At 41.9% G+C, this 70,997-nt stretch overlaps 3 protein-coding genes across 9 annotated transcripts; 2 read left to right on the top strand and 1 right to left on the bottom strand.

The window, feature by feature from the left end:
* Window positions 1-12,014: 12,014 nt before the first annotated feature.
* On the bottom strand, window positions 12,015-18,622 carry dhrs7cb (dehydrogenase/reductase (SDR family) member 7Cb). Its single transcript, XM_044013245.1, has 7 exons — window positions 18,470-18,622; window positions 16,373-16,529; window positions 15,111-15,223; window positions 14,107-14,317; window positions 13,926-14,018; window positions 13,201-13,362; window positions 12,015-12,387 (listed from the first exon to the last, which is right to left on the bottom strand). The coding sequence occupies exons 2-7, from the start codon at window positions 16,524-16,526 to the stop codon at window positions 12,188-12,190; spliced, it is 933 nt and encodes a 310-aa protein (XP_043869180.1). The 5' UTR covers window positions 16,527-16,529; window positions 18,470-18,622; the 3' UTR covers window positions 12,015-12,187.
* A 757-nt stretch (window positions 18,623-19,379) lies between these two features.
* Window positions 19,380-61,697, top strand: LOC122759732 (myosin phosphatase Rho interacting protein). Of its 4 annotated transcripts, XR_006358295.1 has the most exons (25): window positions 19,380-20,358; window positions 29,712-29,789; window positions 30,786-30,851; window positions 38,714-38,865; window positions 38,935-39,019; window positions 39,112-39,283; window positions 39,614-40,073; window positions 43,152-43,278; window positions 44,067-44,171; window positions 46,495-46,551; window positions 46,996-47,064; window positions 47,146-47,235; window positions 47,310-47,419; window positions 48,102-48,669; window positions 49,392-49,529; window positions 51,439-54,039; window positions 57,557-57,704; window positions 57,798-57,915; window positions 58,187-58,346; window positions 58,460-58,567; window positions 58,763-58,849; window positions 58,931-59,093; window positions 59,561-59,646; window positions 59,891-59,990; window positions 60,687-61,697. XR_006358295.1 is itself a non-coding variant. In XM_044014796.1 (24 exons), the coding sequence occupies exons 1-24, from the start codon at window positions 20,236-20,238 to the stop codon at window positions 60,756-60,758; spliced, it is 5,943 nt and encodes a 1,980-aa protein (XP_043870731.1). In that variant the 5' UTR covers window positions 19,380-20,235; the 3' UTR covers window positions 60,759-61,697. The 4 variants fall into 4 exon arrangements, 3 of the variants coding, with proteins under 3 accessions (XP_043870731.1, XP_043870732.1, XP_043870733.1); XM_044014796.1 differs by lacking the exon at window positions 59,891-59,990; XM_044014797.1 differs by lacking the exon at window positions 59,891-59,990 and having other exon boundaries at window positions 19,382-20,358; window positions 51,439-51,498.
* Window positions 61,698-62,719: 1,022 nt separating this feature from the next.
* Window positions 62,720-70,746, top strand: si:dkey-94l16.4 (transcription factor 20). 4 transcript variants are annotated; one of them, XM_044014005.1, is made up of 6 exons: window positions 62,720-62,903; window positions 64,652-67,356; window positions 67,836-67,929; window positions 68,356-68,405; window positions 68,495-68,560; window positions 68,837-70,746. In XM_044014005.1, exons 2-5 carry the CDS (start codon window positions 64,657-64,659, stop codon window positions 68,540-68,542), a joined length of 2,892 nt encoding a protein of 963 aa, XP_043869940.1. In that variant the 5' UTR covers window positions 62,720-62,903; window positions 64,652-64,656; the 3' UTR covers window positions 68,543-68,560; window positions 68,837-70,746. The 4 variants fall into 4 exon arrangements, with proteins under 4 accessions (XP_043869940.1, XP_043869939.1, XP_043869942.1 ...); XM_044014004.1 differs by having other exon boundaries at window positions 68,353-68,405; XM_044014007.1 differs by lacking the exons at window positions 67,836-67,929; window positions 68,495-68,560; window positions 68,837-70,746.
* Window positions 70,747-70,997: the final 251 nt, after the last annotated feature.

Below are 70,997 nucleotides of genomic sequence, written 5' to 3'. Positions count from 1 at the left end.
TTATCACATGTGGGTAAACATGTCAATAATGACTAAAACAGCATATGTATCATAGTGACATTGGTTATCAGTCCAACCTCTTATGAGATATTGTCAAAAAGTCTGAACTCGAGACAACAGGTTAATGTCCTGAGTGCAGAGACAGAGAGGGAGGTTAGGAGGGGGGAGGTGATGGGGGAGAACAGATTGGGACAACAGAGATTACCTGCTGGAAAGCCTGTCCTTATTTCCACAGGCTGCTTCCCGACACATCTGGCCGCATTGTTTCATGTCCTCGCTGTAGAAACAAGAGACGGATTATTGTGTCCTGTGAGAGGAGGGGAGACCGTGTAACCACATGGACGTTATCCCAGATTTAAATCTGTCATCCTGGGTCTGTACAGGGATGTATCTCTGGCAGAGGATTACAAGCAGACAGACAGAGAAAGTATAGTAATATGGGAGTAATCCCATCCCGCTTCCTGTTTCACCGTTTCCAAAAAAAAAAACCTGTCCTCAGTGGAAACGGTGAGTCATGACTGGACGTCCACGAGGGTGTGTCTGGGAAATCGTCCGAGGTTTGACCACGGCGATTCTCCGCACCTCATCAACGCATCAAAGCAGCGACACGCTGTTTATTTTTCTCGTTCTACGTCGGTTTACAAGATGAAAAATTAATCCCACACACAGTTTATATGGATTTGTTGATAATTGTTCGCTCAGTTCGTCTCCAGGCTTTTCATTTGATTACGATAAAGGACGAACTCTGTTACGCTCATTTTAACGCTGTGGACGGTTTGGATTTGTCCTCTTTAAATAACAGGACTTGTGTTTTCCCCCCGCCTGTCAAATATTAGCTCACAGTTATGTGTCAGATTATGGACAAATGGCACAAATCTTTAATCAGAATGTATCATGCGTGGCTTAAATACAAGAGGGGATTAAGTGCTCCTCTGCATCTCCTCGATAAAACTAGATTAGCACCCCCTTTGACCCCTAATCTTGAATACGATTACACGTCTAATGTGTTTTTTTTATATATATATCAAATTCAGTCGTCTTAATAGAGAATGCTGCTCGGAGATTTGAAATCCACAGCCAACGTCCAATGACACCGGAGGAATCGTTTGTATTTGTTGCAAAGCAGGACTTTTGGATTTCTCCAAATAAATAATCTCAAATCTAGGGTTCTTTCATTCATTCACTTTTCTAAGTTGAAAAGAAGAACTTTGTGTGTGTTACAGAAGACAACAAACGCCTTTGACTTCTTTTGTTGTTGACAATTCAAATGTGACTTCCTTCGGGTCTTAAAATTATGCAGTGAAAATAATCCTTAATCTTGAAGAGGTTAAGCATCAAGGTCAGTTTCACACAAGGCAGTGTGTGTGTGTGTGTTTGTATTTGTCGCTTTGTGAGGACATTTTGTCTGGTTCTCACATCTTGAAAGGGCTTTTTCAGGGTTAAGACCAGGTTTTGGTGTTTCTGGGGTTAGAATTGGGTCCTCACTGTGAATGCTGTATAAACCATGAGTTTGTGTTTGGGTTCTTGTATTCTGTAGGACGTTCTTCCTCTCATAAACACTTGTCTGGACCAGTAGTCCTCATGGAGACCAAAACGTGGTCCTAATGTGGCAGAACCTTGTTTCTGAGAAAGTTGTTATGCATCTTTGTCAGGACATTTTTGGCTGGTCCTCACGTTCTGTCCCACCTTAAAATGACTGCTTATGGGTTAATGCCTGGTTTAAGGATTAGAATTAGGCTTAGATTACGGCTTGGCATTCAGTTGATATTTTAGGCTAAGGGTCTGAGTGTCCTCTTCAAGATTGCGGTGTCTTTTCTTGTATTTGTCGTCTCTTTAGGACGTTTCTCTGGTATAAACACTGACCTTGTCAGGATCAGTAGTCCTCATGGAGCCCAGACCTGGTCCTAATGAGGCAGAACCTCATTTCTGAGGAGCTGGTTAAGATTTTAATTGTGGTTAGTTTAAGGTTAGGGTTAGTCATTAACTGGTTATGGTTAAGGTTAGTGATAGGGATTTTTTTTAGTCTGTCTAAATCAGGGGCCTCAAGAGTTCGAGACCCCTGGTCTAAATGAATGGACGTCAATGGAGAGTCCTGAGAAGAATAGCTGCACAAGTCTGTGTGTGTGTGTGTGTGTGTGTGTGTGTGTGTATTCCCACTGAGACTGACTCTGACTGAGCTGGGACATATGCTGCGTCCACCTAATGGACACTCACTCACTCACTCACTCACTCACTCACTGAGACACTGTTCATTTGTGGTCGCAGCGAAACACACACTCACAAACACACACTAATCCTAATAAGTGTGTGTGTGTGTGTGTGTGTGTGTGTGTGTGTTGTCTTAATAAATAGACACTTATAGTACAGGGTTAGTCGTATATAACCCATAGTACTATAATAGTAAAGGTTGTAGAGGAAAACACTTTATTGTAATTAAAGATAATTTGGATGAAATGATTTAAATCTAATATAATTAAAGTAAATGGTCATTATTTATTTATTCAAATATGAACGACATGATTGACAGGTTCCATTTCTTCCTTAAATTAATATAATTACAGATTAAATAGTGTTTTACAAGTCGTAACAGACGGACAGGAGGGATCAATCAGCAGAGGTGTGGTTGTTTTCTGGTTTCTATTGATTAAGTGATCGTAAAAAAGACAGAAAAGACAGAAAAAACCTCGTCCTCATCAACACTGGACCTATGGTTCAGTCCCACAGACGATGTTGTTTTAAAATCACTCCTTTTCTCTTATTGATTTGGGTTTGTTGTTTTTTTTATGAGCCCCTGGGTGACGACAGCTGAACAATAAAACCACAACAAATATAAATATATGAATAAAACAAACAAAAGTGTTTTCTGTTCCAGAAGCAGCTTTGTGTGTGTGTGAGAGACGTCTGCGGAGATAAACTCTCAGTCTGCGCCGTCTTTGTTGAGTAAAGAGTAAATAAGCACAAGATTTCTACTCAATTTAATTATTAAAGTGCGTTCACTAAATGTCGTCATGCCCTTTGTTTCTCTGCCGAAGTCAAATCTAAGCTCCGCCATTATCTACATACTCTAATACTCCCACAGAGACCCCAGCAGTTTGCCATTATTTCAGATGAGCAGAGGAGATCACAGCCAGCAGATCCTCCATCGACCTCCCCCACTCCCCCAGCCTCCCACAGCTTCTACCAACGACCCCGTGGCGGCGGTTACAGCCGCGCCTCCATCAGGAGTGATAAAACCCCAAATTCGTCACATGGTGAAAGGCTGATACATGAGATTTTAAAGTGTCTTTGCAGGACTTGGCCTACGGGGCCCCGGCCCCCGAGACGTCTCATATCCATAACGCATGCCCGCTTCAGTCTGTGACATCTTCAGAACGAGTTTTAACGCTTTATGTCACTGTTTGTGACGCAGTCACTCGCCCGCACCAAAGCCCATGGAAAACAACAGCGGTTTTAGCTGCTGGTAACGCAGGAGCTGCAGGTCTGCTGCTGCCTCGTGTGGTCAGTTTGTGTCACTCAAATAAACACAAATATCAAATAAAGTGAGTATTTCAACCATGGATGTCACAAAATAACACATTTGGACTTTCTGCTGGAGGCAGCAGTGCATGAGTGGTGCAGGTTCCAGTTAAAAACTTAGGATATTGTGAGATATATGAGATTAGTGGCTAATATGTTGTCAGTGATATACAGTTACACAGTTATAAAAACCCTCAATAATCCCTTAAAGTACACGCTTTAAGTGTGGAAATACACATTCTGTGAATGGAAGCAGAGAGCACGTCGTCGGTCTCCTGCACCAGGGACTGTGTTCAAAGATTAACCAACAGACAGACAGACAGACAGACAGGCAGGCAGACAGACAGGCAGACCACATGACCTCCATTCACAAATCCAAAATAACCAGCCAGCCAATCACAGGCTGGAGTTCCACTTGCGTGAACACGGCGGCGTTTACCAGCCGTTCTTTTCATGAGCAGTGATCTGAGACCTGTTAGTGTCCGTGTGCAACACACACACACACACACACACACACACACACACACACACGCATACACACACACACACACACACACACACACACACACACATACACACACACACATGCGCGACACACACACACACACACACACACACACACGCACACGCGCACGCACACACAGCATACACACACACACATACACACTGAAGTTGCTCTGTCACTTCCTGCCACAGAACTCCAAAACAAGAGAACGTGAACGTTTTGAGATGTAACTCTTCATGGGGTCACTTCCTGTCCTTTATTTTGTTAAAGCTCTTTGGTTTCCTGTGTAGTGTGTGTGTTCAACTGGTCGGTGGGGGAGGGGGCGGAGCTTCTGATCTGCTCACCTGCAACTCATCCCCTCGTTTACTTCTGCTGTTTAGTCTCTGGTTTCTGGATCCACAGTCGTCACACGTCCACTCTGTGTGGCAAAGACTCTGTCACTGTGGGGGGCTGGGGCTCGTCGGGGTTGTCGGGGGCTGTTGGGGGTTGTTAAAAAAAGGTAAAGGGAGGAAATAGAACAGGTGACAGAGACACATTAGGACACATCAGGTGCAGGTGATTGAAACAGACGAGAGTTTCAAAATAAAACCAGAAACTGAACATGAAATATATGAAATAAACCGAGATGTGGAGAAAAGGTAAAAAGGTCCCGGTGGAGCAGTGGGAGACAGGGTTCACTTAGGGTTAGGGTTTGGGACTTTGAGTTTGGGGACAATGGTCCTCACAACAATAGAAAGACACGTGTGTGTGTGTGTGTTGTCCAGTCCAGCTGGTAGGCGTGTGTCTGTCCTCCAGGTCACTGTCCTCTGGGGACTTCAGTGTCTTTTGTCCTGCGGGGCCACGGGACAGAGACGTCCCTCTAATGCTGACATGAATAAATGTGACTCTGTTTCCTCGAGTCAGACAGGAAGGAGATCATGTCCAGCACAAGGTGAACACATGCATATCTGTTTCCATTCAAAGGCAGAAACACATTCATTCATTCATTTGTTTGAATAGTTACTAGTTTGGGTGAATTTAACATCTACAACTGCAGTTTCATCGAAAATTATTTTTTTATACATTTAAATTCTGGTGTTTTTCTCATTCAATGTGCCCAAGTGAAAACACATTCATTCATTCATTCATTCATTCATTCATTCATTCATTGTTCCTCTGGGGAGTAGCATGTTCATAAGGTAGTTCATACAGAACATAAACATGTTTGTAAAATATTTAACTTTATCTGAAACTTTTCTCCCAGAGCAATGAATGAATGAATGAATGAATGGAGAGAAAATTCATTCATTCATTCATTCTCTGTTGAGTAATATTCTATTCATCAAACATGTTTTTGAAATATTTAATTTGATCATATTTTATTATTAACATTTGTCAGAGTGGAAATGAACGAATGAATGAATGAATGAATGAATGGAGAAAATGCCCTTCTAATTTGTCCAAATGAAAACAAATGTATTCATTCATTTATTTTAGGATAAAATGGGTTTTGTTTTTAATTCAATGAACTTTGAGTCTGGCAACAAACTTCATTCATTCATTCATTCATTCATTCATTCATCCATTTATTCATCCATTCATTCATTCATTCTAATGTGGGTCACGTTTTAGTGTAGTAATTCTGTATTCTTTTTAATTCAATGGTTCTTGAGTCTGGCAATTAACTGGACTGAACTCATTCATTCATTCATTCATTCATTCTGATCAAACAGACATGCATGGAGGTGAGTGAGTGAGTGAGTGAGTGAGTGAGTGAGTGAGTGAGTGGGTGAGTCTTGTGTCTGAACTGTGTGGTGAATAAAAACATTGTTAAAGGTCCAGAAACCCGACGTATGATTTTTTTCCTGAATGAGAATCAAAGAGAATCAGCTCATGATGATGATGATGATGATGATGACGACGATGATGACGATGACGACGATGATGATGATGAGACTCAGCTCTGGCTGCAGCGTGTTTTCCGCTCAGTGATGGTCTTTCCATGAGCGAGGTGATCACCTTATCAATTTTTAAAGCCGGGGTTATTGACACTAACGTGACTTATGGAGGTTATGCAGAGGCCGTGGTAACGATTCACACGCAGCACCAGAGGGGCCTCCTCCTCCTCCTCCTCCTCCTCCTCCTCCTCCTCCTACTACTACTCCTCCTCCTCCTCTGATCATAACAGTGACTCTCATGTCCTTTCACTGTAAAAAAATCCATCAAATACCAAAAAAACTGTCATTATCATTATTTTTGTAGTTTAATGTTTCATTCATTCATTCATTGTGTGATAAATTGCTCTTGTCAACGCGGTCGGCCTGAGGCTGGAGTCGTCACAGTGTCAGAAACACACACCAGGACATGTTTTCATTTATAATCTCCATTTGTACGGAAATGTTAAAGTAAATTTCACCCCCGGTGCTGCGGCGGGTCAGAAAATGTCGGGCGCTCATTAAAGAGAAGAGCGACGACCTGATCGACATTCGCGCTCACATTACAACGTACAAGTTCTGTGACCTTTGACCCCGCGTCATGCCTCAAAAACGTCACTGATGCTGCCAATATTTACCAGTTATTCTTTAAATAATCGGCATTGGCAGATAATTATCGCAGAAACTTGATAAACGTTACTAAGTCACTAAAATCTTATTGATTTCTGTCCTTTGATGACCTGTTGTATGTATTTAATATTAATCTTATTTTTTTAAAAAACACTGTATATAATGCTGAATAACTGTTATTATTATTGTTATATTACACTATTATTGACTTAATCTTCTCTGTTTTTGTTGACATTGTTAGATTTATTTTGCCTCATTAATATTTTTTTTTTATTGTGAAGTAACCTTCAACTTTTAGTTTGAAATTCTGTGAGATATCATTGCAAATATCTTCATTTTGCAAAAAATGACCAATATGACTTTTTAAGGTAGAAACAGCTACAACTTTTGCATATTTTTAATTGTAATAAAAAATAACAATACAAATATATATACATGTATATTTAGGAAAAGTCAAAGTGCCGGAAGTTTAAATATTTAAGATTCTCCTGTAATTTGTTGAAAAACTTACAAATCCATCATTAAGAGTTTAGAAAAGCACAATTTTAAATATGATTATTTTGTCCATTGTGGTCTACTGTAGAAACAAAATGGGTAAAAATCAATCAGCTGATACTTTAATGAATATTAAATTAAGTAGAATAATTCTATGTTCAATTTCACACACAAGACGTTCCCCGTCTTTTCCGTCTAATCCGATCCATTTTACAACTTTCCCAAGCCATAAATTCTGATTATTTTGTCTAAAAAGGGTTTAAACGACATTAACAACTCCATAATATGATGATTTATGGTTCTGGTGTTAATATAAGAGCAGCTAAAGGTCACAGTCGAGCGTAAAAACGCTGAAATAAAGGAGGTTTAAATAGTTTCATCTTGAGAAGGGATTTTATTTGAGTCTTTCTAATCCCTCTGTCTTGTTTGCTTTAAAGATTACGTCCAAATATTTAATCTTAAAGAGAAAGTTTGCCTTAATAATCTCCTATAAATCCCAGAATGCACTGCTTCACCTTCTCATAACGGCTTCTCTGCACAGATAAGAGAGAGAGAGAGAGAGACGTGGGATTTTTAATCCTTCATTTTTTGTATAATAACGTTGGATATAATGATGTTAACGGACGTCAAAGAGAGATTTAAATGACAGGGAATGTCTGTGGAACTAGATTAGGATTAACTCTTTGAGTCTTTGTTTGAACGTCAGCGTTGTCACATGACTCATCGATCGCGCTGCGTCTGACTGCAGATGTTAATAAAGTTGGAGTCACAGTATTGATCGCGTGTTATTGTCGCTCGATGAATCGGCCGAGCAGTCGATGTTTTACTGCAGCTGTAAATACTCACAAACTACTTTTATCTTTAAATCCATCGGCAGAGACACTGGGCCTTGTTGTTGTTGTTGTGAGTAATAATCCGTGTGTTACCGACAGATTGGGGTTAAAAACACAACAAGAACAACAAGAACAACAGTAGGATGTGTCTTTGTTTTACAATTTCAAGAAAATCTAGAAATTAAAAATCTAACATACAGAAAAGGGATTAGGGTCACATGTGAAGATGTTTTTAGAAACATAATAAAAATAAAGAAGATGTCAGAATTCTGAGATTTAAAAAGATCTGAATTCTGGGATTTAATTAAGACATCTGAGATTAAAGTCACATTTCTGAGATTTTAAAATTCTGAAGAAGACTTGTTTTTCCAGAGTAACACACACACACAGACATACTGTAGTATGAGTGTGTGTATATATGCAGTATATGCAGTAAACTATAGTATAGTATAGTGTGAGAGGTAATGGACAAAGAGCCGAGCTGCCGCAGTGAATAAATGAGATTTGACAGAGTGCACATGCACAGAGTGTGTGGAATAATACAGAGTGTGACAGAGTGAAAGCCGAGTGTGACAGAGTGAAAGCCGACACCAGTGTTTATGAGTCCTGAGCGAGCGTATCACATTCTGATGAGACGTCCCTCTGTACGCATATTATATGAGAGCTATGGGAATCTAAATGCAACAATATTGACACTGTGCAATTAGAGCGGGGTCGTTAGGTCTGCTGCCACTTCACACACACACACACACACACACACACACACACGCACACACACACACACACACACGCACACACACACACACACACTGTGTTGTCTTTATGGAAAATACAAATTCTGCTCCGTTTACACCTGACCTTCATATAAACCCGGGAAATAGAAGACGTTTGAAAAAACTGGGCCACGTGTTATTATAGCAGAGGTCAGAGGTCGGAACTGCGAGACGACATCACCTTCAAGTTGATCATTTGAGAAGTCACAAGAAAACACAGACACAAATACCTGTGGTGTGGTCTACGTGACACACAGGGGTGCGTCGTACAAAAAGGGCCAGGATTTCAGATTAACCACTTCAAAATGTGCAAAGATACGTATCAACCAGGTTCTTTGACAGTAAAGTCATTTGTTTTCAGCAAATAAAAGGAGCAGACAGGGCTGAGACCTGAGGGGGAAGGGGGTGTGGTCTGGTGGTGAAATCTGACCCCCCCCAAAAAAGGGGGAGGAGTCTGGGACAATCATATGATCAGTTGCACCTACGTCCATGGATTGGTATTGGCCAGAGAGAACGTTATAATCTGAAAACACAGCAGTTTAGATGATGTAGCCACAGACAGAGGTTCGGCCTCATTAGGACCATGTTTTGGTCTTGGTGAGGACAACTGGTCCTGATGAGGTCAGTTCTAACACACAGGGTCATACTTTCACACATTCATAGACATAATGCATTCCTTAGACCCTTAGTCTAACTTTAACCATTTCAGCTAAATGCCTAACACCTAATCTGAGCCTAATTCTAATCCCAAAACCAAGTCTTAACCCATAAACAGCTATTTTAAGGTGTGAAAGAATGTGAGGACCAACCAAAAATGTCCTCACTCTCACAAAACGTATTCACTTTTTGGCTCTAAACTATAGTTCCTCAGAAATGACAGTTCTGCCTCATTAGGACCAGGTTTTGGTCTCCATGAGGCCTACGTTTATGACAGAAAAGGTCCCACTAAGGTGTCAAACACCGGAAACGAACACACTTACACGCATGTTTGTACAGCTGTCTTCGTGAGGACACTCAGGGACAAAATGCATAGACCCTTATCCTAACTTTAACCATCAGAAGTAAACATTTAATGTTGACTTTTTGGTCCTCTCTAAGGTGCATATACAAGCACACACACTTATACACTTACACACAGCATGTCCCTGCTCCTCTTGTAAGTGAGACGCGGTGAGAACAGGAGGACGGGGGTCTATAATGAAACAGAAGGGGCTCCAGGAGCAGGGATTTAGTTCTATAGCCTTCCCGTCGCTGGACGTCTTGACCCTGGGGCTTGAGGACAGGCTGCGGCTTTTCAAACCACATGATTGGATTTTTTTAGGAATGATAATGATAATAATAACAATAATAATAATAATAATGATGACCGTGAATAACCCCCATCAGAAACATGCTCCTCAGATCTTGAACACTTCATTTCTGAAGGATCATGTGATCAGGACGGTGGAGAGTAGAGTTTTATTTGAACACACTTGTGCACACACACATTTACATATGAGCTGCTCAGGCACATATTATAGATCCACTTTAATCCCAGTCAACAAGTTCTTCTTTTACACAATAACAATGAAGAGATTACGACATGATAAAGGTAGCAGTTGTCACTGGAAACAGGGTTTATATGAACATAAAATTAAACCCTCTTATGAGCATCATGACAGTCAGGCCACCCTGGATTTAAGAAAAGGTGATTTCGAGGTGAGAGAATGAACCAAAAATGTCTTCAAAAGTTCTTTATTTTCCCATATCATGTTTTAAACGTGTTATTTAATCCACAAACGAGATGTGGAGAGCATTGATCCCACCAGTGTAATCCTCACAGTGTAATAGCTGCTGCTGCCCTGCAGCTCTGACGAGATGAGACTCATAAATCTGTGAGTGACACGTAACACGGTGCATGTGTGTGTGTGTGTGTGTGTGTGTGTGCGTTAATGTGCAGTATGTGCTGTGATAAAAGAAAAAAAAAGAATTAGCTCCTGCTTTCATTTTATTTAGTGTTTACATTCAAGTTTGTCATTGCAGCTCACATGTGACAACTTAATCTTAATCTTAATTTTCCTGTGTTTTTTCATCACAAAATGGATTAATAATTCACTAAATAGGTAAGTGAATTCATATTTTAACAGAGGAAACACTGGGACACTCTGGCCCCTAATGAACAATTCATGAGGACAGGAAGTGTGTGTGTGTGTGTGTGTGTTCCAGACTCATGTTGTGGGGACCTTCATGTATAAACACACTCACTTAACGCGGACCTTTTTCCTTATGTGGACAAAAAAATCACCCATAAATTGACTTTAAATGATTATATTTTAAGGTTAAGGTTAGATTAAGGTAGTAGTTTTGGTTAAGGTTAGAGCAAGTATGTAACAAAAATGAATGTAAGTCAATGTATTGTCCTCTGTAGGCATGGACACCAGGCTGTGTGTGTGTGTGTGTGCGCTACAGCTCTTCAGCATCACAGGCAACAATTGTCATTAATAACTATGTGCTGCTGCTGCCACCTAGAGGACATGCAGAGAAAGACATTCAAATAAAAAAAGCGTACCTCTGTTTTTCCTGTAACAGTTTTATTCAGTGCAGCATCAGTAGGAACACAATTTTACATTAAAACTCTGCATTAACTTAGGTGCAGAATGTAAAATGTACCTGCTTTTATTTTATTTTTGCTGCTGTATTGAAATTAGTTAAAATTATAAAATAATTAGTGTTTGACATAAAAATGACATAAAATGACCTGATTAGATTTTCAGCTATAACCCTTAAAAATCTCTCTCTGAGAAAAGTACATATATTTTTAACAAAAATTGATATTTAAATTCCAAAACATGCCTCTCAATAGTATGTGTATAGTTTGTTTCTGCGGCCTTTAAATAGTTGATTATTTATCACTAACTAAGCATTTTAATTATAGTTTTAGTACTTTCTCATATACTTATTCTGACCCTATGTTTATTCATATTGTTATGTTTATTTTCATTTATTGCTCGTCCTATCCCTAATTTATAACTTTATTTTTTTATGTTTTACATTTATGCCTTACAGTTTTTTCTATTCATATTTTCCTCATTTTATTTTTACATTTTTTACATTTATCCTAATGTATAACTCATGTCCTCCCTATATTATAACTGTATTATGTATTATGTTTGTATTTGAATGTATTGCTTATTCTATCCCTATTTTATAACATTTTTTGTATATTATATTTATCTTCTACATTTTTTTCTAGTCATGTTTTCACGTTTGCATTATTACATTTATCTTAATGTATTGCTTATTCTGTTCCTCTTTCGCATGCCCTTTTTGCCACTGTAGCGATCAATAAAGACACATTTTAAGGAATTGATCATTTAGCGTACAACACAGTGGTGTTTATTGTTGAATAATATTAACAAACAAATATTTATTCTCTCTCGGTCTTCCATCACAGCTCTACCTCTTCCAAACAAACTCTTGCTTCGTTTCGTCTTCATTCCTCGTTTCTCTGAATTCATTTCACTTCCAGACTTTCTCTCGGATCTACTCAACCAACGTGGAGTCCCTCACTCCAGCAGCCAGCACCGCAAAGAGGAAGGGGGGGAGGAGGGAGCGAAGGTAGAGCGCCACCCTGGGGATGGGGTGCGCCAGCACAACCTCCTTCCTCTTTCTGTTTACAGTCTGCATAATCTCATTGGCCAGCACTGACGGACGCACGCCATGGGTCATCTGGCTTGCAATATCTGTGGTGGAACAGATAAAATAAACATTTAATAGAATAATAATTCTTTTAAAAATTAGTTGGCCACACAGAAAACATTCATCTCTCCAGGGGCTGAGCAAAAGCAATGAATGGGGCCCTGAACTGCCAGGGCCCCCCCAAGAACAGCAGATTGCAACATTTTTGTGAAAAAACCCTTAACTTTTATGATCATTTTATGGTTCGTACTGAACTGAGCACATATGCTTTCTTTTACTTTGTCTTGTTTATGGAATAATTTACTTTAGCACTTTAAAGCTTGAACATCCATTAAAAAATGTAAATCAACACGTAGTGTATAATATTTTACTGAGTAAAGAGGAAGTTTTAGAGCATTTAATTGTATTATTCAAGGCAAAAATCAAAGGCAAACCCAATGTAAAACATAGCAACTGCCCCACAAAGCAGATGATTTGATTAAAAGCCGACCAAAATTAATTAAACAATCTGTTATCTTCAATATAAGTATGCATTTTCTATGGGTTTAAAGAGTTTTGGTACATCTTTTGGCTAATGTAGGTACACGATGCAAAAAATATAACATTCTCATTGTTTTTAGACATTTTTAATGTCAAAATTATATCTTAAAATTAATACATTTACAATTTTCTAAGTAGCTGTTAAATATTATTAATAAATTATAATGTGAAGCTTGTCAAGCATTTTCTTCTTTATCACTGCAGTAACTGAATAACTGGAAAAACTTTTGTTCAGTGCAGTGAAGGGCCCCCTGGGTCCCTTCAGTCTGTGTAAAATCTGCATTTTCAAAACTTAAGTCACATATTCCATAACTCACATGCAGCCAGGGCGTTGGGTTTAGGCACCGGCTCCTCGACAGGCGGCAGTTGGGAGGCGTTGATGAAGGTGTGACTGATGGTGCTGACGACGATCCCGTACTCCTCCACTTCAGCCCGCAGGCAGTCGAAGAAGGCCTGAGCTGCGTGCTTCGACGCGGCGTCTGACACACAAACAACAGTATTAATCTCGTGTGTGAAAACACAAAAGAGGCGTGAACTTGGTTGTAAAAGAGCCTCATTCCATACATTGCAGAGGAAATACTTTGTCTAACAGTTTGTGTTGTGTCACTGGAACGTTTCCTGTCTTTGTCACTATTGTGAGAACCTTTGACCTACTAACGCTCTTAAACCAAGTTTACTGATGTCAATGCATTCTGAACCTTCTAGAAATAAAACTATCTGTGATTTATTCTTTGATTACATAATATCCAGAACATTCTGGACAAATTTGGAGTCTCATAATCCATAATGTCTGTGAAGGTTTTCAGTATCAGTAGAAGCTTTCGGCAACTGGACTTGCTTGAGTAATGTCGGATGACATTTGCCTTCTTGTACCAAGAGGCCTCTTCAGTTCTGCAGCAGAAATGAAGAGGCCTCTTCTTCGATGGCATGTAGTCTGTGACTGAACCTTCAACCATTCCTTCAGAAAACAACCTGCTCCACCATAGCCACCCATTGAAGTCAACCTTCTAAAGCTTTGAGAGACCTTTACTCGACAACTCACATGAACTTCTGAATGGAATAGCCAGTCGACCCTGGATACTGTTCACCAGTAAGATGTGGCCTGACCTCCTCGAGATCATTGTTGGAAGAAGACCTGCCACATAAAAAAAAACAAAACTGTTATGTCAGTCATAATAGTGTAACCATGTCTGGGCATGTGTTGAGGTGGTGATATCGCCCACCTTTGGCCAAAAAGCTTGGACCAAAATAGTTGATGTCCATGATGTTCCTGTCCACTTCCAGGGAGATGTTCTGTATGGGCGCCTTCAGCTTCATGCTGCTGTTGCAGATCAACACATCCACGCAGCCATAACACTCCAAGACCTCAGCCACCACGTCCTCCATGCTGTCCATATCACTGAAGTCCAAGATCACCAGTTTGGGGGCAAACGTCTTGAACGACACAAAATGGTATCTCAGCTCAGAAGGCATCAGGCTTTCTCGGTTGTGGCCCACAAATTGTTGTTGAGATGTTGTTGTTTTTGCATGTGCATTATGTCTTTTTGCTTATTTTCAATTGTTTGCTTTGGCCAATAAATTAGATTGGACTGGATTGGATAATTTGGATGATGATGAAGACTGATGCCAATCTACAAAGTTAAGTGAGCTGTGACCTTCAGGTAAATGATAATCACAAGGGAAAACAACTGTGATGGGAAACAGAAACCAATTACATTCATGTTGCTAGCAGCTAAACATCAACAGCTGTGATCTGAGCAAACAGTATGACATTGTTTTCTTCTCATGTAGACACATCTGCTCTGGACAGTGTACAGAAGATTCATGGAGGACAGTGTGTTGTCAGAGAGGATATCCTGCTTTTGTGATGCTCAGCGGAAGAAGCGGTGATATGGGAGGATGGTAACAGAGCATGGGGTTACGATAAATACAAGGACGGGACCTGTGACTCTTTTGCTTTGACTTTAAACTCCCACATTCTGGCCAAACGACCAGTGTGATTTATGTGTACAGCTTTGCTCTCTAATAAGAACTATCACTGTGCTGCCCAGTTTCCAGTGATGACATCATGTTTACAGGAGCTGCCATAGTAAAGGTTTTGTTTATAAGCAGGGTCATTTGCCAGAAAAACGACTCACCATCACAGAATCGAGTGACGTATGAGGTTTTCTCAGAGTCTGGGATGTTTGCAGTGAATCTAAGGCTGTTGTTGATTTAATTTCCTCACCTCCCTTGGGTCGGCATCACTCGTGAGCGAGTCAAACAGAGACTCCAGTTTGTCCCAGCTTGTCCCACATAGGATCAGTCTGGCACCGCCCTTATGGAACAGATGGGCACACTCTGAATTGACCAACCAAGAAATTAAACATGTTAGTGATTGATTTTCTTAAAAACAATATGGGGGTTTAATGACTCATTTAAAGATGACTGCAGCCAATAGGCCAATATAGGGTGTAATGACAGGATTAAGGGGCTATTTTTCACAAAAATTACAAAGAACACATTGATAGTCTTAGAAGGTTCTCAGTCACACAGGTCATGTCATCTTCAGTAGGCAACGTTAAGAGCACTTGCTATTTTAAGTGAACGAAAAAGTAAATACAAGAAAATCTTAATCAGTAGATGTAAAGTCAACCTTAAGGACCAGTGTGTAGGATTTACTTGGTTAAAAGTCCTACGCCTGTCTCTCACAGGCCCTACCAGGTGCATTCTGGTTCCTTCCTAGTCATCTGACCTAGATAATGTGTCATGCCCACATATGCACAAACCAATCAGATTAAATAACTAAAACTAGCAATTTAATCTGGCAAAAATATACTTAAGGTACTACAACATTGTGATTATCCTGACAATGAAAACACTTTCAAACTAAAAAGTAAATATCAAACAAACAAATAGCTCCTACAAATAGATTCATATAAGAAAGATCATTTTGTCTGTCTCCAGTAATCTCACAATCCCAAAGAAAGCGGGAGATAAAATGGTCCTGTATTAACCCCATCAATCCAATTTGATCCAAGACTTAATTGGTTCCTCATTGGACAATTCCCTAGCCTTCCACCACATCTCATAAAAATGATTAACGTAGATTTGGCGTAATCCAACTAAATGTCAGACAGATTAAGTTTATAACCTTCTTGTCAGTCCAAAGCAATCAAAAATGCTCTTTAACATATGATAATGTGTCATCAATCTTTTGATCAAACTATTGCCTTACAAAATGTCCTTCAAAGCATTTTCTGAATTTTGTCCAACCTCTTCTGATTTCAATGACTTGATTTGGCTTTTATACAATAATCCTTAAATGACAGGAATCCAACATCTGAGTTCCTGCACATGCAACATGCTCCATGCCTGCTGAAATTTAATGGAATACTCCTCTCGGACATCCTGCTGACAGACAGATGGAGAAACTAATAAACACGGTCGGAACCCGTGGTGATGAAAATAAGATTCATTTTATAAAAAACACATGTCAGGATCATTTACCGGTCCCCGCCCCGGACACAGCATCCGTGATCACCACCACTTTGTTTCGCACCAAGGACTTGGACATGAACCGCATGACCTCGTTGTAGATGTAGTATACCCCCGCTGCCACGACGATCAGCAGGGGCAACATGACCACAGAGGGCAGGGACATGATCTGCAGAGGGAACAGAGTCAGAATTACTATAAAGACCTACTGACCTGCATTAGAGGAGTCAGCACTCTGTGCTAACAGGACGGCTCAGATCAGGTTTTAGCTTTTTAAAGGTGTGGCTCTTTGGTGCTGTAAGCTGAGAGTAACAAGAAGTACATGGATTGAAAGTAAACACACAGCTTATCCCAGTTTCCTGAAAGGAATAAAAATCCATGTTTCTCAGGTAACTCTTTTTGTTCAGTATTGACACAATCGGTTCACATTTGTTTGCTTACCGGTGCTGTTAAGAAATGTACTGATGTGTAAATTAACATTATCTGTCATATGCAATCATGTGTAAGTTAGTACCTTCCTGAGCGTTAGCTTCAGGCTATGACACAACACACACACTTCCCTGTATCACGTGACTCTTCCTGTTTACACTAGGACAACATATCTAGGTCAACTTTCAATCTCTGGATCAGATTTTATTTTTAATAGTTTAATTTCTTAATTTAATTCCTCAACAAAAGTTAGATTAGCTTTGAAACACAGCTAACAAAAACATGCTGTGAATATACAGTAGTTCTTCCCACATGTCTAAACCTCATTCTCCAATTTTATTTCTCCTTTTTTTTCTGAAGGAATAAAATCCATTGTCCATGTTTGTTTCTGTACCTGTACGCCTTTTTTTGTTAGCTTCAGGCTATAAGATAACACACACTTCCCTGTATCATGTGACTCTTCCTCTTTACAGCAGGACAAAATGTCTAGGTCAGCTTTCAAAGTCTGGATCCACTTTTTAAAAAAAATAAAATAAAATAAAATAAAATAATTTCTCACCAACAGTTAAATAAGAGCCACAAGCCACTTAGCTTAGTTTGACTTTGAAAGACAGCTAGCAAAAACATGCAGTCTATAGTTCTACCAAACCTTCTTGTAAATGTCAAAAAAGTATTTTATTTATCCTTTTAATACAAGAAAATTGTTGTTTTACACCTAACTTACTTTGATTTAAAGAAATGTAAACTGTACATTTGTTTTTGAATCTCGAAAAGTTGTGCAGTCAGCAGTTTTATCAGTTAGCATTAGAAATGCTATTAGCTGGATTGCTGGCCTGTTATGTCTTGTTTTACCTCCTTGTTCCTATTTTTAGGTCATCAACAATGGATCTGTTCCATTCCAGCCATGAGGTGCTTTCTTTTAGTTTTATTTGGAGGATGAAGCAACATAGCGCCCGCAAAGCAACCCAACGTACGATTCTAAGATGGCTGCCACTGTACAAATAATAATTGATGTCATATTTGTTTCACAGTAAGTCAGTCGTACACGTAATACTAATGAATGTTGAACTGCATATAGACATGTTGCTCCTCTGTTAGTGTGCACAAAATACCATGTATAGCATTGTTATCGACTGGTATTGCTAACAGTGGCTAACAATGGCTAGAACAACCCCTAATTCCGACTTCCGCTGTGTTTTTTTTTGTAAATACACCAAATTCCTTGAGGGCTTGAGATAAGTTAAGCACTTCTCAGTTAACACAACACAATAAACCAGTACTTTTGCTACCACATTTCTAGCAAGTATGCTAGCTCTTTGGTTACCATGTAAAGAGAGTTTGAGAAGAACAGCTAAATATATTCCAGCCTTGTCACCACCAGGATATTGTCATAGGATACCCCAAAGGAGGGAGGTAAATGGGGAGGCAGACATTTATAAGCATTTGATGACCCTATTTGTCCCACTTTACTTGGGGATAACACAATGTGAACACCTCAAATTTACATTAAAACTCCAATTTATTATGACACATGAGACGCACCTCCCAGCTCAGCCCAGTATTTGGGTTGACACTGCAGACGTCCTATTGAGTTAGTGAGTTTGCGAGCGCACAACTATAGCAACCACACAACAGATACACACACACACAGGTAATCTGTGTTATTCCTGGTTCACTTACAGCACAGACAAGGAGTTAATCCCTCAGCAGGACTGATGTTGATCTTGTGTTAGGTAACAGGGGCTCTTCTCCTCCCTCTGTGTCCCTCGTCCATTCATACAGTCCTCGTCCCCTGTCTGTATGTCTGTCTGTGTGTCCCACCCACTCCTGTCCTCTCTGGAACCTGTTGCTTATAATAGCCTCCGCCTGAGTCAGCCATTAATACTCACACATGGTGCAAACTAGTATCTGAGGCACGTTCCCTTGTTGCCAGCCTGAAGGGACAGATGTCAAACATTCTATACATATATGATATATACATAATAATAAAGGGAAATATAGAATTTTTAGTCCTTTATTTGACAAAAATCTTATTGATCCGCAAAACAGCATGTAATTTGGCACATTAAGTATAGGAATAAAATACAATTTTAAAAAGCCACATTACATCTGAAAGAGTTGTTCATAATAATAATGTATTTATTTCTGCTCTTACTTTTGAGCTATTTATATGTAATACTTTTATATAATTGTCATTGTAAACTTTTGTCCAAAACAAATGTAAAAATAAAACCTTCATGGTGATAAAACAGATGCCAACTCGGGAACAAAAGAATAATTGTTTGTGCATAATGTCAAATTTTTTTGCCTTATTTTTTGTAATTTTTGCTGTATATAATTACAAGATAGATAGATAGATATATAGATAGATAGATGATAGAAAAATATTTGCATTTACATTTTTTATGTTTATATTTATATTAATTGTGTTTCCCCCCCACCTTGTTTGTTTCCTAAAATGATTGACATATGTTTACATTTGTGTTGACACCAGCTCAGTGACCGTGTTCTCTCTGTGGGCGGCGACAGTGAGCAGTTATCGCGAGACCCCCTCGGAATTCCAGGGGCTTGTGTATGTGTGTGTGTGTGTGCGCTCGCTCTGTCCGCCCCCCTTTTGCTCCGTTGGTTTGGTATCGGGTGAAGAAAATAAACCCACTGCTGCTGCTAACAAACCAGGCTAGTTATGGAACCGAACCCCGAACACTGGCTCTAAAGGGGGAGTTCCGTTCCTCCTCGAACACGCATGCGGCGCCTCTGTGTGGGAGAACAGCCCGGCGAGCGCTCGGGCTTTTTCGGACCTCTTCGTTCTTTGAAAAAAAGAAGACCCAGCAGCTAGGGGAGGCTTTCATTAGCTCTAGCTAACCCGTGCTAACCGTAGCCTGCAGGAACTTCGCATGGGCTGCGAATGGGAGAGTAGCCGCCGCCTCCTCCCTCTTCTCCGTCTCCTCTTGCTGCTGCTGCCCGGCTGTTAGGGTTTTCTTTCCGATTCATATGGGAGTGTCGTCGGTGCTTTAATGGACGCTACCGGAGCCACAGAAAGGCGAACCCCGTGTGCTAGTGTGGTTTCAGCGGCGAACGCCATCGCGTTATTATTGTCGTTAACCTGGGGAGAATCCTACAGGCGAAGCTAACAGGATATTAGCCACCTTTTCTCCGCTTTTGTGGTCGCAGGCCACGGACTGAGAAAAGCCTTCATCGGTTGACTGGGTGGTGGTGGCGATGATGATGATGATGGTGGTGGCGAGGTTGGCAGCTCGTTATTTATTGGGATGCAGCGATAATCAGACTCCACTAAACGGATTAAAAGCGGAGTTTAGTTTGAGTTCAACTCCTGTGTGAGTGTGTGTGTGCTGTTTTTTTTTACTTGAAACTTGAAATGCAAGGTTTTTCGCACTTGGGATAGAAGACACGGGATTATCTTAATTAAACTACAGATTGTTAATATAATGTCTACCGCTAAAGAAAACCCCTGTAGGAAATTCCAGGCGAACTTCTTCAACAAAAGTAAATGTCAGAACTGCTTCAAACCTCGGGAGCTGCATCTGCTCACGGACCAGGATTTGACCCAGGTAAGAGCAAAATGTCACTTAAAAAACAAACAAACAATACAATCACGATATGATATTTAGCGCGATATTGCGATTATATGAACATTACCATATGTGTTGTGACACTAGATGCTGTGATATTTAATGAGTTTGTGTAAATTGATTTAATACAGCGTTTCCCAAAGAGTGGGTCAGGGCCCACACATGGGTCTTGAGAATTGTTTTGTGTCCACAAACAATTTTTGCAGAATTTTCTAAATGTTTTAGTTTAGATTTGTGTATACGTTTCATATAATGTGTATAAAATGAAGTTTAAATTGTTCAAGAAGTGATAAATGTTACAGATATGGCTGTACATTGTGCAGACTTTTGCGATTGTCATGATTTCTTTGGTGATTTGGGTCATGATAACCATCTGATCTAATATCAGTTAGAGGTAGACCGATCCAACCCATTATTTATCGTCCACATATTGCAAACTTAGCATTTTTGTTCTCAGAAACTTGACAGATGTTGCCATGTAATTTAAACCTTTTATTTTTCTATTTAAAACTTCATTTTTATTGGTAGTTTTGTTTCAGATCTATTTTGTGTTCTTAGTATTGAGTTTATAGACAATTTTCCATTGAAAGTACGTCAGTACCGTCAAATGGAGGGAAAAAAGATTATTGACTTAAAATATGGGCCACAAAAATACCAACAATTATTGGCCACCAGCTGTCCTAATTTCCCCGATTTCCTGCATTGGTCGACCTCTAATATCAGTATATCAGTGCGAAAACAACATGCACTGTATACTTATCTAAACTGCAGTCCGAAACACAACGCCATATTATCTAACTAACATAAAGATTCCTCTGTCTCTTCAGTAACTTCAAATACCTTCTTCAATTGTTTTTTTATTTATTTAAACTTCACTGTCTTTGCTGCCAGTCTTTTACAGTGTAAACGATCATAAATCATAGTTGCAGCTTGTGTAGGCACCAGTGTCATTGTGGAACAGAGTCTTGTAGCCCAACCTCGTATATAAACGTCTTGTCAGGTCTACGATAGAAGAAGAATAATAGTTTATTTATCAGTTGCAGCCTCTGTAATTGGACAGATAACAAAGTGGACTTGCAAAGATGAAGCACGGTGTCCATTGGAAACACAAGACAGTGTCTGCATATAAAAAACAATTAATCTTAATGCTCCTGTTGAGCAACAGTGCAATCAACGCCATGAGGGAGGGAAAGTGTTTTTTGTTTATTTTGGCTGAAAACCCCCCACAGAAATCTACAGTTTCATCGCTTCACTAATTTCTTGTACATGTCTCAGTCCAGAGACTTCTGGAGAAAGTGAATTCCTGTGGATTTCTCTCACCTACTGTGGTTTCATTTGCCTGCCAGTTTTGTCTGTGTGATTGATTGTGTAACCCTCAGCTGTTGTTTACCTGCAATTGTTTGTTTTGACTGTGTGCTCCTCCTGGCACACTGGTGGTGACCACTGTGCGGGGGTTAAACGGAGTAGAAATTGGACAATACGCAATATCATTCTGCCTTGTGTGATTTAAAAACTGCTCCAAATGAATTGATTGTGGTGATTTTACGTTATTGGGATAGTTGGGAATTGGGAATAACGCTAAAATATCACATACAGTTATTGCAACCATATCCTGAATTGCTATTACACGTATATTGGTCAGGGTAATTTTAGCATAAAATGTTTTTTATGCTAATGTGGGCAGTTTTTGTAGCTGTAGCTTTTGTTTTTGTAGTATTTTTTGTAATGATTGTAATATCAATCTGTTTTCTGTACGTTTACTCATATTTGTGCACATAGGAAATATTACCGATTTGAGAAGGTTGGGGATGTCCTGTTAACATTTTTTATGTCTGATACCTTTATCAATCAATATCCACTAACAGAATATTTGTGGCAGCCATAACATGAGAAAGAATTGTATTAGATTTAGCGTCACCGTTATCATGAATCACAATTATTTTCGCCAGGATATTTGTGACAAAACAATTTAATGTCACCTGTAAATGTGACAACTGCAACACCAGGGTGTGCAGTACCAACTTTGACGCTGTTTGGATGAAAAATGCAAGAGATATAGTAGAAATGCGTCATATACAGTATATCGCCAAAAATGGGCACATATCAAATGGGTACTGTGTTAGTCTCCGTGCCAAAAATGGGAATCTGATTGGAGATCAAGCAAATAGGAGTGGCGCAAAGATAAAGCTCTGCTCTGCTCAGCCGTAGAGTTCATAATATAAGCAACTCTTTCTCTCTCACATCATTAGTTTAGTCTTCGTTGTATCCTGTAATTGATCCCAGACGATGAGGCCCAGATGGGCCCTTGAACATGGCCCAAGAGCCAAACAGCAACGTCAGCATCCTCTCTGAGTGTGTGGGGGCACTTGCTTTTCACAAGTGGGTGTGTGTATCACTTGCTGCAGTGAGTTTATTGCACCTTAACCCTTTCCAATGCGGGACTCCTGAGTCGGTATAGACCGCTTATTGGTTACATCACTTCCTCTAATCTCCCTGTGACCTGGCGAAAACTCTCCCACAGTCTGAGCGACGACAGCCAGGACCAGAGAGGCTTTACCGCCCCAGGCCTTGAAGATTGATCCCCCCGTCAGTCCGCACTCTGCTCATCTCTGTTGTTTCAGTCGCCCGCAGACTCTATCTTCTGTCTGTCAGCTATCCAAACAGTTAACAGGGAGCTCAGTTGCACAAGCAGGTTTTTTGCATGGACAGCTCTCCAACTAGTTAGCACCGCACACCAGTCTATTGTTGATATAAAGCTGTGTTACGCAACACCATATAAACAGTGTTAAACCTCTGGGGCTTGTCCATCAGGCCCTAGGTGAGGATAAACCCCTTTTTAAAATGTTCCCAGAAACAGATTCCGGCTGATTTTAAAGGACCTAAGCTGCATAACACTGGGGAAAAAAACTCCAGTGAACCAAAGAAATGCCATGAATAGGTGATTCTGTTCAATGAATTTGAACCCCTAATTAAATTAATACTGTTCTGAACTTAAAGAGAGCTGGAGAATCTTGAAACAAGTAGCCCACATGGAAAAGTTGTTCAAAAGGACTAGAGCTGAATGTCAAAACGACGTAGTCCAATATAAACAATGCCTTTATTCAACATGGCGTGTATAAAAGGTGGACTGAGATGGAATGGGCTGCTGCGGCTGGAGCTTGAAAATCTTTTATTTCAGTGGACATGCTTCAAAAAAGAGTTTTTCTATCCACCCCTCGAGTTCGCGACCCGCCGTCCCGGTTTTCACTCGACCACATGAATTGTTCGACCCCAGAGATTTGAGACGTTTTTCAGGCTTCTCTCTCTCTGTACTGTAGAAAAGTGATCACGCCATCCGTTAAGAGGTAGTGGGAGGCAGGACAGTGATGGAGGACACAGACAGGCCGAGGTTTTATATGTATGTTGGGGGAAAGAGGAAGACGACGGGCTAAGAGGTGATGAGACTTGAGGAGTGGGAGCAGGAGTCACGGAGAGAGAAAGGAAGTGTGGGGTTGGGGAAATAGGAGTCGATGCTCGCAGAGGCTGCTGCTGCTCAACATCCCACTATGTGAGGTTTATAACCAAGGCTTCCAGTGCAGTAAAAGACTGCAGGCAGTTTATTACTTCATGCCAAATAGACAATAACTCCTGTATTTACAGGCCCGTGCCAAATAGCTAAAGCGTGGATACCTAACCTGGGCCCATTGTGCCGAGACAAAGATTCTGAACTGATCAGCTGGCCCGGTTCACTTAAGTCGCGTCAGTTGACGTGGTAATGTTGAGTTCTTCATGTTAAACATTCAGTGAAATAGGGTGAATTCAACCAGCATCTTTGTGGCTGGGCTCAATTTAGAGTTGTACAATTATCAATGAGCAATGGGCGTTTGGGTACCCGGGCTCAGGGGTACCCCAGCCCTTGACCTGACGGGGTTTTGACGGGGTTGGAAGCCCAATTCCCTTCTGCTCGGCCATGGGCTGCAGCCAATAAATAGACATACAACAAGTAAAACACAAATCAATCGTAATACATAGAAACTGATGATTGATTGACCCAAGATGATTGGATTATGTAAACAGTGATCAGTGGTTACAGTTTAACAAGAACTGATTGTCAGAGTCCACAATGAGGTTGGGTTTGGCTGCGAATAAATGCCCCGCCTCCTCACCGAACATGGTCACAAGAGTGTAGACGTTATCCAAATATCCAGAATATGCTCAGTTTTTTCACTCGGTGGGGTTTCTTAAGATGTTTTTTTTTTATTCAGTACAATTACATGGCAGTGACTGTTCTCAGTTTTTTACTCTCTAAGTTTGATCTACTTTTAATCCAAAGTTGCAAGTTCGCCACCCAATCCTAGAACACAAATGTGAAACCATTATTACCGCTTGTTGATGACACTGATACATTACTGCCGATAATTGGGTACTTAATGAAGCAGCAAAGTGAAGAGGCCAACTTTCTGTCTCCTTGATATGTTGAGTTTATGTTACACCATGTAGTCATTGATATAATTACGTTAAACGCTGTCAAGTGCCTACATGATTGTAGCGTTTCCCTGCTGATTGAAGGTTTGTCCAAGAATGGCAGCCTTTTGTTTGACGGTAATAATAATAATAAGTAATCAAATGACATTGACAACAACAGTTGTCAGAGATTTGAGTTTTTATGTCACATATCAAACACCATGTTTTAACAGAAAGAAGCCATCAGCGTTAGCAGGACATTAGTTGTTTGCTTGTCTTAACATGTAGCATTCAGTAACACTATTGAGTGTAGGTGTGATACACGTTCACTGTAATTGCATCATTAAAAAGGAAAAAAAGTGTGAGACATATGCTGTGGGTCATGTTTTACAGTAGACCACACATCTCTATGAGATTGAGTCAGGAACGGGTGGAGTCACAGACAAATTGGATATTGCACTAAATTGCAGGACAAATGTTACTTTACGCAAGTACAAAATACATGTATCTGTACTTTACTTACTTTATTTATATTTCTAGCGAACTTTTACTCCACTACATTTCCTCTAACTATTTTTGTTACAAGTTACTACCAAATAAAAACAGAAGAAGAAGACTTGCTATTATGGTCTGTATGTACTGCATATAAAGCTTTTCTAGTCTTGATGAGCTGCTTTACACTACGGTTTTTGAAAGGCAACTCGCCCTACATTCAACTTATACCAAAATCTTTTAAGGTACTTTATACTGCACAAGACTGGACTGATATTGGCATTAGCAGGTACTCAAGTTTGTGATGTCGCTATTGGACATAAAAATGTGGTATTGTGCCATTCCTACTCTGTTCACAATTGTATAGCCCTACAACAAATTTAGACCGATATTCCAGGTTCTGCTCTTTGGTGGCCACCGTGTTGGATGTTTACTGCCGGACGTCACTTTTCTGTCGTTTGTGATTGGTTCCCCTCTTTTCCATGAGATTCTGTAGTTGACCCGTAAACACTGCCCCTGCAAATCTCTGGCAGACGGTGTTGGGTTTGCCCAGGCAACGCTTACGGGTTAATAATAATAATAATAATAAGCAGAATAGAACCTGAGTTGCGTCATTGCTTATGACAGCTTCCCTGTTTGCTTTTATTTGTTCAGGATAACATGCTGTCCAAAATCATTATGAAGAGACAGAGAGAGAGTGAGAGTCTGCGTTCCATTTCTGTTGAAACTGGTCAGGTATCCGTTAAAGCGCCTCTTAGTCACATTCCACAGCTGTAAATGATAAAACACACCCATTAAAATATGCATATCAATGAGTGCATTGCAGGTGTTCCAATCATGCTCTGTGCATGTGTGTGTGTGTGTGTTATGATACCACATAAGTTTAACATCCATGCTTCCTTGTTGCGTGTCATACCTGTTACCTGTACACACAAATATCTTGAGATTTTACTCTATTGTTGCTTCATCTCACATTTGTGCAACCTTCTCTGCCTGCACCAAAGCCCATTGAGAAAAGTAGCATTTTTAGCTAGCGAGGACGCCGTACTTGCTGGTCTACTCCTCCCATGTTTGATCAGTCTGTATCACTTAGGTGAATTCAGACAAAGGATTTCAAACACTGACGTCACAAAATAACATATGAGAACTTACTGATGGAAGCAGCAGTTTTTCTCTATGGGGTTTGGTTTAACGAGTAAAGTGTGTTGAAAAACCTCTTAAAACCATAATTATTCAGTTTTATTCAGTGCTTGAAGTCTTTATTTTACTTTTTTGAGTAGTGGCACTTCTCCCAAATCCCACTGTCCAATCCAGGCCGGAATACGTGACTTTCACCTGTTCTCGCAAGAGTGTTGTGGTCACGTTTGTGCCCTATAGGTATACAAATATTTGATGAGCCAAACAAGGAAGAAGAAAAGCAGGAAATGAAGAGAATGCAAACTTACGTTAGTGCTATTCTTGGCCTACCTCTTGACTTATTTAAATAAATAGATGTTTATTTATTGAAAATATTCATAATTTTGTATTTAATCATCAAGTAGTACTGGCAAAGATTATTTGGAGCAAAGAAAGCAGAAAATATTGACATTTAAGAAGCTGATTTAGCAGTTTAATAAAGCTCAAACCGACTAACCAGCTAGCAGAATATTTGACGAATAATTTAGTAGTCGGTTCATGATCGTTGCAGTCCTAATTCTGTATCATAAAAAGAGATTATGTTAAGACTGGGAACAGCAGTGTATCTCCAGGCTTGGATAGTGTTGGGATCGGCGCAGAGGAAGTTCACTCTATTGTGTTATTGTAAGTTTGTGAGCAGAGGGATGTGCTCTCTCTTCTCTCTCTCAAACAGCTGTTCCTTGTTTTTGTTTGGTACCCCCCCCACCACCACCACCACCGCAGTCTCTACCTCTGCTCAGACTCATCTAGATACACGCGAGTTGGGTTTGTCAAATTACCACATTAATTTGATTTACCTCGGGTCACCACACATTGTCATCTAATAAAAACCTCTGTAATGGTTTCATTTCACCAGACCTGCCTTCGTAGGCGCGTCCACACAGGTCCCAACATGGCACGTATGGATTTATGACAGGCATGCAGTGACACGGAGCGCTAACCCATCCTGTATTAGAACCACCAGGCTAATCAGCAGAGACGTTGTAGGCTTCAGGGAGAGGTGTGTGTGTGAGTGTGTGCTGGTATGACAGCTGCTCGCTAATGGTTAACACTTAGAGCCGAGAGGCTGTGGGTATTAATGGAGAGCAAAGAGTAGCAGGTTTTTAAAAAGAGGCCTGCGTGTTGATGCCGCCCTGTGGGAGCACACGCGCCATGTTTATGTGTTTCCATAGCTTCTGAAATGCTTCTGAAATGCTGAAGTACTTCCTAAGTGAGGTAGTTCACAAGTTAGACAGTGTGTGTTCTATCACACACTGAAACATTTTCATTTTTGCTATATATAAGGACCCACTTGTTACCAAAATCACCATTATCAAGTGGCTTTATTGTCGTGGTACAATGCGGGACAATGAAACTAAAAGTTTCAAAGCAGCTTTTTAGGGTTTGGGCAAGTCAAAATCACAATACGGTCACAAAACTGCAATTTTTGAATCGCAGGAGCCAAATTACTATTTTAGATGAACTACTGTCCTAAACTACACACATCATATTGTACAGCAGGGGTCAAATTCTAATGACCTTTTGGCCACTGAATGTATAATCCGGAAAAAATAACAACTGTAGAGTGGGCCTAAAATGATGTGATAATGATTCCCACAGAATATCAGTGTTCTAGGTAGCACATTTTAGCACAACGGTCCTCAATTTTGCACTTCAGTGTCAATACCGTGCCCATTTCCTTGTCACAACGAGTCGCGTTCGTGGCTATTGTTCGATCTAATCGTGCCAGCATCGTAGCGTGGAAATAACGCGTAGTATTGCATCGTATTTCACACCACACATGAGAAGTGAGAAAACTGACCACACGTGTTTTACATTACACTTCGTAGTTCACTCGTACAGCTGTCTTTAATTAGCAACCTATCAGCCAATCAGAAAGTAGCATTTTCTTGTTGCCGGGTAAAGTCTGGACATAGGTTTCCGCTGCAGGTACTCGGTCCGCGAAGTCCCCCAAAATCCTGGCTAGAACCCAGAATATCAAAGTAAAAATGCTTCATTAAAATATGGAAAGATGCATAGTTGACAGTACAAACATTTTTATGACGCAAAATTAGTCTATCATTACAGAAGAACATGCAGAAATAACTTGATAATAAGTGACCTCTGTTCTACAGACTCGCAGATCGGCACAAATATCAAATATCCCACAGTTATCATTTTGAATGTAATACAAATGAAATAATTGTGTAAAAAGTGCAATTCCCTCTCAATAATAGATAGGTAGATAAGATATTTATTCAAAATCGTCCAACCCTACTAAAAATCTGGGTCCATTTTCATAATCGACAAATCTGTCCATTATTTTCACGATTAATCGAGTAATTGTTTGCTCCATGATATGTGATAAAACATTCAAATATTGTTCTTCAATGTCTCGTTTTGTCCACTACCAAAATGATACCGTTTTTAATGATGTCTTTGTTATGGTGAAAATATTCACATTTACGAAGCTGAAACAATTAGAAATTTTAAGTTTCATGAAAAACAGCTTCAAAGCCATGAATCGATTATCAAAATAGTTGACAATTAATTTAGGAATCGAGTAATTGTTTCAGGTTTAGCTTTAACCCTCTTATGACATGAGGCCACCTGGATTTATTTGTATTATTTTTCCAAGATAACTTTCACTTTCCATAAATATCTTTTAGAAATGTACGGTACTGAGAAGAAGCTGACATCACCAACGTGTGACGCTGCTGGTGAATGTTTGTCTGTGATCTGTGTGAAGTCCTGAGAGCTACCGTAACAACATGTATGTGTACGGCAAAGCTCTGTTTCTCTGCTTTCCTGGTAGTTTTTGAATTTTCTAGATATCCCAAATGGTCTAGGAGTTACGGTAACGAGAAGCATGCCACGGCAGAAGGGTTAAAAACTCTACCCTGTTTCCACCACTGAACGGTCACGTGACGCTTGTACAATGGACACAAACTCGGAGATAAAACAGTCCACTGGACAAAGCTAGTTTTATTTTAGGAAAACAGTGTGTGTGTGTGTGTGTGTGTCTGTCAGTCCAGCATATCATCAAACTGAGCTGATTACAGCAGAACACTCGCTAACTGAGAACAGAGGCAACATCTGGAGGCCAAAAGGCTTCACTCCCTCATATTTACACCAGCTCTCCTCCTCCTCCTCCCATCCCATCCCCCTCAGCTCAGTACACACATTAACAGTTTTAATGATTACCTAAATTGCCCCCCCCTTCTTCTGTTTTTTTTTTACAGGCGAAACCTATTTATGGCGGATGGTTGTGCTTGGCCCCCGAGGGAACCGACTTCGACAATCCTATGCAAAGATCCCGAGTAAGAGCTTGTATTCCATATAGAGCTGCTGTTTGTGCAGTAGAGGAAGAGGAAGAGGGGGTGGGATTTACACATATGGTACATAATGTGCATGTATACGGTTGTTCTGGAGTTTATCCAAAGCTTCATCTACTTGCTCTGCACCCACGTCCTCATATTCATATTCATATATACGATAAAACACAAAGGAGAAAAACAAGTCCGTCGTCTGTCTGTTTGTTTTACTCCTCACTAAGTAAATAAGTCAGTGGTTGTATAAAAAAGAGCAGCACACCAGACAGAAATGACGTCAATATTTCTGGCCGGTGCGATATGGCTTATGAATGATATCTGGATATTTATACATAGATATGTGGATATAAAGCTGCAATCAGGTTCTTTTGAGAGGTTTGAGAGTGACAATACACATAAGTAAGATATCTACTGTTAAAAGATCTGCATTACGTGATCTTGTAGGATATTTATGTGTGAGAAACAACGACTCTGACTATAAATATGGTGAAATATTCTGCTATAACACAAATAATTAGGCTTATAAGTGTAAGTGTAATTTAGTGACCTTTTTCTTGTGCCTCTCAAAGAGCCAGAGTGACAGTACACTGTAAATACACTCTAAAATATCTAAAATAAAATATCTACTGTTTATGATATCTGTATTATGTGATCTTAAGCTACACTTAAATTGATCGTTATAAACAACGACTTTGACTATAAATATTGTCAAATGCTGCGATAAGACAAATAATAAGATGTAACATCAAAAGATCATCATAAAATGTTGAATATTCAATAAGTATATGAAAATATGAGCTTTTTTTGTGGTTTATTTTTGAGTGAAAAGTCATCACAGATGCACATCTAAGACCATGTCATGATACCATATCCACATATTACACAGCTTTGGTTGTGACTCATGAAAACCTCCCACAGTTTTTTGCAAAAATGAAAAATGAAGCGTTTTTTTCTGATCGTGAGCGTCTCGCTCTCTCCCGACAGAAATGGCAAAGGAGATTCTTTGTGCTGTACGAACACGGCTGTCTGCGCTTCGCCCTGGACGAATCGGTAAGTTGTGATTGTCTCGTTCGCTCTTCTCGTTTCTGTCAACTGAACCTGAACCTGGATGCTCTGCAGATTTAAAGTGCCTAATTCAGGTTTTAATTTATGACAAAAATCTAAATATTATGTTAATAATTCTTCTGGCTGCTGATACTTTTTTGGGCAGGTCTCTCATTAGTTGTTTTCAGATATGAAAATGTTGGGTTTTTCTGGGGTTTGCGTACTGTATCTGTTAGATTGTCTCACATGTCTCATTGTCTCACACCTACTGTGTCCTCTCACACATATTATGGGATATTGACTACATTGCCGGAGGGAGAAGTTCCGGAAAATGTCAGTTTTTGCACTTTTGCACTTGATTGCGGAAGGTTCGAAATCGGCTGTGGTTTCGTTTCTCGCCTCAAACATTTTTGTCTTGTGTGAGGAAATGGAAATTTTAAATAAAAACAGGTTTTTCCAGGTCTACCCTGAATACGATTGTTTCTGATGCTGCAGGCGTTTGTGTTGGAGTGGAGGTGTTTGTTGTAAGTTCATGGACAAGTGAAGACCATAGAATGAAAAAGACTCTGTCATGTAGTTCCAGTTTTAAAGAATCAGTATAGTATCTGTATACAAATACGCAGCTTTATAAAAACGATTATGTCACAGCACCACATGCAGGCCTGGCATATGTACTACAATGTTTAGAACAATTTGGGGGGATTAAGAGTTTATGAAGCAGATTCTTGAAAGGATGCCATGTTTACAGAAACCTTTTAAGACTTAAGTGACAGAAACTGACAATAAAAACATCACATTACTGTAGAATTTTCTGGAGTCAGAACTGCCCTTTTCTGGTTCTTTTCTCTCTTTTTGTTGTTGGACCGTTTCCTGTAAACTCTATAGAGATGATTTGTGTGTGAAAATCCCCCCGTGGATCAGCAGTTCCCTGAAATGCTCACACCAACAAAAATATCAGGTTCAAAGGTCACGTAATTCATCTTTCTACATCGTTCCGTTGCTGTGTTTGAACGCGTGCACGTGTGATAACCATCGGGATAAAGGGGTGGGGTTTTCGAAGCCAGGAGAACGTGACGCTGCTGAGTGAACCCTTATCTGCTGATCAGGCTGGAGATGTGACTGCTTGTGTGTAAACACACTGACACTGACAGTGTGTGAGGAGATGAAATGCAGGTTGTGCAACACTTTTCACCAGAGCAGTAACCGTTCACCATGTACCTGACTACCTGTTATGTATACTTGTGCGGTTTTTAGTGTTTAAACCGTTACAATTACACAACAAAGGTTTTGCGCTACGTGAGAGGAGATGGAAGCGTCCCATTTAGTGATTTACCTGTTGCACATTGTCACATTTATGCGATTAACACATAGAGGTTCCCTGCATTGATATACACATAGACTAGTGCAGTATAACACAAACACGAGCGTCAGAAAAATCAGCTAAAAGCAGTTTAGCTGAGTCACGTTTGGGGCTGTTCATTCGTTCATTCAATCATGTATTTATTTATTTATTCTTTGTGGCAGAACAATATTTATGACACAGTTGTGAGAATTGGAAAGTCTTTGAAATGACTCGGCACAAATTTGTGGTCGTTCATAAACGTTCTAAAGGTGACTGTGTCTGTCTTGTATCGGTAGATACCTGAGTTTGTATTATTGGTATCGTCCCATCCCTACTTGAAACCCTTGAAAAATAATGTTGTGTTTCAAGGTTTGAAAAGTGCTTGAAAAACTGTATTTCTGTCACAAAAGTAGCTTATTGGCTGAATAGTTTGCTTATTATGATAATTATTATTATTATTATTATTATTATTGTTGTTATAATAGTGCGACAGTGGCTTTTATAATATGTGTTTGGTTGTTCCTTCCCTTTAAACATCATAGGAAATAACCATGTATATTTTTGTAGGTGCTGGAAAAGCATAAAAAAAACTACTTAAAAGTGCTTGAATTTGACCTTGGCAAATGTCTATGAACCTTGTGTTTTATCTCAGTGGTAATCAGTAATGTTTCTTTACTACCTTTTCTTTGTTCAAAGTCAAAAGGTGGAAGGACTCTTGCTTCTTAATGACGGGAGTTTGTGTCAGTGGCTGGTTTTGTGATATACCTCACGTCACGTTTTTCATCGTGTCTGTCGCGTTTCTCGTCCAAGCGCAGCCAACGTCGGCACCGCTCACACCGCTGCCCTCAGAAAGTCACCTGCCAAGTTTTGAAGCCTGGAGTTTGAAGGGAACTGTTAAGACAGTCATGCGATAAACAGACACACGGAGGTTCCCCTTTAATGCTAAAGAGACATTTCCAGCAGGTGTGTGTCTGACAGTGAGTGGAAAAGAGCCTGGAAACTGGGCCTGGCCCCGGGCATCTGTGTCCTCACCAAAAAAAAAAAGGTCACATGTGGTGAATCTCTTTGTTGCCAGTGATGACAATGGGCGGAAACGTGGCTGCGTTGCCGCGCGTGCGTGTTTTCCACTGTGTCATGTGTTTCCAGTGACACCCAGGCTGGTGTGCACTGGTGTTTTCCTCTCATTGTAAAGCGTGATTCCAAAAACTGTCTGCCTCATTGTCCCGCGGCCTTTTCATCTGCTCCACACGGCAGGAAAAGTGGGTCAGGGAAATGGACCCAGAGGAGAGGAGCTCCCTCAAAACATCAGAGTCCGATAAAGACACATTTATGGGTCTTTATCACATCAAGGTCTTCGCTGTTTACCCAGTGGAGGACAGATATGATTTGTTTGAGGTCTGGGCTCAGGCCTACGTTCCTAAATCCCATTCCCTTCCTGTGTGTGTGTGTGTGTGTTCTTTTTTTACATAAATGGAGAGATTTACGCAAGAAACACCCACCCACCCTTTGTCTTATTGCTGTTTTGATCACATTATCTAATCTCTCGTTGCTTTTCATCAACAAACCCAGCTCTGCTCAGCTTCTCAGAGCAGGAGCAGTTATGCCTCACAGTACACACGAAGAAAAGAGTTTCCTCAGCTCTGTAATAAATAGTAAGCAGGGTTTCACACACAGAGTGACAGAGAGACACATTTCTAGGTCCGCACGGGTGCTTGAAATCCTTGAAAAAGTTTATTCCAGATCAAGTGCTTGTATTTCTTTCACAACAAATACCTAAATGACTGACTAGCTTCCATACTAACTGAAGGAATAAAGTAAATGCCATTTTTTATTGTGATTTATTAAATATTTTATATGTGTGTATGTATTCGTTCAAATTTACCACCGCTGTACAGTGAGGAAAAAGTGTGAGAAATTGGCCTTGACTGTGATTTAAGTTGACCACGGAGAAAGGTGTATGAACCCCCGTCACTTCCTGCTTCAAAATCTATGTTTAATCTATGTTTATATTTAAAAAATGTATAATGATTTGTATCAACGGTTAGCTTCAGTGGCTTCAAACTTGACAGGCCGCTTACTAACAGCGCCAGTGTGTGCCGTGTCGACCTCGACGTTGGACGGACAACAATTGCAAGCGATGTTGGTAGAATTGACATATATATGAACAGATTTATCAACAAATAAAAAAGAAATAAACGGATGTATTATGAAAAGAGAGATGTCTCACACTCCCCATCAACTTTTTGTAGCTTTTTGTTGTTTTTATAAATGTAATAACTGATAAAAAAACATTTGTTTTTATGTCTTTAAATACTTTACAAGGTTTTATAGTATATAACGACTCTTGGTCATTCTCTACTTGTGGCACGTCCAGGTGGATAAATGTAACAAACACGCCACCACCCAAAACTAAAAAAAAACACATCTATTGTCTCTTTTTAAACCTAGAAGAAGTTTTATGCACAGTTTCAGTGACTTGAGCTCTAAACGTTCCCTTTGAAGAACATGGTCCAGGCAGTGGTGGTAGTGATGTTGTCTTCTGTGTTCTGCTCAGTACTCAGCAGGGTGCTATCAGCAGCAGTGGCCTCTCTCAAAGCCCAACTATTTTAACCACGAGTGCAAAGGGAAAGATGCTCTCGCTCTCTCTCTCCCTCTCTCCCTCGCTCTCCCGTCTGAAGCAGCATTCCTCCTCCAATGCCCTTATTTGGTGAACTCGCAGTGAGCTCGCAGCCGCGGGATCACAGAGCGCAGGAGGAGAAGACGGAGCAATAGCCCCGAAAACCCCCACAGAGGAGGAAACGTCAGATCTGCCCCAGACCCAGACATTCCTCACCACGGCCTGCCACAGCCAAGCACACCAGCAGCCTCCGTAATCGAATAGTTCGGCGACTACATCACGGCACCAAATTTAGACGGACACTGGAAATTTGATGTACAGTGAGACGCGTGATCACGGCGGGAAACTTAAGTGGAAAAAGAGCTGTACAATTAGGAGACCACCCTGAAAACTGCAGGGGTCAAGAGGTCAATGACCATGAGAACAAGCTGGAGGAGGCACATGAGGGGATCACAACAGTCCTGTCATGCATGTGTGAAACGTCCTGTTTATGGATCTGTCTACAGGAATTGTCCCTGAAGGTTATCGATCATTATCATGGTCCTCTTCAGACCTCATACACACGGAAAACAGGACTTTTTCTCCCTGAATACGGCATCTGGTACACCAAAAATGCTGTGTGCAAACCTATTTAAATACAGCTTTATTTGGCTAAGTAGACAATCACAGAAACGGATTAAAGAAAGCCAGAGGGACGAAGGAAAACAAAATAAAAGCTATCATAAAACAAAATAAAGCACACGAGAAAGTTTGGGACTGTGACATCATCGTTTTCCCAAAGTATTGGTTTAACAGACGCTCAACATTATGGATTTTAAAAATAGTAAATTTGTCACTTAAATATCATTATTATCTGAAAATAGACACAGGCGAGTGTCTGTAACTCTGTTTAAAACAATTCAGCACTAGAAAACACTAATGTAGCACACTAGAGTGTTTTTCATGGAGAGTATTTGGAGAAGCTCCACTTGGCTGTTCCTGTGTGTTTTTAACTGTATATAAAATAAAACGGCAGCCCCGCTGTGGTGGACTTGCCTTTGGCTCGGCCTGGAAGAGGATTTATCATTTAAGGAGTGGGTGTTCTCCACTTAAATCCACCACTTTGTGTTTTCATGCTGCTTTTTTTTTTTTACCTTTTCTGAAAGTTTTCTTTCTGGAATAAAAAGGGCATTTTTTTAGCATGAGCTAATAAACTTGTACACATTACACAGTTGTTTTATAGGCTCTTTTGTCATATCAGTGAGAGCGAGTAACTTTTTAACAATATCTCGCAGCAAAGCTAATAATATCCCGGCCTCGTAGGAGACGCACACAATTGGAGGATATGGAATTAGCCCAAGTTGTGTTGTTGAAATCAAACCCCACAACTCAAATGATTTGTTTTTGCGTTTTGAATAGCAGCTTTGTTGGCAGATGCGCGGCCTTTTGTTTTGCTGCCAGTTTGCAGTTTCTAAGGCAACAGGTTTGCCGTGGATCTGCTTTGGCTTTTCAAACCCGGGCTCCATCTAAGAGCAACAAATAATCCAGAAAACTCACCAATACGCTGCTGCTTCATTTCATGTGTTTCCTAGGGCAAATACAGCAAATAACTGCCCACAGTAATAGATTTTTACAATTGAATTATATTTATCCTGTTGCTTTCTGTCATGGGAACCATTTCAATACCGTTATCTAATGTTTTTAACTCAGTAAACAAGCTTTGACACCAAATTATATCCTCTTTTTAATGTTAAACAGCCTTATTCTCTACATTTTCACTGTTTTGAAGATTTTTTGTGTCTTCACTACGGTTATTTTCAGACACAAACAACTTTTCTCAACATTTTCCGTACTTCATGTCCCATTTTTTTGCTTTTGAACACTCTTTATTTTTGATATTGACATTTTTGCCCGTAACTTTTTGTCGTAACTTAAACCAAACGTTGCATGATCGTGAACTTGTACTTGATAACTTACTGTTTTGTCTCTTACTCAACTTTCTTTTGGCGTTTTAGTTTAATGGTCAAAGATTTTACCTAATTTTCTTTCTTTTGGCTTCTCCACTATGAACTTAACTTGAGCTTCAATGTGCATTTATTCCACTGTGGAATTTTTGTATAATTTCCCTCTTTGTTTACATCTTGAAAGGACTTAAATGTAATTTCACTAAGTATGCTCTGGAACCCTAGTTAGTTTTAAACTCTATGGTTCCAGGAACTGTTGGGTCAGGAAGGGGGTAATCTAATTTCTCAGCCTCACACTTAATTTATATGTGTGTGTATATATATATATATATACTGTATATGGTAAATCCTGCATATGGAGTGTGCTACCACTCTTATCTTATGACGTGTGAGTGACCTGCACTCCTCGGCGCTTTGACAAGCCATTTGCCACTGCCACTTAGTCTCAAACCTGATCTATTTATTTCTCCTGGAGGAAATTCTTCATGCGAAGCGCGACGACATGTAATTGCCATATTTGGCAACCCGCGGGGGTTTAAAGGCAGATCTTAATAAAGCTGGATCTGTGTTCAGTGGCCTTAAAAGGAGCTGGGAAGCCGACCCGGCACCTGTTTTACATCTGTAGGAAGACATAGCTGAGCGAAGTCCGATAACGGGCCGCAGGATTTGGAGCAGACGGAGAACAGGTTGGAGCAGCAGAGGAGGAGGATGAGGAAGTTTTAGGGGGATTTCTCCCGCGAGCAAGTCGCACAAAAAACACCCGGTGGAAACTTCTTGTTTGACTACATGGAGATATTGAGATATGTTTGAGAGTTTCACTGTCATCGCGGGTTTACAAAGCAGACAAAGCTCTGGGTTCTCCACCGATCACACACACACAAAGCCGCTTTAGTCCGGCGTCCCAGTGCTGTCATCTCCCCCTTTTCTTTCACTGTGTGCTACGACTGAAAGGATTTGCCCAGTTACCATGGTGAGCTGGTGATCACAGCCGAGTGTCCGTACAGTACAGGCCCTGAAATCCCCCCATGAAAAGAGGGGACAGATGAGGACCGAGGCTCTGTGAAGCCGTGAAGAAGTTTTTTACGTCCCAGTTCAACTATTTGAAACGTGAAACCAGTGATATCAGTGTTTAGTTGCTTTGTCGCTCATCCAATATGGAAATAAACCAGTGACTCAGGGCGTCCTGTTTACTCTGTTTCCACATTTGTTCTTTTATGTTTCACCAATGACATTATTTGTCCGCTTCCTCTGAACGTACCTGAAGAATGTCTCGAGGGGAATCCTTCTTAAATTAAACGTTCAGGTGGACTGCTGTTGATGGAGAAACATTCAATGGCACGATCACTGTGAACCCTCAAACCTCCTTTTATTGCCTTGTGAATGTGCCATATATGAAAATTTAGTACATTGGACCTTCAACGCCACCATCATTTCCTTCTACCAATGTCAGGTCTCGAGGCAACAGTCAGAACAAGGTGTTCCAGACATTCTTCTCACCTGCAAAGCATTGCACGCTCCTCCTGGATGATCCCCAGGCTTTCCCATGCTACATGGGGGATGTAGTTCTTCCAGGGGTTTCAGGGTTCGCCTCAAGGTCTCTTCCCAGCTAGCAATGCTCGCAAAAAACCTTCATTGGGAGATGCCTCGTAGGAATCCTGATGAAACACCTCAATTGTCTCCTTTCAACACAAAGTTACACTGACTTTACTCCAAACTTCTCATCTTATCTCCAAAGATAAACCCACATACTCTACGGAGAACTAATTTTAGCTGCAGCTTTACCAACATTGATCAACGTCAAATTGCACTTTAATGTCGACTGCAAAGACTCATGGTTCAATTGCCTAGATTTATACGAAAAGTCAAGGCTTCACAAATGCTCTTTATGCTCTTTCCTGTTTTTTAACTAATGGGCAATTGTATTGGATGTAAAATAAGCCACCATGTTGTCACGTTTCTCCTGTAGCCCAGCACGCTGCCTCAGGGCACCGTGAACATGAACCTCTGCACGGACGTCATTGACGCCGAGCCCAAGACAGGCCAGAAGAACTCCCTGTGCATCATCACGCCAGACCAGGAGTACTTCATCAGAGGGGAGAATAAAGAAATCATCAATGGGTGAGTTGTCCTGTCCTGTCTGTTGATGGTTTGGGTCAAATGTGTCTCTTAACGTCTGTCCGTTTCCAGGTGGAGCGAGCAACTGGTGGTTTACCCCCGCACCAACAAACAAAACCAGAAGAAGAAACGTAAGGTGGAGCCCACGACCTCCCAGGTAAATCCTCCTACCATCCATTTGTAGCTTCACAGCTTGTCCCGCTTTTATTATTCCATAGTTTTTGATGATTTCTGTGAATCATGATCCAGGAGCCGGGTCCAGCCAAGGTCGCAGTGACAGGCTCTGGAATCCCAGAGGCAGAGAAGGTTCCAGACTCCAGCTCCATAATCTGGCAGGAGGAGCTGAACCAGAGGGAGGCCGAGGGCGCCGCAGTCTGGGCCACTGCCGACGTAACCCCAGGGTCACCACTGCCCTCCACAGGTAAGAAGGGATAACAGCAGTTCTGGTACGTTCTGGTGATTTCTTTCTTATATAGAGCAAAGAAACCCAAAAATATCAAGAATGTAAATGAAAAAGTTGTAATTATTACTCAAAAATGACTTCAAATTGATGAATCGGTTATGAAAATATGTGACGATTAATCGATTGCAGCCCTAAAGATATGAATGTGACGCTAGTGTGACACTCATTCCGTCACATGCCCCAGGTATATCGCAATATAAATTCCTTCAATAACCACTAGGGGGAGCTGGTGAATGTAAAGTGTTTATAAAGAGCTTTGAAAATGAAACTGTTGCTGCTCTTGTGAAGGTGACGCTCGTGCGTCTGTTGGCCTTGGTTCAGACGGCGGCTCAGTCAACGGTGACGAGGTGGACCAGGGAAGCCTGACGCTCCACAGCTCGGTGCCGCAGCAGCCGCCGCCGTCGTCCAGCGACCTGCTCTCCCCGACGGGCTCCTGCTCCAGCCTGGGGGGAGTCCCGCGCTGCCTCTCCCCGGCCCCCAGCGACCCCTTCCCCTCGGGCAGCTCCCTTCTCTCCAACGGCTCCCACATCAGCGGATCGGTCAGCTCCCTGGACTCGGACGCCAGCGGCAGCACGGTGACCAGCAACGACAGTCACCCGACCTCGCAGCGGGGAGGCCACGCCTACAGCCACCACGACACGCCGCGGTCCAGGCGGCTGGAGGCCGAGGCCAGGAAGGCCGAGAAGAGGAGCAGGTTCAGGAGCCCGGACAGGCAGGAGAGAGAGGCCGTCCTCAGCCCCGAGAGGAGGTCAGTGCCAGTCCTGTCTACGTCTAAAAGAGGAAGCAGATTTTCTCTTCAGCAAGTCTTTGCTTAGTTTCTAAAAGAACTAGGAACAACAAAACTGTGGGTGAAACAATAAGAACAGATATTTCTTTAATTAGACTCAGTGTGGGACGTCACCAGGCAGCTATTTCAGACTGAAAAGAGAGAGACATAACGTCACTGCCCGTATCACTGGTTTAAACCTGTTGAAAAACACTTAAAGAGATCAGTCATTTTTGCCCCAAAATAAACTTAAAAATAGTTTCTCTGTTGCTCACGTGTAAGGCCTCGCAACGCCCTCAACTCCGGCTTCTCTGGACAAACCCACTCGTGTAATCCTGCCCCGTCGGCCAATGCTGTGAACCTACTTCAGACACTGGGCACAAGAATAATCTATCTTAAGCTCATTTGAGAACATGTTTGTCAGTCGCTAAACAGCCTTTTCTTACTGGAACTCCAAGTTTGTAAAACGCTATCTCCCTGGTACCAAATACAACCCGGTGGAACAGTGGCTAGCACTGTTGCCTTGGGTTCAAACCCTGTCCCGGGTTTGTGCTGGTTTTCTCCGGCCCATTAAAACATGCATTAAAACAGACTCTGCCATGAATGTTCCTAGTAGTTAAGGTTAAGGTTAGGTTAACTAACTAACTAACTAGTAAAACCAGCAACAAATAAATCCAAATATGTCCCTTTTTCACCACACAGCTGCCCCTCCCCTCTTTTCCATTAAAACCACAGTTGTGTGATCACGTGTGTGTGTGTGCGTGTGCACATCAGAAGCTTTGTGCGTCACCAGACTGTGTGTGTGTGTGTGTGTGTGTGTACATGCCTTTAAAAGGATAAGGCTTCACCTCAAGTATTTCCAGACCACGGTGTCTGTAGCACAGAGGCAGAGATTCCAGGAAAGCAGGTCCACTAAGCTAGTTCATCAGGTTAAAGCACAGACCAGACCAGATTAGATTAAGACGCTCACTTGTCAAGTTCGAGGGACAGCGAAGTGTCATCAGACTGAAGAGAAAGGACAACATCATCTCTGACCGACATGCCGTTAAGGCTTCTGTCAAACTGCATCAAAAATAAAACACCTGCTTTTTAAGGAGTTGAATAAATTTAGATATATGGTTAAAAGAGTAACGTCATACAAAAATATTTGGGATAATGATGCTATCACGTCAGAATAGTTTGGTAAAAGCACTGAATAGAACTTCTTTTTTTAGATTTTAAGACCAGTTATCAAAATAAATAGCTGTAATTCTGTGATTTCAGCTTCTTAAATGTAAATATTTTCCCTTAATTGACATTTTTCACCATTTTCTTGCCCACAAAAGGAACCAATTAACCAAGAAAAATAATTGTCAAATGATTGGACCTTGAAATGAATCGTCTCCAGTTACAGGGGCCTCAAACTCAAATGACCTGGGGGGCCAATGAGTCTGGTCGAGAGGGGGGGAAAATACTTTCAAAGTAAAAGTGCTCATTTGGATGTGTTAATGATGCAAAATAAATAGAAATAAAATCAAATCTTAAATGATGTGAAAACTAACTGTAATTTAAACGTGTGTCATTTGATAAAGTGTTAATTACTACCAAATGAGTTGCTGGGCCACACACAGAGATAGGTGGTGGTGAGCCGCCACTTTGACACCTGTATCATCAGTCTCACGTATAAACCTGCACCTTTTTGGACTTCAATAATCTGCTTCATGACCCCTGCATTGTCCAGTCAGAGGTCCTGGGTCACCCCCCCCCACCACCACCAACTTCCTGCTCCATTCAGTCCCTCCGTCTATACTAGGCTGAGAAGGAAATGGAGGCGTGTCCACGTGCTGCCTCTGAGACTGTTTTTGGCGTTTTAAAAAAGTGACAGAAAGTATTAAAACCAGGATTAGGGTTAGTCCTAGTCCTAACACTCACACGGGTTCAGTTGCTGGCTCTGCTATAGTCTATAAGTGTCCTTAACCCCATGTTGCAGCGTGTGAATGGGCTCATCAAGACTAGAAAAGCTCTATATAAATACAGACCATAATACCAGCTCTTCTTCTTCTTCTTCTTAGAGGAAATGTAGTGGAGTAAAAGTACATGTTACTCGAAGTTTAACAAAGTAAAGTACACATACATGAATGTTGTACTTCATCATATCGCCGTCATTTGTCTCTCTGTGTCCACATCTATTAAAAAGACCAAAAAAAACCCAGGGTAAAATAATATGTTCTCGCTGCCGCTCGCCCTCCTCTTCCTCTGTCTGTGTGGGAGCGTGTCAGAGTTGGCAGCGTTTTTGAGGCAGATTGAGGGAGGCTGCTGCAGATGGACAGCGTAGGCTGTTACTGTACGCCTGCAGGTCCACAGATGGATCTTCCACAAGCACTTTTACAGTAGAACAAATCTACCTCATCTCGTTGTTTCAATAAGCAGGTGATTGTGCTCTTTTTGCCTCCTTAAACGCCAAAAAGACATCACGTATTTTAGTCATCGTGAAATGAAAGCTTTATCCTCTCCACGTGAGGGACGCCAGCGCTCACCTACGCTCAATCCACAGCGTCCAATTAACCTGTGGACATGGGGGAGGACAGCGGAGAACCCAGAGGGAGTACATGCAGACTCCCTTTAAAATAAGCAGTACATTAAAGTTCATACCGGCTCTCTGCCGTCTCTTTGGATCATTGGTGATCTGGGAAATGTGACTGTTTTGGTATGGTTTTATTAAAAACAGCCCATAAAGACAGAGGTTCCCTGATATAAAGTAGACAAAAGCCAGATGCTGGTGTACGTGTATCTTTTTCTTGTTAATCATGTTATTGTTTATCTCGCTCAGCTGACAAAAGTGACCTGTTGAGCAAGTTTTGATTCCTCAAGGGCGACCAGGAGCATGCCGGAGACATATTCCTGGATTACACATGACTTAATGTCTTTTACAGAGTGTAAATATCAACATCCATCCATATCCCGTCCACTGAGAGGCCACAGAGTCCAGCTCAGGACCCTCGTCAGGTCCCAGAACAAACACTAAATGGGACGTGGTCATTTATTTGTTGTTTGTGTGTGTTTTTGTGTTGTTTGTTGCAGTCGCTCTGGTGTCATTGAGAAGATGGAGGCACTGGAGCTGGAGAATCAGGAGAAAATGGAGGTGGAGGAGTCGGGGAGGAGTGGAGGCAGACAGGGCCGGAGCGAGCACAGGCGCTTCCAAAGAGAGGTAACGCTGCCGCGAGTGAGCGAGTGAGCGAGTGAGTGAGTGAGTGAGCGAGTGAATGACTTTTAAATACATTTTTAAAAAGTATTAAAAATGTGAGGACTGAGCCGTGGTGGTTTAAGGGTTAAGTAGGTTTAAGGTAAGGGTGTGCAAGTGTCAACAACAACAATGGATGTGTGTGTGTGTTTCAGCAGTGCCAACATTTAAAGTGAGTTGCGTAAACAACATCACATGGCCGAACAGAGGTGGAGTCAACTCTGGACACCACCAGCAAACATTGATAGCTCACCCCTCACCCTCCATCTCCCCTGTCACTGTCCTGTCTTTGTTTTGGTTGTAGGGTCAAGGGTCATCAGCGTGTGTGCTGTGTTCATTGGTCTCAAAAACAACCTTTTAAAATTTGCCAGCAGAGAAAAAATAAATGCACTTCACACGAACCCACAAGGTTTATGTACAAACTTACTTTACAAAGACGAAAACTAAGCACATTTTCACTAGAGTTTTAGTTTCAGTTAGATTTCTTTCTTTTGTCCCAAGTCAGGGTTGTTGAGGTTCCTCACAAGTTTCCCATTTGGAAATCCGACTCAGAAATTCAGAGTTGGAGTGTAATAAGACGAGAGCCTTGGGTTATGGAGGAGGCCACGTCGTGCGACCAGGTTTCCATGGAAGTCCAAACAGACAAACCATTTTATCTTTTTCACGACATGTCTCGGTTAATTCACCCAACGCCCGGCTACAAAAAACAATAACATAGGTGTTTGTTTGTGTGTGTGTGTGTTTCTTTGATGCAGGAACAGAGACATGACGCCGGTCAGGGTCTGGACTTCCCCTCCACGCTGCCTCCGCTCAGGAGAGCCAAGTCCTTGGACCGGAGGACGACTGAGTCGGTCATGACGGTGAGTCTGAGTCTTTTCTGTGTTCTGGTTTCATTCTTCATCCAGACAACGTTACACTGACGGATCCTTTTTGGGCTCACGATCAGGTTCTGCTCGTGATTGTGTTTGACTTGAAATGCCCCCGAAAATGTCCCTTCAGAGAGTCGGCGTGCTCTCAGTGTCCCGAGACAAAGCCTCTCTGTTTCCCCCGCTAAAGCCGTAGGATCCAGGGTCAGCGTCAGTGCCAGAGCTTCAGCTGAGCAGAGAGAGGCCGCAGGCTTGTTGTTGGGACCAAGCGGCTAGATTCAGTTAGATAACAGAGTTAGTAGAATTAAACTTTGAGAACGGTCTCTGTGGACATACATGCCCCCCCCACCCCTCCCCACCCTTACCCCCGCCTCAGCAGCAACATGCCACTGGGTTTATGTGTCGACTTCTGGAAGCAGCTTTTTCCCAGGCTTTTGATGTGGGGTGACTTCAAAATGAGGGTTAGAGTTAAGTGGAGCAATATGACACAGTATTTTTGTAATAGAGTAAGTCAAATAAGCAACATGTCCAATTTAATCCATCCCTTCATTTCATTCCTTCAGCTTCAACCTTTGACCTTTTCCATTTAAGGGATAATTCTAGTTTTTTTTTGACTCCTGCGCTGAGAACCAGCCTCGTGGTACATTGTTGTGGTCGAAAGTCGGAAATTTCCAGTTTGGGACTGCTGGAAATCCTCACCGACACCGACATGGGATGGCTGCCACTGCTATTTCTCAGTCTTACACGTGGAACTGTTCAATTTTGAATCCGTGGACGTGTAAAATACCAACATAGAGCGTTATTATCGACTGGTATTGGCCAAATATGTGTTTTAGCATTCACATTTTTTTCCCCGACTTCCCAGGAACTCGTCAACGTTCTGACCTCCAACATCCGATATATGAATAATGTCATAAAATGGAGTTTATGATTTTAGTTTACAGCCTTTTTTTAACTGGACACAGAGTTTTGCTGTTGCCTTCTAAACTGCTCTCTCCCCCCACACCTAAGTCTATAGACAAATTGGAATTGAAATTTGGATTAACCCAAATGACGCAAAGTCACAAAATGAGGCAGCAGTCGCCGTCGCAGTCTGCTGTGTCTCTGTGAGCTAAAAACGCTGCTTTCTCTATGAGGTTTGGCGTGGGGAGAATGAACAGCAAGGAAATTGTCAATCATGGATTTTAATATGGATTTTATTTCCATGGAGAGCATGTCTGCTGCCTATCTCGAGAGGGTTTTAGGTCCTTACAGTCCATTATATGTCATTTCTGTTGCCTTTTCCTCCTAATGTGTCCCTAATTTGGCCGACGTGTTGTAGGCCAAACCTCCATGCTGCAGGGGGCGGTGCAGCCCCCCTCCTCTGCCTCGCAGTTGCAGGTTAAACTCCCATTACTCTGCTTCTCCATTTTGGGCAGATTGTGCACATTGTGTGTTTACTGCTGTGCAACACGTGTCTTCATATATCTGTGTGAGTGTGTGTGTGAGCACAGCCTGGCACTGCTTCCTCAGGTCACCGCTCGTGTGTGTGTGTGTGTGTGTGAGTGTGTGTGTGTGTGTGTGTGTGTGTGTGTGTGTGTGTGTGTGTGTGTGTGTGTGTGTGTGTGTGTGTGTGTGTGTGTGGAATCACAGCAGACAACTGAACACTTTGCCCCTGCTTCTTGTGAGAAGTTGTCGCTGCTCAGTGACGGTCGTTTTACACAAATCTCACGTCCACAGTTGTTTGTTTTAAAGCTCTCGTGATGACGATGTCTCCGCCCACTGTCCGAGCAGGAAGTGCGAGGAACCCTGTTGTTATCCTCCAGATAATTATTATTCTATCCGCGTGTTTGCGGCCATTTTTGAGGGGATTAACGTGCATAAAAACTCTTGAAAATTGGCGCAAAGTTATCCAAGGATTTTCTCTACGTCAAAAAAGGCGTGACCTCAGCGCTCCAACAAAGTTGGCGTTTCACATGGCGGGAAAACTACTTTAAAATTGTACTTTTTGAAAGCTTTAACGTAAACAGAACTACGTGAAATACCTCATCGGATACGGCGAGCGCCCTCTCATGACTGCGCACGGTCCTAGCTTTTATTTTTAATTGGACACACAGCCGGTGTGATTTTCATGCTAACGTTTGTTTGTTTGGTGTCCACGGGTTTTCATTTGCGTTGTGTTTTAAGGTGAGTGTAGGTCGTCTGCAGCAGCACATGGTTTGTGTTAGACTCTTCCTGCTGAGGTCAGTTTGCATGTGGAACAATTAGCCTCTTAAACGACACTGAAAAACAAATGTGTTCTCAATATCTTGTCTCTCTGTTTTTGTTTGTTTTCCAGCCGGATTTGCTAAACTTTAAGAAAGGTTGGATGGTGAAGCTGGACGAACAAGGCCAGGTACTGTGAGCGATTATTGTATTATTTGTTTTGTCGGGTTCTGTTTGGTTAGATGCTTTAACAGTAACCTCAGTGCAGTGGTTACCACGGTTAATTAGGGTTCAAAAACACTTAATCCGGTGATTTCTATTAAGGAAATGCAATTTATGATGTGTTGTCTTTACAGAAAATGATTTGAAGCTAAAAAATACGTCAACATGATCCATGAGGTGACAGATTGACAGCATCAAGTCAATTTACAGCAACACAGGAGACATTATGATGCATTTAATGTCCTTTTGTGATAGATAATTGGGGCTCTCTGGTGCTGTTTTGTTGGGTTTTAGGGGCTGAAAGGTTTACAGCTTCCTAATTGGCAATTAAGGGGAAAACTTAAAGGAAACTTAACTTACAAAGGTTGTCAACCACAGGACATGATTGTGTCTCTTGTCTTTGTCGCTCTAGTGGAAGAAATACTGGTTTGTGTTGACGGATCACAGCCTGAGATACTACAAGGATTCCATTGCAGAGGAGGTTAGTTCATTCCACGTCATCACACATCAGACTTTTACTGCAGTGAGGCAGCGTTTCATGTTTGTCTTGTTTTAACCTCAGGCCTCTGACCTGGATGGAGAGATTGACCTCTCTACGTGTTACAACGTCACCGAGTACCCGGCTCAGCGTAACTACGGTTTCCAGATACATGTAAGAAACTTTCTCATTGTCTTTTGGGAAGAAAATATGTTTTACATGTCTCAACAATTGTATTAAATGTTCAGACCCAGGAGGGCGTGCACACTCTGTCCGCCATGACGGCAGGAATACGCAGGAACTGGATCCAGGCCGTCATGAAGAACGTCAGACCCTCCACTGCTCCTGACGTGGCGAGGTCAGTGTGCGAGTTTCAGCATGCATTTTACATTTGTATCTTCATGATATTCGATCCAGTGATTTTGACACTAGTCAGCAGCCTTTTCATTTTTATTGTATTTATTAGAGCTGAAACAATTACTCGATTAATCAAATTAATCAGTTTGAAGCTGTTTTTCATGATTTAAACAAGCTCTCTGATTGTTTTAGCTTCTTAAATGTGAACCAAACGATGACTCAATGAATCGAGTCATTTTTTCTTTATTTATTGGACGATATTTTGTCCTAATTTCCCCTCAGTCTGATAAACGCAACACTTAGATACACTACACTCCATTACTTAATTCAAACACGTTTATGGCAAAACTTTGTGCCTAAACTGCACTTATTTTATTAGAACAAATACTTGATAAATAAAATATGAAACAAATAGTCCAAAACCTTTTGTGTTAAAGAATTAAAGTTAGTGAATTTAACAACAATGGAACACAGTACCTAGTCTTGTGTGGAAATCCTCTATTTTGTTTTAAATCTGTATTATTAAAGTGAAGCTTGACTCGCCAATAAATCGCAATTTATTCAAACACAAGAACATAGAGTATGTAGTCAATAAATAAATAAATACTCCTTGAAACTTGATGGACAAAGTAGTTTCTGAGTTTGACTCGTTGCTCACTATGAAACTGATTTTCTCTCTCCAGCTCCATCGAGGATCACGGTTCCTTCACTCCTCTGGAAGGTCTGGTCAGACCCGACGTCACCCAGGACTCCCCTTCTTCAGAGGCCTCTTCCGCTGAGAGAGAGTCCGCTCCCGGTGTTACAAAGAGCCGCGCGCGTGAGCGCAGGCGAGAGGGCCGCTCCAAGACCTTCGACTGGGCGGAGTTCAGGCCCATCGCACAAGCTCTGGCTCAGCAGCGAGCGCAGGAGGCCGAGAGCCTCCAGGCCGACCTGGGGGAGCTGGAGCGCATCCGGAGGCGGGAGGAGAGGCGGAAGAGGTACGAGTCGGTGACAAGCACGTCGGGGGAGAACGCGTCTGTCAAAGAAGCGGGGAGGACGGACTACGAGGGCGGAGAGGGAGACCGACACGTGGACTCACTGGGCCCCGCGTCCTTCGAGAAGCACCAGCAGGTGGAGGAGATGATCGAGGAACACTGGCGGCAGGTGGAGAAGACGCCTCTACGGGACGAGAGACGGGTGCCGCTGCCCGCCACGGGACAAACAAGAGAGACCACAGAGCTGGAGCAGCTGCTGGACAATTACAAACAAGGGGTAAGTTTGACCTTTTTAGGATTGTTTTCTTGATTAATCATGTACTTGTGTGGTCCACAGAACATCAGCAGATGTCGTTTTTGTCCACAAAGCAAAATGATTCAGTTTTAGTGATTTCTTTGTTATGTGGAGCAAATAAAAACCAGAAAATATTCACATTTAAGAAGCTGAAAAATGACAGAAAGTAGAAAATATTCATATTTAAGTAGAAACAAGTAGAAAATATTCACATTTAAGAAGCTGAAAAATGTCAGAAAGTAGAAAGTAGAAAATATTCACATTTAAGAAGCTGAAAAATGACAGAAAGTAGAAAATATTCACATTTAAGAAGAAAAATGACAGAAAGTAGAAAAAAACATTTAAGAACAGAAAGTAGAAAATATTCACATTTAAGAAGCTGAAAAATGACAGAAAGTAGAAAATATTCACATTTAAGAAGCTGAAAATGACAGAAAGTAGAAAATATTCACATTTAAGAAGCTGAAAAATCACAAAGTAGAAAATATTCACATTTAAGAAGCTGAAAAATCACAGAAAGTAGAAAATATTCACATTTAAGAAGCTGAAAAATCAAAGAAACTAGAAAATACTCACATTTAATTTGTAGACGTGAGCTGGTGTCGATTTTATTTAGCAAGCCTTTTCGGTAATTGCATAAAATCAGATTTCTGGCAGCATCTGTGTCTCAGTCAGTCTGTCGTTGTCCCCCGCCGCCCGTGCAGATCGAGGACCTGAAGGCTCAGCTGGAGAGCTGTCACCAGCAGCTCCTGGACTCCAACAAGCACAAGCAGGAGCTGGAGCTGCAGCTGAGGACGGCGCTGGACAGAGAGCAGGACATCCGCACAGGTTACATCTCACCGGTGAGGTTTTCCGGCTTCCGCGTTTCCCGGAGGCGTCCGGCTTGATGCTAAGACAGAAAAGTCCTGTTGTAGATGTAATGCGTGTACATATATACATATATATATTCTATAAAGTGAGCAGTGTTTCCTCCCCTCCTTCATTTTGTAACACTCTTTCTTTGCATGTTGTATTTTTATCGTAAGACAACATCCGACTGTGAAACAACAAAAGTGACGACAGATTATGTGCCTTTGCATGAGTTCATTGCATGTGGATAAAAAAACATTGAGATCTTATTACTAAACTGGCCTCTACCAGTTAATCTCCTCTCTCTTTGTGTCGTAGGAGTGTGTTCAGTCACTGAACTCGTGCTCGTAGTTACTTCCAACATTTGCATTTATTATGGACCGGAGAAGTTCAGTGTGATGTTGCTGATATGACTTTCAGAGGATTGTGTTGCTCTAAATGAAAGAGAGAAATTAAATTAAAATGTTTAGTCTGGATATTTGATTAGAATAAGTGTTTTTTTTCCAGTATAAATGGAAATGTCATATTGTTTTTTTAAAGTTCTTAAGGAGTATAAAAGACCTAAAATGGAAAAAATAATGCAATGTCTAAACGTTTTTCAGACATTGCATTATTAAGTGTTACATTTTGCAAAATGTTTTCTATTTCAATATAAAATATTCTGTATTGAGATAAAAAACTTGAAATATTTATTTTTAGCTAAATTTGCACATAAAGGGCACGACGAGTAACGATATTGGACCACATCTATTATATTACTCACACCACAGTAGATGTAGATATAACTTTTTCTTTATCGTGTAAAACATATAAACAGTGTCTGCGCGTTTGCCGATATCTGACATTACATTTTAAAACCAATATTGGCCTATAATGATTTCTTGAATGCATCTCGTAGCTGCTCCTCTAAACTCAACACGCTATAGATTCCATAGAATTATTTAAATTTACCAGGGACTGTTTAACTTAATATTCAAATAACATTTTTTACTACAATTGCCCATCCCATACCCTGCGTATAAATATTTATATTCTCTCTGAAGTGTCATTTAGAGCGACGTTACCCTTCATTAGTTGTTGCATATTAGCGTTACCTATTCATAACTGTTTGGCTCAGTATGTATGATGAATAACCTCTCCGCTTGTTTTCTAATTATCTGCATGGACATCAGATTCTCATCTTCTAATAACTCCTGTGAAGAACCATCCATTTGTTATGTTTCTGACAGCAAATATCGCGTATAGCCGCTAAATGGCATGAAGGTGTGATGTCGGAGGTGTTTCTGTGCTTGTGTGTCGAAGTACGTGTGTGTGTTTTGCCAGAGTGAGAATATGAGTTTAAAAATAGGCATTCCTGAGATTATCAGGCTAGAAGCGTGTGCATTTTTTTTGTGTTGCTTCTTGTTTTCGAAAATACCATTTCAGTATCTTGGCAATGAGCAAAATAAGAAACTGTCAAAACTTCAGCATAGGTTGGATAATACATGAGGAATGTTTTTTTGGTACATGACTTGAACTTGGACCAGAAAACATGTGTGTAGGACCTGGTATGCTTTCCATCCCTGAGAGAAAAATATCTCGCTGAAACTAATATTGCATTACTCACCACATGAAGTAACTTTTAACCATTTAATGTGCATGCTCTGATGTGATTAACTAACCCAGCCATTAAATCGCTTTCCTTTTACCTTTGATTTACAACATTAAAACCAACGGATTTCTATTTTGAATCACTGTTCATTTACATAATTTTTTCATGTGGGAATGGTATTTGTAATATCACTGTTTTATAGAAATTAATTGGAGCATAATGATTCTTAGATAACGCTAAAAAAAATGATTAGCAAGCTTTTTGTCTACCCCTGCTATGTGTTAACCAAATGTCTGGTCCCCTTTTCCAAGCTGGATCCCGCTTTGGGTCTGGAGGCTGATGTGTCGCCCCAGGCGAAGAGGCCTGAACTGGTTAGTTCTCAAGCACAGAGTTTAACAAAGAAGTACCAGGAGACCAAAGAGCTCCTGAAACTGCAAGAGCTGAAAAAGCGCAATATGCAGGCACAGCTTGGCCTCTCGCTTTCTCACCTCCCTGCCAAGGAACCTTCCTTTCCTGAACCCCAAAAACCACCCGTGTTGGAGGGCCCTCCTCCTGAACCTGTCCAAAAATCTGTGAGTGTCTTGGTCTTGGACAGCTCAGAGGCAATTCAAGAGCTAGAAGATTTAATTACTGGTAAATGCCTCACTTTAACGGAGCTGGGAAAAGTGTTGAAAGCCCGTAGTTGTAATCAAGAGCCGACAGAGAAGCGACAACTTCAGAAGCTCTTGGAGACCTGGAAGTACCAGCAGGAGGTAGAAAATGAACTGATCAAAAAGAGTTTAGCCAAGGCGGGAGAAAGCGTCAGAGAGTATGAAGCTCGTCTTCTCTCCATGGAGGGTCTGGTGGGGAAAGTCCAGAAGCAAAGTTTTGAAAGTCTGAAAAGCCCCTGTGGTCCCCTGTCAAAAATCAAAAACCATTCTGAGACGAATGAAATGACAGTCGCGATGCTCTCTCAGAGGGTTGAACTTTTAACGAATGACAACGGGGCTTTGAAACAACGATGTCAGGAAATAGTGAATCAGTTGACTGAGGCTGACAGGGAAATAGACAGGCTGAAAGCCGAGCTGATCAGTCAGTCTGGTGGCAAACAGCACCATCTGGTGGTGGAAGAGCTGAAAAGAGTGAAGGCCGAACTTGCCGAAAACCAAGCTACTGCAATAGACAGGGAATATTATGAGAGGGAGCTGAACGAGAAGTCCATGAGGCTCCACGAAGCTCTTGTCACGTTGGAGGAGCTTGGTAATTCCCTGAAAGACACAGAGAAGAAGCTGCAGTTGAAAGAGGCCACACTGAAAGGCCTGGGCTTCCCGACAGATTATGAGGACGAGGAGTCGCACCCTGAGAAAGAGCAACTCCAAGAGCTACTGGAAGCCTCGCATAGACAGATATCTGAAATGGAGGCAAACCTTCAGGCGACAGAGCAGCACTGCCTAGAACTGGAAGCTAGGAACAGTGAACTAATTGCACTAAACCAGGAATCTCGGAAAGTCAGTACAGAGAAGGTAGCAGAGGCAGAAAGCGAAATAAGAATGCTACAAGAGAAGTTAGAAATGGAGAAAGGTAGAAATGAAATGACAGCAATTGAATGCATTGAGTCAGGAGCAGAGCAGGTTGATGATAAAGGACTTACAGAGCAAGTAGTAGAACAGGTTGAGATGAAGACGAAGGCGATTCAGCAGGTTGTAGAGATGTTAGCAAAGGTAGACGTTAATGTAGAGAGATTGCTTAGAGGTTTAAAAAGCACTTTATTCGGTTCTTCGAAAGACGATCCGCTCTGTTTGAGTCAGAACAACATGAGGTTGGTAGTCGAGGCAGAGTTCTGGAGCCAGCTGTTGATTACCTCCGAAATGAACCCAGGGGAACTTAGTAGTGCCAGAAGTGTGGCAGAAAAGATGATTGCACAGAAGCGCTTGATGATCTCCATCAGTGGGGTTTGTCCACAAGCAGAACTTGACGGTGAGGCAGGGACAGAGCTAGATTTTGCATTCATGTACAGTTGGCTTGACAATGAAACAAATGCTCTGATTCTGAAAGAGTTGAGAGAGACGTTAGAGGCAAAGTCAGATGGTTTGAAGCTAATTGCATCCAGGGTGATGCAGGACAAAGATGGCGACATCCTCTCTATGGTTCTAGCAAGCTTTGAGTTCAGTCAAGAGCAGAAACAGCCCTCTGAATATTTGCATGACGCTCTCAAAGAAGCATTCATGACTTATGTGATTATTAGATCTAAGGTCCAGTGCGAGAAAGAGCTCAAGCTAAGGCAGACCGAAGTTCAGATTAGTAGCTTTGATTGTCCAAATTGTCCTAAATTAGGAGAAGTTGTCGATGATCTCCAGTCTAAACTCGCAGATCTTCAGAGTCAAATGTCGGAGGCTTCTTTGAAAATTGCTTCAGAGCCTCAAACTTTGATCCAGATCGAAGGGGAGCCCATTGACTCATTGGATAAAACCATTGAGCTACATGACATGATAGCAAGGCATAGGAAGGAGTTAAGAGAGGTCAAAGACCAGTACGAGCAGGAAGTTGAAAAGATGAGGCAGGAAGTAGCCAAGGCCAGTGAAACTCTGCGTGTCCACTCAGAGGAAAACGTGAAGGAGATCGACTCGTTGACCAGCTGCATGGAGAACCTCAAAAAGAAGCATGAGTTGGAGAGGACAAGCCTTGTGGAGCGGTTTGACCAGGAAATGGAAGAGCTGAGAAGCATGATGAGTCCGGTTGACCCCAACGCGGCCTTGACTGATGAGGACAAGGCGTCGCATCATGCCACGGCCCAAACTTCAACCCTGAAGCAACGCATTCAAGAGCTGGTGACCCAAGTCTCAGTCATGACTGAAGAGATGCGACGACGGGAAGAGCAGGGCGACGCCGCAACTCACCGACTGAAATACGAGAAAGACCTGGAAAAACTGAAGGTGGAAGCGCTCCTTGTCCTTGCCGTTCTCCCTCTGTGATGCCTTGTGTCCCCTTGTGGCATTCCCAGATCCCTCTTCCTTCCGCAACCCCTACTCCCCTCCCTAACCTTCCTAACGCTCTCGCTCTCACTTTCGTAAAAAAAAAAAAAAAACTCACTTTCCTTCTGTGTTGCATGAAAACGAAGCTAGTTTTAGGTTGATGTGATCTTTGGCGCTGTAGTAGTCGTGCACAGAGGAACACATTTCGTTGAAGCTTGGCCACCATAACTAGATGACTTTCAAGTAACTGATGCAGTAAAATTTGTACACAATTCAATGGAAGCTAATGGATAATTTCAGGCTAATGTACTAGCCTCCTCTGCTCTGAAATGAGTTCCTCTGTTGGTAGTTTAATGTGCTTATTATCCTAACCCTTTGACTTAACTACGCCTCATTTGAGTGTTAAGGGCAAAGAGTTGACCCTTGAGGAGCAATTGATTCTTAAAATCTTCCATAACTAAATTTCAATGGGTCCACTCTCTTTTCCTTTGACTGTCTCTACTAACAATGTCAATTTAATCCCCACTTTCTCTGAATGACATTTGATCATACATAACATTTCCATGATTTCAACTCAAGGTCTACAGTACGTTTTAGTTTTTCTAGCGCTTTCCTACGTCATCTCGAGTTGTTGGCTCAGTTGTGATGATAAGACCCGAGTATGTAACGTATGTGTTGTTCATAAAGCATAAAAAATTCCTCAACGTTTGAGACGGAAACTTAATTTGTTGATCGAAGCAGTCGAATGTGGTTGAAAGCTTTGTAAGACTCTAGTAAGTAGACCTTGACTTGGTCAGGAACAAAACGTGAACCTTCATATTTCATCATAAATGGCCAGTTCACCAAATGACTGAAATAATATGCTATTTCAGTTACCCACAATGATCTTTGGCCCCACAGTTAGTTTTGGTTTAAGTTGCACTCGTTTCCCCCTCGAAATTTAATGGGGATTTAAGGAATTTTGTTTGCGTACCATTTCACAGAAATAAAATTTTCCAAAACCAGTAGCATTTATTTATCATCATTCAAGTGGTGATGTGGCAAACAGTAGACCGATGAAAACCTCCACCATGGTCTCCTGACAAAACAAAGTGGTAAAATAATATGTTTGTACCAAAAAACAAGCAAGTATATCAAAAGGTCTGAAAATCTGCATAACTTGACGTGGTATGTCTGGAAATACTCTTTGTTTTTTGAGAGGACTGACCATTTCAAATGTAGTCCCATTCATTTGTTTTGTTAGCAACTTGTTAGCAGGATTCATACATGGTGTGTTTTGATCTTTTCCTTGCACTGGCAGTTTTTACTGGGATTAAAAAATGTTCCTAGCCAAGGTTTGGAAGATTTGATCCCCCCCAAAAGTTGACTTTCCTGCCACTTAAGTAGTACTATTTCAGATTAGGGCTGCAACTAGTAAATTGTCAACTATTTTGATAGATTTGAGTGTTTTTTTAGCGTAAAACTGATTGGCATTGTTCAGCATTTTCTGACATTTTGTGGACCATACAAGCACTCGATTAATTGATGATGAAAATAATGGTTAGTTGCAGCCCTGGTTCGGATTAAACTACATTATTTATCAAAGTCTGAATGGATAAAAAAGTGGTTGTGATTCAATGAAGTGGAGGCAAATTGTCACTTGGTTTGGTGGTTGTTTTTTCTTTGTCTTACCTTTGAAGAGAGAGAACAAATAGAGTGTAGTGATGTGTTGAGATTGTCGTGCTCAGCCGTGATCTGTGCTCTACTATAGCCTGAGCTGCTGCTAAGTAAAGCTGGTGTGATGTCAGAGCAGGAAGTTTACATTTGCTCTGTTGGAGGAAAACTTCTCACCGTCTCATAGTTGTTTCCTGGGTCTGAGCTCTCTGTGTGTGTGTGTGTGTGTGTGTGTGGGGTGGGGGGGGGTTATCCCTGTAAAAACACGCTGGGCCTCCATTTCCTCTGTTTGGCTGACAGAGGACAGAGGGAGAGGGAGGGCGACTCGGTCAGATTAGAGGCAGTGAATAGAGGACGGAAGCAGGGCTCAGGTTCTCTTTTGGTCTGGCTTCTGGAAAAGGCCGTTGTTTAATGTCTACGTGTGGAGTTTTGTGCCGCCGTAGTTGATGTAGCAGTGTTGTGGCTCTTCTGAAAGTTAAATTGACGATTATGTTTCTGCAACTTCCCCATCACCCAAAGACATTAAGATGGTAGAACTCCGTTAGAGATGAGCCGCTTGGTACGATATTCGGTATTGGTCCAATTCTGGTTGCTCTTTAACCCTTCTGTTGCCATCCTGCCGTCGCCAAGACCTTCTCATTTCCGTAACCCCGAGACCGTTTGTGATATCTAGAGTATTCAAAAACGATGCACTGGCAATCTGTCCAGGGTGTGACCCTGCTGCTGCTGCCATTCGCCCTATGTCAGCTGACATTGGCACAGCAGATAAAGCAGTATAAGATGGATGGATGGATACTGGAAAGCAGAGAAATAGAGCTTTAATTGCGTCCACATACTCGTCATTACGATAGAACGTCAGGACTTCCACAGAACGACCGTCCAATCGCAGACAAAAAAAGTGATATCGAGCCATTTGAGTTTCCCCGCCAAGTATTGCCAGAATATACACTCTGCCATCTGCTGGTCAAATGCAGTAACTCCACCTTATCTATGAACAGTACGATGCAAATTTTAAGTATTTCGATAAAATGAGACGTCACATGCTCACCTTGCCAAACAAATCCCAAATCTCAACTTGACCAGTTTAACTTTCTCGTGATTATTTGGTTTTGCCGAAAAAAATACCTTGTGTAGAAAAAGTAGAACATGAAGTGTAATTTTAGTAAAATATAAGTATAAAAAATTGCAGTACTCTATTAAATCATCATCTATTTTGATAAATTCGGTTTTATAGTTTATTTTCTAAGAATTAAAACGACCTTTCTTGATTTTTTTTTGCTCTATTTCTCAAAGAAATCATTCAAACTGACGAAATCTCGCGATGTGGATGAAACGAGACATTTGAGAATGTGAGTCTCTCAGCTGATCAGGAGTACATTATTTTATCTGGTTTAAATGACATAACTTCAAAGACTTGAGGGACAGGCAGATTAGGATTTGCCCCTAAACCAAGAGAGAGAACAAAGGAGGCGTCATTTGTATGAATTGGCAGATTAATAAATAACAATCAGCCAAAGTCAAGTGTGGTTGTTGTCCTGTTGAAAGGAACATGGCAGTTTACTTCTTACACGCTCTTCTCTCATCGCCTCTGCATTCCTTCAGTGTGTTGTGTATCCTGTCGTTGCTCCTCAAACCTTCTTTGTACTCACACAGGCTCCACTTGCTCGTGGCTAACAGGCTGTAGCTTGCAGGTGGAATAAATGGGTTGTTGCTGTTACCCTCTTACACTGAAGGACCCAGAGGTTCAGTTTTTCCTCCTTTGGGTCCCGTGTCTGCGTCTCGCCCTTTAAACTCACCGTCGCGCCGCGTTCCTCTTGTGTCTCAGGCCACGTGTGAGCGAGGCTTCGCCGCCATGGAGGAGTCCCACCAGAAGGTCATCGATGAGCTGCAGAGGAAACACCAGAGGGAGCTGGAGAACCTGCACGAGGAGAAGGAGAGGCTGCTGGCCGAGGAGACGGCGGCCACCATCGCTGGTAAACAAGCCGGAGAATAAACTTAATAAGACTTTAATTGACTTTTTAACTTGAAACTTAATTAATAACATGTCTCGTGTCTGGTGTTGACAGCGATAGAAGCGATGAAGAACGCCCATCGCTCGGAGCTGGAGAAGGAGCTGGACCGAGCTCGCAAGGCCAACAACAACGTGGAGAACGCAGACGTGGAGGAGATTCAGAGACAGCACGAGTACGTCTGTCACTCCCCTTTTCTTGAATCGATTCGGTTCCCGTTTTTTTGTTCGGCTTCGTCGGTGTGATCGGCTCAAAGTCACGAGAGACTGTCGTGGTCAAAGATTTGTGCAGAGATTAATTGAAATCAAGTACTTTTACGTGTCACTGAGTCTCAGCGCAGTTCAAAGACAAAGCACAGATGGACGTGATTATACCCCTTCACTGAAGTATAGATCCTTCATATAAATCACTGTTCAGGGTGTAACCTCAGTGTGTTTTTGCTTCAGGGAGGAGCTGTGTTCGCTGCACCGGGAGATCGAGGTCTTGTCGGAGCAGTATTCTCAGAAGTGCCTGGAGAACGCCCACCTGGCCCAGGCTCTGGAGGCCGAGAGGCAGGCCCTCAGGCAGTGTCAGAGGGAGAACCAGGAGCTCAACGCGCACAACCAGGTGCACACACACACACACACACACACACACACACACGTGTGCTTACCAAACACTCGCCCCCAGCGGACGCCGTTCTCGATCTGAATGAACGTATAAATAAAATGTGTCTGCAGGAGCTGAACAACCGTCTGGCGGCAGAGATCACAAAAATGCGATCGATGACGTCGGAGGACGGAGGCTCCGACACCACGATACCAGGGAAAGAGCTCTACGAGTTTGAGGTGAGGTGACCTTTATAAACTAAACTCTCCCCACACCAAAGCCCACAGAGAAAAACTGAGTTTTTAGCTCACTGGGACACATGATGTTAAATCGATGATTTTCTCTATGGGGTTTGGTTTCCAGTGAGAGAAAGCTGTCCTTTAAAGCAGTAAAATATAATAAAAGGTGCCTGATGAGATTGCTTTGGTTTGTAGGTGATGCTCAGGGTGAAGGAGTCTGAGGTTCAGTACCTGAAGCAGGAAATCAATTCCCTGAAGGACGAACTGCAAAGTGCTCAAAGAGTAAGTTCCAAATGTCCCTGAACGCTGCACTTCATCTGAACCCCGACTCACTGTAGCTCACCATGTGTGGACTGTGTGCAGGATAAGAAATACGCCACGGACAAGTACAAGGACATCTACACGGAGCTGAGCATCGTCAAGGCCAAAGCGGAGCGCGACCTGGGTCGACTCAGAGACCAGCTGCAGCTGGCACACGAGGCGCTCGGCGAGCCGTCGCTGGAGGAGGTGGAGCGGGGGGGATACGGTGAGAAGAGACTCTTTAACATTACTGTGTAAACATGGGTACGTGTAGCACAAATGGTAAATGGTCTGTATTTATGTAGCGCTTTTCTACTCGTGACGACCACTCAAAGCTGGGAATTGAACCCACAACCTCCCCAGTAGAAAGACAACTTTGTGTTGTGTTTGTCAAACCTGGAAATGCCGATGACCTCAAACGTCTCGTTTTTGTCCACAAATCAAAATGACTCAGTTTGAATGATTTCTTTATGTGGAGCAAAAAAATAATATATTAATAATAATATATAATATAATATATACTGGAAATATTCACATGTAAGAAGAATTGAAGAATCAAGAAATTGATTTTTGAAATAATGGATTTATTCCCCAGATCTGTCGAGTAGAGAAGTGAAAAGTGAAATGAATTGTCATGATTTGTCATTTTGTCGAATCGTCCGTTAACGAACCCGTTTTTCGTTTTTCTCCCAGACATCATGAAGTCCAAAAGCAACCCCGACATTCTTAAGATGGCGGCCGCCGCGGCCAAGCGCTCAGAGCGAACCATGAGGTCAAAGGTCAGTTGTTTTTAAAAAAATCCATCATTTTCCATCTGATCCTCGTCACCCACCGTGACAGAGCGGCTCCTGTTTCAACAGGAGTGATGCGCTGCCCTCTACAGGTCATGTGTAGAATCACACTCTGCTCTTGCTGAGCTGGAGTTTTCATGTTGATGACTGAATGAAATCAGTTTGTGATGTAAAACTCACTCACTCACACTCTGATGCTGGTGTGTTTTTCCCCGCCCCCCTTTGTCCTCAGTCTGAGAGTCATGATGATGATGATGATGATGATGATCCCTAGGACAGTTTGTCCTCATTGAGGACATGTAGTCCTCCGTCCTCTTCTTCTTCTTCTTTAGGTAAACAGACTTGTCCTCACCTGGTGAAGAACTGTGGGTTTTTAATGACTAAAACATTTATAAATCATAAAGTTTAGTCATTAAAACAAGAACAAGTGGTCTTGGCATGTGGTGGGTGATATAACTTACTGGACTACTGGATTCTGGATCTGTACAGAACCGTACCTGTTTATAGCTGTTACCATCTCACATAAACGTTTAATTGCATGGATGATAGAGTGTCTCACCAAATTTCGTCCAAGATGTTCACAGCTTAGACAGCCATGTCATTTCTTTTACAGTTTTGCCCATTGTAAAGGATTAGTATTTTTTAAAAGGTTTTGTGACGTCATCAGTGGGTAGATTCTCACCAAAATTGAATGGGAGCATAGTTGGATGATCACTTACCCATCATGAAAAACAGAACTGCACACAGGAAGTTGCACAGAAGGAAAAAAACTTACAGGTTTAGAGCAAAACTTAAGTTGATGGTAGAGTGTCAAATTTCATCCTAATCCAACATTCACAGTTTAGACAGCAGTATGATTTTTTATAAATGATTGGGACTTTTTGAAACTTTACAAAGGTTTTGTGACGTCAACAGTGGGTAGATTTTTTACTAAAATTGAATGGGCGTATACTTGAGTGATCACCTCGCGGTCATGAAAAATGAGCTCTGTGTCGTGACGTGAGTTTTTGTCTCTGTTCTCTCCGCAGAGTCTGAAGGAAGGACTGACGGCCGAGCAGAGACTCCACCTGTTTGAAAACAAAGACACCAAGGAGTTCTGACGACGACGGCGGCGGCGGCTGCGACGCGCCACGGCTGCATGTTCACAAGCCCTCACTATATTTTAGCTGTGTAATAAAAAAAAAAAAAAACGTATTTAGTAACACTACACACTGGTCACAAACACAGATCATATATTATGGTATGAAGTTTGAATTTCATGTCTAGAATTTGCATTCCATGCACTTCAGTTAACTGTGACGTTTGTTGTTTTTTTTTGTATTGATAATTGTGTTGCTGCCATGTCTTACTGTGTAAATACTGTTTTTAATTCATGCGTACACTAAAACTCTGACTGTGTAAGCTACTGTTTTAACTCTCTAGACTGTTGCTCGCCACAAATGTGATGTCTGACGACGACGCTGATGAGCGAGTTAACACTTAACAAAAACCCGCAAGGAATCAGGAGTCTTTGCGTTCCAAGGTCTGCACGTCAAGCGCTTTCCGTTACCGTGGCGACGCAGGAAGGAAGCTCGGCGGAAAACAAGTTACAGAAGAAAAATTATTTGCTCGTCCAGGCGTGGGGGGCGGGGACAAAGTAACCCCCCCCCCCGCCTTCCATGTCGCTTCACGGCGCCTGACAGTCATTCTCTTTTAAACCCTCGAGACGCCGCGGCTGAAACGCTTTCGGACGAGATTCACTGACTATAATTTAAATATATAAATAATGAAAATTTATATAGAGTTTTCTTGTGTTTTTTTCTCTCTCTCTCTCTCTCTCTCTGTTCTCTGCAATCATCAGTCCAGCTGTAAAGGAGTCGTTGGAGGTTTTGTTTGTAGTCTCGTTCAGTGGCAGTCCCTTTTGTATTTATTTAAAATGGTTTTTGTTTTTTTCCTCTCCTCACACATTCCCATTCCTCTGTTCTCTATTATTGTAAATATAAAGCAAATATACATCAACTGACTACAGGTTTATTAGCAATAAATATTTTTGCACCCTTTGTATTGAGAGAAGTTTTTTTTTTTATTCTGATGTAATTATTGAAATTCATGCCGCGTCGACTATAAAACCTAATTTGTAAACAAATGATTTTCACGAAAATTGGTGCACACATTAATCACGTCAGGACGGTCCAAGAAGTCAATGACCACTTAAGGCCGTAAATGGCCGTAAGTCCTACAGGAAGGTCGCCATCTTGGGTAGAGCGGCCAGTTGGTGAGTTCACTGTGGAAAAATCATATAAATCTAAAAAGAAAAAAAATCTTTTCTGAAAAACAAGTTGTGAAAATCTGGCAAACATTTGCATTCATTAACTGAACAAGGCAAACTGGAATATAAAGTGAAATAAAAAATGGTTTCAATAAGTAAATGACCAAAAATATGGTTTTACGGTAAAGTGCATTTCTACAATTATATATTTGACATCTCTTACAATATTTGACATCATTTCAAAATAAAGGTGACTTGATGAGTAGTGATTCAGAATAATAATAAAAAATGAATCCATAAATACCAAAAACAAACACTTTGTCTGGATTGAAGTTTCACAGCTGAACATCAACCTACACAATCCAGACCTTGGAAATACAAGCCAGACCAGGTTTTCTACTGTACTACAGTGAAATTAACCACTACCCAACTAACAATTTCTGGTTCCCAGAGCGTTCTCCTATCTTTACCTTTGTAGAACGTGATTTTGGTTGCAGGTAGATACAGGTGAGTTCTACTATCCTTGGTAACTTTTGACAATCAAAACACAAATGAATGATCAACAAACGGAACCAAACTGGACCCACCTAGCCCTCGCGGGAACCAGGCTGTAATGGTGTCGCTGCAGTCCAATAAAGAATATAAGTCTAACTGGAAAATTGTAATTGATTTTGCTTGTTTGTTTTGTCCGAACAAACCTTTAAGAGTAAAGACAACAAAGAAAAATATCAGATTTGGGTCACTTCAGCCTGTTGATGTGAACGTCGTCTGCCGGTTTTATTTTGAAGGGCTGAGAACGGAAGTGTGATTCTCCACCACTGCTCCACCAGAAGTGTGTTCCTGAAAAGTGTGAGGGTCTTTCTTTAATTCGGGGCTCTCTCCCCCGGCCGCTGTTACCGGGTAATTGTCGGGACGTGACCGGCTCGTGTGTCGGAGATGCAGCGGGAGACGAGATCTTAACGGGACAACAAAAAACGCTACGGTCTCTCCCGCCCGGGTAAGTTTGGATCCGCACCGCATTACCTCCGCTCTGCCTTTGTTTCACGCAGCCGGGCCTTGCCCCGATGCGTGCCGTTCTCTTTACTGGAAGGAGCGTGTCCGCCAAACTCCGTGCAAAGTTGTATTCAATTTGACAAAAACCATGATTGTTGACGGAGTAGTTCAACCGGTTTATAAGAATTTACACACATGCTTCCTGTTACTGTGCAATATTGAATTCGGAGTTAATGTTATAACAATAATACCCGATATGAAGTCAATTTTTTTTAAAAAGTGTCCTGTTGTAAACTAAAAAAGTTCGCAACAGCCCAAGTGGGAAGTAACGAACCGTGCGGACGAGTAAGCAACAAAATATGGTATTTTATTGTTTAAAAACTCCAAATAACAGTGTAAACCATGCCGAATTAAAGATGAACAATTATCGCATTATATAAGTAGTTAGAACTCGTTGAATTCTGTGTGATTGTCTTTTGCCGGTGAGAAAACCTTAAATTAGCAGGATGTTTATTGGAGTACGTCATTAAGGGAACGTTACCGGAGCTTAGCCGGGCCTAGCTGGCCAACGCTAGCTGTGGCTAAGGTAAGCTAACTGTCGTTTAGCCTCTCTGACCTGTCAACGTTCCAGGTGAAGTAGAGTTTGTCCGGAAAGGCTCTGATTTTAACAGCTTAAAAAACATCAAAACCTGAAACTTTTAATAATAATTACTGATGAACTTTTAAGTGTAATTTGTGAGTTAATCCCTGCCATGCCGTCAAAGATGTTGATGAAATACAAGCACGCGTCAGATTTTAAGCTAATGTCACCGTTAGGATATTAAAAAAAAATTTTTTCAAGCTGTTAAATCAAAGATTAAAGAACTAGAAAATACTAAACAAAGTGTGTTAATTATCTTATTAGTTTAACACAGTGAACTGTGACCTCGAGGATGAGTTTAGTCAATCTGTTCTGGAGCGATAAAGACAAAAAAAAAAACAAAAAAACTGCCGTTTTTAAACTGAATTCCATAAACATGTTCAGCAAATTTTAACCTAAATCTATAAAATAAATTGTGCATGTTTGTATGTTAACATCCACTGGTGTTAAAGGTCCAGTGTGAAACATTCAGTGACATAAACAGATTAGATTACCTGTTATTAGTAGATTACAGACTTTGAATGAAAATTGTTTGGTTTATTTGTCCTGAATTTGAGTCTTTTCTTGCGTAACTTTGCTGCCGTGTTTGTGTTTCAACATTAGAAGTCAGTAACTCAAGATTCAAGAATTCTTTATTGTCATTATGCATACACATACTTTAATGTAGTATTGTGTGTTTTTATGAGACACTGTTTGGAGTAATTTTACAGAGATGAGCAGCGGGTGGCGCTTTTTAGGTTTTTTCAGCTTGTTTTAAATGTGAGTATTTCCTGGTTTTTTGCTCCTTGTATAACAGAGAAATCATTGAAAATGATTCATTGTGGTTTGTGAAACACCTTTTATGGAACTTTTAAGTACTCTATTAATTGAGAAAACAATCGTTAGTCGCAGCCCTAATGTTAATAAAGAGCAATGGTAGCTGTTGACACACAATATTATCATCAAAATATTAATATCGGCCGATTATTAGCTTTTGTCCACAAACCAAAATCATTCAGTTTGAATGAATTCAACAAACCATAGTTTCCCTTCAGGTTTTACATGTTCATTAGGTGGTGTAACGTGGATTGAGTGGATAACTCATGTCTCTTTACTGTCTCCATCCTCTGCAGTTGTTATGGAGCAGCCACCTGGGAGCTTAGATGATCTACAGCCTCAAGACCTCTCCACCTCCAGCATCTCCACTGTGATCGACCTGACCAGGAAGGGCGAGGAATGTGTCCTGAATGCCACCTCCATAGACGGCCTGCGGGTGGTCAAGAGCCCCAGCTGGTTCCAGAACTCCGGTACAGGCAACCCGGGATTAGCCTTCTCTGAGACGGGCTCCTCAGACGTCACGCTCAGTTCAGGGGAACATATTCAACCAGACAATGCCTTCTCCCACACTACAGTCACCCTCTCCTACGTGAGCAGGTCTCATGTCTTTTCCACCCCAGACTCTCTGTCTCCGCCCATCAGCCGCTTCGCCCTCCACCCTTTGTGTGATTCGGATAAAGGGCTAGCGGAGAGCGGCTACTTACTGAACCAGCATTACTTGGAGCGGGTCGAGGGGCCAGTGGACCTCGCCGCTCAGCCAGAACTCTTGCAGTCATTGTCCCAGGCTTACACGGGACCAGAGGATGGCGGGGACATGTTTCTAACGCAGGACGTTCGTGAGCTGAATGGTGGAGCCGTTAGCAGTGGCGGGGACGTGGAAAATGGAACGCAAGGTGAAGAGGAAGTGGAAAGCAGCGGTTCTTGGGAAAACTGTCGGGGTTTGGAGAACGGTCAAGCTGACAGCCGGTCGAGTGCAGGGGTTTGCAACGGCTCCTCCCCGGAGACGCTTGTTCCTGCAGCGGTGGAGGATGAGGAGCAGGACGGCTCCGATGTGGTCTTCCTCATGTCTAACCGACAAGACCCGACGGTCGCTATGGATGCAGTGGCTGCTAAAGACTCTCATTCCCTGAACAGGGAGTATGTCAGTCCTCTGGAGGACCCCGTGTCCCCCTCTGCTACCTCACTGGACGATGTGGAGGACGAGTTCCTCCTGCCTCAGGCCTCCAGCTCACCCAGCGGCGACAACTCTTACCTGGAGACTGCAGAGGACGCTGCGTTGGACGGCTTGAGCACAAACGGCACCATTGAGCTCAGCTTTGACACCAGCGCTAACGGCACAAGGTTGGATTCGAGCTGCGAGAACGAGCCGCAGGTGCTCAGACAGAAGGCGCCAGTGGAGTTGATTGATTTGACAGAGGACGATGAGAAACCCGCGACTGTCGTTCCTCACATGAACGGGAACGTGAAGGCACTACAGAGGACTTTGAGTGAAAGAAAGCTCCCGGTGCGCTCCGGCAGAGGGATGCGGCTGGAGGCCATAGTTATGAACATCAACTCCAGCAAGTATAAAGTGTCAGGATGCATACGCACCAAGAAGAAAGCCAGAGCTTCCCCGTCAACCGCGAGCAATTCCAACGTAGCCCGTCCCAAGAGGAAGAACAACAACAACAACAACAACAACAACAACCAGAAAGTCAGCAAAAGGAGAAGCAGAGCAAGGGCGTCGCTCTCGGTGAAAACGACCAAACAAAAATCAGGAACTCCAGTGAAAAGAGACAAAAATCTAAACGCTAACACTGACAGTAAAGACTCTACCTCTGATTCTGAAATCCTCAGTAGTCCACTAAAGTCACACAGCAGCACACCTCAGAAAAGTCCTCCGTTTTCAGTGCACAAAAAAAGGTCGAGAAAAGAGCTGGATGGTGTTTCACATTCTGAGAGCTCGCCAGAAAAGACGCCCACGCGGTCGAGGACAAAACGCTCATCGCAGTCTTGTCCTCACTCTGCTGTCAACAAGACAAACCTGGAACCCGAACCCTCGAGGTTGTCCCCGCCTCCTTCACCACCACCACCACCGCCTTCATCAAATTCTCCAAAGAAAAGTCGAGGCAAAGCCAAAAGTCAGGCTGCAGAGAACGGAACACCTCCCACTGCCAAGACGAAGGCGGCTCGTACTCCAAAGAGGAGGCGGAACAAACCCAGAGGCAGGCAGCTGCCGCCGTCGTCCATGTTCTCTCCCAAGGAGCCGGAGATCAAGCTGAAGTACGTCAACTACAAGGAGGAGAAACGAGACCCGAGGTTGGACGGTTTCTCTCCGTTCATACACCTGGAGCGCCGGCAGTCGTCGCCGTCACTGTGCACTGTCATCAACTATCCCGAGGAAGTGCGGACGCAACCTAAGAAGGGTCAGCAGCCGCAGCTGGCTCTCTCCACTGACTTCATCTCTGCAGCCATACCCAGCACTTCCTGTGTGCAGCTGGGCCGGGCGTCCACACGCGGCCAGCACCAGCGCGCTTTCGTCTGCTGCCTGTGTGGACAGTCGGCCAACGCCATGGACCTGGGCGACCTCCACGGCCCTTACTACCCCGAGGGTTACCAGAAAAATGCCAAAACACCAGCCAGCACGTCAGGCCTCAAGGAGGACGGCGGCGGTGGCGGCGGCGGCTACAGCGACACCGACTCGTCGTCCTGCAGCGTCAGACGCAGGACGAGGAGGAAGCGCGCCGTCCCGCCCGCGCTGCGCTCGTTCAGGACCGGAGCTCAGCTGAAGCAGAGTCAGCGGTGGAGCGGCGGGGACGGCACCGACAGCCCCGCGGCGAAGCGGGCTCACTCCGTCGCCGGCGGCGAGGACATAGAGGACTGGTACAGCGCCCCTGTTCTGCTGCTGGAGCCCTGCGAGTACTGGCTCCATGAAGACTGCGCCATCTGGTCAGCAGGCGTGTTCCTGGTCAAGGGCAAAGTCTACGGTCTGGAGGAGGCGGTGAAGGCCGCGCACGAGACGGTAAAAGTGCACCTTCGGCTCGTCACACGTGACACACTCTGTGACGCAATACGACGTGTTTATTCTAATATATATATATATATATATATATATATATATATATATATATATATATATATATATATATATATATATATATATATATAATATTAGATAATTATTTATAAGCCATATCACACAGAAATGCCACTAAGTTTAAGTTATTAAGCCCTCGTATTGACTTTATTTGATCTCAAAACTGTCTTCTTTCTTATAAATGGTAAATAAATAGTATGATTTAGCGTCTTAAATGTGAATATTTTCTTTGCTACATATAAAAAAGCGATCACTTAAAACTCAATAAAAAGACATTAGTGAACGTTTCGTGGACCAAGCGGTTACCGGATTTATCGGCAAAGTGATTTTTAACAGATGAATCCGTCCTGAAAACAATCATCGGCTGCAAACTTCTTAAAAACAACTGTGGTGTCATGATTCAGGTGTGTTCAGCGTGTCGGGATCCCGGGGCGTCACTGGGCTGCTTCTTCAAAGGTTGTCCCAACAAGTACCACTACAGGTGTGCTCTGGAGTCAGGTACGTCCGCACTAAAAATCCCCTTTGAGGTTCACCGAGCATCTAGTAGCATCCAGTAGGGGGCAAAAACAACTTATCACTACATTCTATCATGAGATCGAGATGATGGATATTTAACAGAATCAGTAAGTTCTTGCAACTAAAACTCATCTGTTTGTGCGTTAAAGTTCTTCTCGAGAACAAACTTGAGGGAATCATTTCAAACGTGGCTCGAATAGTCAACGTTTAGATGATTTTTCTCATTCCTAAATTTAACCTTGAATGTTCCCACGGCTGCGGCGAGTTCAGCGTGAACGCCTCTTGACTTGCGTCTGTAAACGGCTAAAGGTGTGAATGTGAGCGTGTAGGTGGTGTCAATGGTGGTGTCGATGGTGGTGGTGTGGAATGAGTCTGTGCTTGACTTCTGTGTTCTCCATGTTCCAGCAGAGTGTGTTCTCATCGAGGAAAACTTCTCCATGAAGTGTAAAAAGCACAAGGTGAGAATAAATAAATAAAATGTACTTTACTGAAAAATCTCTGGTGACAAAAGTTCCACTCCAGCTGAAATTGTGTGTTTTTTCCTCAGAACAAGACGTTGAAAGGCGCTTCAGGGACGAGATGGGACGACAGGTGACAGAATGAACGTCAGCAGGTGAGGAAACGCTCGCTGGGGTTCAGGGTTTTCCCTTTTACACGTTTTTTTAAGTAGATTCTTTAAGGTGATTGATTTAAGTGATTTTGAACGGAAACGTTTAAAAAAGAAAAACTCAAATCCATCTCTAGAGTTTACAGAGAATAATCTAAAAATGAGAAATTAGCGTCAAATTTATTGTGACGTGATTGGCTGATCAGTGTGAACAGGTGTACCTAATAAAGTGGCCTGAAACTTGCTTGTTTTTTCTCTTATTTTGAAATCTTTCTCTTGCAGACGTCCGGCTGTGACCTCCTCTCCTGGTAACCATGGCGACGGTTCTCACCAATCGACAGCCAGCACCCGTAAACCTTAACTCCGCCCACTCTGCTCTGCAGCCATCCAACCACAGAAGGGTTAGGGTTAGCGCGGAGTCAGTCCAGCGTGTGGCGCTGTTGTCACATCGCAGCGAACTCTGTCGTATGTGCAGTTATTTATAAAGTTTGATTTTTCTGGATCCGATATGAGTAATAATAATAATCAAAGATATTTAATTTTCTAAGTATTTGATTCTATTTGGTTTATTTATTCCGGAAGTTTCTCGTTTTTGCGAACTTTGATTGTTTTTAAGTTATTGATGATCGCACGTCGTCAACAAGGCGAGGTTTTTTTCGGATTTCACAATCGTCGTTTTCTCCGCAGTCGTCGCGTTTGAATGTACTTTCTGTGTGTGTGTGTGTGTGTGTGTGTGTGTGTGTGTGTGTGTGTGTGTGTGTGTGTGTGTGTGTGTGTGTGTGTGTGTGTGTGTGTGTGTGTGTGTGTGTGTGTGTGTGTGTGGTCCTCTGCTACGTCCAACATCACCATAGCGATCACAAGTGGCAACAGTTTAAAATGGCGGCGACGAAAAACAACGAAATGTAGTGATTTTTTTAAATTCAATTTAAAATCTGGTTGTTTTTGTTTAACAAAATAAATAATTTGTCAATCAAGTAGATTAATCAATTCATGTTTTGTATTAGTTTTTTTATGCATTGATCACTTCTGATTGATTGAATGTACGACATTTCAAATCAAAATAATTATTTCATCCTGTGATTTAATCACTTTCACTTGGGTTCACAGGCCGTTCATTTAAAAACTATTCATGCATATGGGACGTTGGTTTCCATGGTAACGTTGAGTCACCGTCGAGAACCAGCTCGAGACGTGAACCATGGTTTGTAAACCGCAACCAAACTCCATTGAGAAAATCTGTGTTTTTAGCTCATGGCGTCACACAGGCTGCCGGTGTAGCGCTGCCTCGTGTGGTCAGTTTGTGTCACTGAGGTGAATCTAAAGAAAGAGTTCTAAGCACTGAATTCACACAGTGACATTTATGAACTTACTGACGGAGGCAGCAGTGGATCGACCGCTCCTGGTTGCTGTGATGTAAAAATGGAGTTTTAACCGCATTTAAAAAAACAACAGAACGAACCTTTAAGATTTCTGCTGCGTGATATTTTTTCTGCTTCTGTCACTAACGTGTGGCGCAAAGACAAATCAGAGGACGTCGTCCCGGCGACTGAAGGCAGCTGTCAATCAGTGTTTGTGACGCAGCTTCACACTGACTCACACTGAGCTTGGGTCCAGGTGTGTTCGCACCTGTGCGGTCATGTGTGAAGGTGCTGCAGGCGTCAGCTTGTATGTTTGTTTTTTGTGTGAATGTGATTTCCCCTCTCTGTACCTCACGATGCTGCCACTAGGGGCAGTGTTGTGCCGTGTAAGGCCTGTTTGAACCACAGTGTCACTGATGAACCACACCTTTTTTTTTTCTTTTTTTTTTAATTTGTGCCACTGTTAATGTTTTTATTGTCATTAAATACATTTTAGTTTTTTTAACAGAGAGGTTTGTCAGAGCCTGAGATTTTTATACCAAAATACATGTTTTATTCTGGCTTTTTTTTTTGTCCATGTGTTTAATCTCAGGGCTGGTTGTATTTGTTGTTTTCATTTCTCATCATCACATTCCTCCTTGTCTTCTTCACGTCTGTCAGCATTGCCGCCGCAGTTTTAGGGTTTATAACTTCAGATTAGGACTGCCAATCTGTGTCACTTTTCTTTTTTTTTTATTTTAAATTTAATCTGTGGCAGCATTTTGTACCGTCTTTGTTCACCTCGGAGAACGAGAGGGGTCGTATAATTGTCAAAAATAAATATTTTGTTCAATGTTTTGTGGGTTTTTCTGCAAGAGAATTGATTTACTGTCACATCACGTGGTTTTAATCTTAATCTAGACGTGTTGACTGTTTCTCACCTGGTTTATCATCGGCAAATATGTCGGTCAATGTTGAGTTTCAGCCATTAAAAATGAAATAAATCTGCTTCCACTTCAAGAGGAGATGTTACAACCTGATCTAACAGCCTCGTAATGCTCCTCCTATTTTAATACTAATGTAGTGGATGACGTAGCCTCTTTTCT

This window comes from Solea senegalensis, linkage group LG18 (assembly GCF_019176455.1).
Source record: "Solea senegalensis isolate Sse05_10M linkage group LG18, IFAPA_SoseM_1, whole genome shotgun sequence".
Taxonomy (NCBI): domain Eukaryota; kingdom Metazoa; phylum Chordata; class Actinopteri; order Pleuronectiformes; family Soleidae; genus Solea; species Solea senegalensis.
This window is presented reverse-complemented; position numbering and strand designations above follow the sequence as displayed.

Excerpts from the sequence above, each read along its gene's own strand:
- dhrs7cb (XM_044013245.1), bottom strand. The coding sequence starts at position 16,526 with ATGTCCCTGCCCTCTGTGGTCATGTTGCCCCTGCTGATCGTCGTGGCA. Across the intron at positions 14,019-14,106 it reads TCCAAGCTTTTTGGCCAAAG|GTCTTCTTCCAACAATGATC; the intron begins GTGGGCGATATC and ends TTTATGTGGCAG. Across the intron at positions 13,363-13,925 it reads TATTCCATTCAGAAGTTCAT|ACGCCGCGTCGAAGCACGCA; the intron begins GTGAGTTGTCGA and ends TTTGTGTGTCAG.
- LOC122759732 (XM_044014796.1), top strand. The coding sequence starts at position 20,236 with ATGTCTACCGCTAAAGAAAACCCCTGTAGGAAATTCCAGGCGAACTTC. Across the intron at positions 29,790-30,785 it reads ATCCTATGCAAAGATCCCGA|AAATGGCAAAGGAGATTCTT; the intron begins GTAAGAGCTTGT and ends CTCTCCCGACAG. Across the intron at positions 38,866-38,934 it reads AATAAAGAAATCATCAATGG|GTGGAGCGAGCAACTGGTGG; the intron begins GTGAGTTGTCCT and ends GTCCGTTTCCAG.
- si:dkey-94l16.4 (XM_044014004.1), top strand. The coding sequence starts at position 64,657 with ATGGAGCAGCCACCTGGGAGCTTAGATGATCTACAGCCTCAAGACCTC. Across the intron at positions 67,357-67,835 it reads TGAAGGCCGCGCACGAGACG|GTGTGTTCAGCGTGTCGGGA; the intron begins GTAAAAGTGCAC and ends GTCATGATTCAG. Across the intron at positions 68,406-68,494 it reads TGAAGTGTAAAAAGCACAAG|AACAAGACGTTGAAAGGCGC; the intron begins GTGAGAATAAAT and ends TTTTTTCCTCAG.